The sequence below is a fragment of the Lissotriton vulgaris genome, unplaced genomic scaffold, assembly GCF_964263255.1.
Source record: "Lissotriton vulgaris unplaced genomic scaffold, aLisVul1.2 SCAFFOLD_3843, whole genome shotgun sequence".
Lineage (NCBI taxonomy): Eukaryota > Metazoa > Chordata > Amphibia > Caudata > Salamandridae > Lissotriton > Lissotriton vulgaris.
The window spans coordinates 16,862-88,950 of record NW_028249027.1 but is presented as its reverse complement, the minus strand read 5'-3'; the positions used below and the strand labels follow the sequence as shown (position 1 = coordinate 88,950).

Here is a 72,089-nt window from a genome sequence, read left to right as displayed (position 1 = left end):
TACCTGTGATCAGGCTGCACTTTTGGGGCTAAAAGGTATTTAACACCCCTGCCTCCTCCCATCCCTCCTCCATCCTCCGTCCTGTGTCTGAGCCCGGGCTGCTGCTGCAGCTCGAGCTGCTGTTTCTGGCCTCTTAACACACACACACGTTTTTCACAGGTCTTCAAAAGCGCATTTACGTTCCTTTGGAACTGGTTAAGGAGGGTTTGTGGTTTTGTTAACTAATTCCAGTATCCCATGGGTCCCCACTCTGCCTATTCGATAGTTCTCTTTTTTTTATTTTATTTTTACTGCCTCAGTAGGGGAATGCATATAGTGAAAAGGCATCTCACAAGTAGGGTCTACACAATTCCCCATGTTCACAGAGTCTGCAGGAGAACATTTTGTTAAGAATATATTGTTACTTAATTTTCATTTTTGTTGTAATTTAGCCGTTAATGGTGGTTTTCCAAAGCTATGACATACTGCTTTGTTGGAATCTTTTAAACCTGAACAACTATTTTTCTATGAGGGCATACATTTTTAGGTGTTGAATGCAATTTTAACTGTTTTAGAAATGTACAAGCTTTTGTTGCACTTGAATACTGTGAGCATTATTGCGTAGCCTCAAAATCAGTGCTCGGCTGTTGAAGCGCCTGTACATCTACCTGCAAACTGCTGCCACACTTTATGTTGATGTTCAGTGCCTTATAGACAATCCAGTTTAAGGATGGTGGGGCATTCTCTGAGGGATTTACAGCATGGAGTTCATACCCTGGACAATGAATCCCTGATAATACTGTTGCGTGTTTATCTAGGTTCCTGATCGATACTGTGACCTTATGCCCCTATTCGGCTATAAATCCATTTATTCCCTATATTGGCATAACCGTTCAAGTGCGATTTTCAGAAAGTCATCTCTGGCCTCACACGAACAGAGCCGCATTCCAGCATAGCTCTCTGCCACTTCCTTTGCGACCAATTAGTGCAATGACAGAGCAGGAGTCACTATCTGATATTCCTAGATTAACACTCCGAGTTCTTCAACAAGATAAAAACTCAGCAAACCTGGAAATCCCCGCTTGCTGTGTTTTGATTAGTAATGGAACTCTAATGAGCAACTGATAGCTATCACTTCCTAGTGACATCTTTAATGGACGTCTTATGTCCAGCAAACTTGCGTCAAACCCGGCACCTGTCAGGTATAAATATTACCAACGTTGCCTTAAGCAATAAGCTGTTGTGCTGTTGTATGCTGCCGTGCACCCTGTTGTGCATCCCATAGCTGCTGCAGGCAGTACGCTGCTGCTGCTGTCCCTTGGTGGTGAAGCTACTGATACCATTATCGCTGCTAAAGCGCGAACGATGGTGCAGTACGCTTAGGAGCTGAACAGCCGTCCCTCTGCGAAGAGCCCAGCAGATTCCAGCTGCCCGCGGACGCTGTCCCCCCTCCTTCCTCGACGCGCTAAAGAGAGCCGCTGCCTTTCTCCTGCAGAGAAATCCAGCTCCAGCGTTTTCGGTCTGCCCTCGCGGGTGACTGGGATATCGAGTGCCCCCTGAAGGAAATACCAGACTTCCATCATTCTATTCAGAGGTATGGTGTTGACTAAACCCTTAGACGAGAATTCTTGAAGCAAACCTTGGCAAAACCAACTTAACTTAAAGCTGCTTACTTACTCCCCTTCCACGTGTTAGGCTTAGGTCAGGCACACTGGGGTAGGCTTAGTTAGAAGCACCAGTTGAGTATTTTAGCCTAATGTATATATGACTGTATATATGTTTTATTACTTTTAAACCATTGTATGGCTAAGAAACCATATCAATGCTTTTACAGTTCTATTTCGCAATACTTATCTTACTGTACGTACTTTTGATAATAACAAGTCTTGCAATTGTGGCAATACATTTTTCTTGTACGAGAAGAAAGACTGTTCAATAAATGTTAACCCTTTATTGACAAACGCCCGTCTCTCTATTCTCTACATCTCGTGAAAGTAAACTGCACTAAACTGACTGAGTGAAATACATGTCTATTGTTTCACACGACCCTAGAGATTGACTCTTGATCTGAGGAGCAAAGTTGTCATGTTGCACGGTTGTTGGGAAGCTGAATCCCTTCTTGTCTGTGCCAGGGAAGCTGATCACTTCCCATGCAGAGAAGAAAGTTTCCAGTGACCTCTGAGCTAGTTGGTAACACACCCAATTAAGTTTAGCATAGTCAGTAGAGGCCTGGAATATCCGCAGTTCCACGTCGATACTACTGTTTATGTTATTCCAATGCGCAGGGCCTAGTGGGAAACTAGGAACTACACTACATGGCGCCCAACGTTTGGTAAGGCGATAAACTAACGCAAGACGTTAGAGTAACTCAGTCGTGCATATTTCACACAGACCCCTTTCTCCCGTAAATACTCCAATAGACGTCTGGAGTGGGTGAAAGGTTAAAATCCGCCCGACCTTAGTAGGAAGAGATTCCTATGTAAAGCTCTGGTTTATTCAACGTTGAAGGATACAGTGTTCCAAAATATTGTGCACCTAATCTTTGTCTCCTTGGAGACCTACTCTGCAAACCTTGCATTTTAACAATGCCAGGAGAAAATAACGGAACCACTGGGGCCGCAGTAAATGCAACTCAGCAGGATTCCGACGATATGGTACCGGGTGCAATAATCATCCCGGCACATTTAAGAAAATCTATAACGTTAAAACTTATAGAAAACGGACTGACACCACTAGGTGTTACAGTAATTTTCGTGATAGAGGCTCACGAGTATCGGCAGACAGAGGTATTCTATTCATGGATAAACTTTCCAGCGGTAAACACCAAACAAAAGAGTTTCACTATTACAAAATAGAGAAACCTCCGGAAGAGTACGCTCCTTTCGAGGAGATTGAAATTCCACATAAATTTCAAGAGCACCTGCTCTGGTTTAATGGCGCCCTAAAACACAATGATCACATAACTAGGCTCGGTCCACTAGGTAGACCAGGAGCCACGTGGCCGGTTCTAGCCAGCTACACACCACATCCTGACATTGTAAAAATGTCAAGAGAAGAGCTGTTAGTACAGCTAAACACATTAATAAAAATACATAGGCAATTAGTCCAATATGTAATGCGGACTGCAACAGTCCAGCCAGCTATTAATGTACCACAGCTGACCCCTCATCAGGGGAACACTAATAAAATCACACCACAGAACATACAGTCATGTCTTGGTAAAACACCAGTAAAACGGGAACAAATTCCTTTCTGGTTAGCACAGAAAATCACTCAAATAGAGGCAGTATTTCCTGATACTACCCCTATAGAGAAACACAGAATCTTGACCATCTGCCTTCCTATGGGAATCGCACCACACATGGAGGACTGCAACACTTGGGGTACAGTCTTTGCTTCCATTTACACAAAAACACACGGTGTTCCGTCTATGGCAGTAATACCAGAAGTGCTAAAACCTATTCAAAATTAATACGGTCCAGAGCCAGCTTTAAATCTAGGTATGAAATTACTGAAAGATTTCAAGCAGGTCTCGGCTATATTATTAGCCAACATAAAAGGAGAAGCAGCATCTGTGGCGATCCACCAGAAGTTGAAGGAAACAGTTATAGAAGATCCTGTTGAGCTTGCAAAAATCATAGAAAAATGCTATGAAGAATTAGGTAGAGACAGCTTGGGTGGGAAACCAGTAAAGCCCCAACTGCTCGAAAATCCTGAAAAATTATTTATTAAAAATAATTTAAACACTCCTAAAAAGAACTGGGATGGAAATAAACAATCCACTCCCAAGGAAAAAGTTTTCCAGTCCAGAGGAAGGTCTCCTCGACGGAGGGAAAGAACTCCGACTCGAGAACGCCAGTCTCCCCAGAGGGAGCTCTCTGAGAAAAGATATAACCTTAGAAATAGGGATAATCTGAAAAAACCTGATAGATATCAAAGTATTGATACACGTCCCTCTCGATCTTTTCCACAGAATTCGGAAAGAAGAGGACGGTCAGACCCAGGAGAGCACACCGAGTCCAAAGACAAGGAACCTGCTCAGAGTAAAAAATCTCAATTTCAGAAAAAGAAGGTAGCCAGTATTAGAGTAATCAACCATGCCGAGAATACTGAGGACACAGTTGAAAAACAGGGAGTGGGCATTGACAATGTTGGACAGTGCAGCAGAAATCAGTATAGCGCGCAAGATCTTGATGAGTCATCTGGAGACAGTGGACACGAATGAATACATTCAGGTTGAAACTGCCGACACCAGACTTAGCGAGCCCCATAAAATATACGAAATAACATTGCGTATAGAGGGTGATAAGACTAGGAAAATTAGGGGTCTATTTTGGGATAAGCTCTCAAAAGGCTATGATATTCTGTTAGCTGAAAAAGATTGGCCCCCAGAGTTTGTCAGGGAGTGCCCTCGGGGCGAAGAAGTGATTATGCCTGCCTTCTCGAATCACATTCCGATTCACAAAAAATATACCTATGCAAGGAAATGGGCAGTAGCCCAGGCACCTGCATTGTATAAAAATCATGTAGGATGGGATGAGGATTCTCCTCCTCACAAAATCCAATTAAAAAGTGAACCAACTGCCCAACGGCAGTATCCCATAAAGCAAGAAGCTAAAAAACAGGTCAGGGAGATCTTAGATCAACTTGAATACCAGGGGGTGATTGAAACATGCACCTCTCAAATGAACAATCCTTTGTTTCCTGTCTCCAAGCCAGACAATTCATATCGTCTAGTTTTGGACTACAGACATCTTAATACATGTTGTAAAACTTTTGCAGTACAAAACTCGCATAGTGCAACCCTAATGAATAACATAGTTAGGAAAAAATATAAAACGACATTAGACATATCTAATGGTTTCTTTTGTCAAAACATTGCACCAGAAAGCAGATATTTGACCGCTTTCTCTGCATTTGGGTCGCAGAAAAATTCTGTCGACTCCCACAGGGGTTCAAGAACAGCCCAGGACTATTCTCAGCTAGGGTAACAGAGTTACTACAAATCTATGATGATGAGGCATTATCTTACGTAGATGATATCTATCTCACAGACGATGACTTGGATACTCACTTGAAAAGGGTGAACACCATTATACTTGGGTTCGCAGCAGAGGGTTACAAATTCAACTTTAAAAAGTCCCAGATTGCCCATCTGACAGTACTATTTTTAGGGTACGAATTATCAAGTGAAGGAAAAAGCCTAGCGGACAACTTCTTAGAGAAGTGCGCTGTAATCCAAGCTCCAAAAACGCTGAAGAATTTACAATCCATTCTAGGTTTTCTGAATTTCGGAATAACTTACATCCTAAATTACGCAGAGAGGGTTAAACCTCTCTACGAACTAATTAAACCTGATTTTAAACAAATCAATTGGACTCAAAAACATACAGAAATGTTGAGATCACTGCAAACAGACTTGTTAGCAAAAACAAAATTAGATACACGTGACAACACGATCGATCTTGTAATCCGAGTCATCCCAGGAAGATGCGGATTCACATACCTGACCTCTAATGAGGGAGAAAAGGTACCAATTTCAATTAAATCACACTTGTACACACAAGCAGAAAAAACATTCAGTCACACAGAAAGAACTGTGAAAGCAGTGCAAATCGCATTAGCAAATGAACGAGAACTAGCACACGGCAAACGGATTAATATCCTTACAGCGGAATCCGCCTTCGAGGCGCTATTCAGCCCAGTAAACCTGCCTACAGTGTCACTGGATCCGAAATGGATACAGTGTATAGATTCTCTGGGAGCGGAAGATGTGAAATACTATTTCGCCCCGCAATTTGAAGAACTGAATGATTTAGAATATGAAGAAGAATATCCTCTGCCAATGGAAATTCTGCCTCTCCCACAATACGCCTGTATAATCTATACAGATAGCTTTGTACAGCATTTCAACGTAGAGAGAAAATCCTACGATGCAGCATGTGCGATCATTAAAGGTCGTTGGCTGTGCGGTAAATTCAGACCCAAAGTAACAAAAACTGAATCTGTAAGAAACTGTTCGGTTCAGAGAACTAAAATCAGATCTTTAAAGATGGCGCTCGAAAATGCAGAACGTGAATTCCCGACACTTATCGTGTGCGATTCTCATTTTTGCGTCAACTCTTACAATAACAAACTGCAGAGTTGGATCAAAAACGACTACAAAGATGACACAGGTGCCACAATAAAGCATAAATTGCTCTGGAAACAAGTAGCTCTTTTACACAAAGAACTACGAAAGACTCACGTGATTCACGCACAGAGTCTTCAACGTGATGGCGTTCACGTTGCAGGGAATTCATTGGCTAATACAGCCACAGCGGAAGCAACTAAACCGGCTTCCGTAGCCACAAAAAAGTGTACAGATAAATACATAGACGGGGAAACCATGCTGGCAGTAAAAACGAACGTAAAAGGCGACTGTGCAGCACTACCCGTAAACTATCCACTCAATTATGCATACATAATCGATGCAAACTCCGTTCCTTTTGCTCGAATCCCTGGAGTGGGGGACAGAGTAATTCCAAACACGAACAGGAGAATATTTTTAATAGCAGACGCACACATGGGATTGGGTCTGAGACACCAAACAATCAGGGACTCTCTGACTGAATTATAATCAGTATACTGGTGGCAGGGAATGAGTGTAGAACACCAAATATATGCAAACAACTGTGAAAACTGCAATAGGGATCGCAGTAGTGAACCATGCTACCGGCTACCGATCAGAAACAGCGTAACGCTGCCTGCACCCCAACCTGCGTCCTATTAATCAGTTAAGGCTAAACACACTTAAAAAATGAGGCCTCCAGCACTCGGCTGACGCTAGAACTGTTATAAAAGATTTGCGAGTCTTTATCGGCACATACGCAATTACCACGTTCCATTCTGACCAGGGTCCTGCTTTCAGCTCTCGAGCTTATAAGGAGGCCATGGCTAGCATGGGAATTGGGTTGCGGTATTCTTGTCCGTCGCACAAGTGTGGTAGAAAGAAAAAACCATGACATAAAGCAATCTATAACTGCGAAGGTATTAGGTTCAGGCGCTGGGTGGGTCAAACATTTAATAAGTGTCCAGACTAGTCTTAATAACATGCCAAGAAATTCTCTAAAAGGTTTCAGCCCATACGAACTATTGTTCGGAATTAGAATGCGTATTCAGGACCTCGATAGTCAGATGTCAGTGGTACAAGAAGAAACAACGCACTTTGATGTAAAGGATCGTTTGGCTGTTTTACAGGAACTGAATGAAACAAGAAAATCCTTAAGCAACATAAAGTTAAAGCAACAGCCAAATACCACTGACAAGGCACCACCAGCCACAGCCCCAGCAAGGCCTGTCTGGATTCCAAAGATTGGGGATCTACTCAGAGAAAAGATCGCGGTGAAGAAGGAATTTGGGCCTTCTTACAGAAAAGCAGTACCTGTCTTGGCAGTCACCGGAACAAGATCAGTTGTACTACCGCCCCTTGCTGGTAAAAAGGAGAACAGAGTTGTGTCCATCGGCCTGGTAAAACCACAAGCATGTGGCCTATAATCAACAGTAGGCCCAGTGGACTCCCAAGAAACAACAGAATACCCAAACTTGCAACAATCCAAGAGGTTCAAACTGAAAGACTAATCACATTCGATCAGCCTGCAGTGCACAATGAAGGACTATGCAATAATGCCATGGAACTCGTGCCTCTTGAAACACAGATTGAAACAGTTCGTCAAGAAAGATCACCAGTCTACACTAATGTGGCATCAGAAAATGCTACCGAAAGACAGATTGAAAGAACAATCCCATCAATTGACGGAACTGCCTCTGGTTATTTCATCAACTTCGACAAATTCTCTGAAGATCAAAACGACCCCGAAGTGATGCCAGAAACAAAAAAGACTTTTAAAGAAAAAGCAATGGAACTCTTTCATCAACTAAAGGAAATCTACCTTATTTCCCCTTGGCTAGAGTTCTGGTTCGGTCTAGGTGTATTTTTCCTCCTGCTTTGGCTCATCATGGTACTGTGTTTGGGAAAATTCATTGAGGGAAAATATATTACAATGGACACAGCAAGTCAGAACATCAACTTAGTCCTGAAACCACACAGATCATCCCACGTGAAGAAAAGAGAACTGTCAACAGTAAATGTCACAGCAATTGCAATACCTGGTGGGGTAGTATGGGAGAAAACTGACTATGAGATATATGGTCCGGTCGAAATCCTGAAGTATCCTCATCAACTAAAGGTTTCCTTAAGTGACTTTGTAACACCTAGTACATTCTCTGATGATTGGGACTTTAACAGTATTAATGACATGATGTCTGATTTAGTAATGTCAGCTAGATTCACAGATCATGATTATTTACAAGGTTCATCTAGTTATGAGCAGTTATTCTGTTACACACACTATGGTGATCATTACTTGCATAAATCTGCACAGCCTAGAAATGTTTTTTATGTATAATCAATGGGAACATTGTGCTACACCACCTAAAAGCAGTTCTAAAGCATTTTTTGAGAAATTCAAATACTTCTCAGGGTTTAACACCAGTAATGCAGAAACGTTTTATTACAAACTGTTAGATAAAACAGGAATGAAAACAATGCTGACAAATTCTAAATTGATATATTCAGAAGCATTTTATGACAAAATGATGACATTTGGTTTTGATTATTGGAAAAATAATATTGAAACGAAAACAATTTGGGGTACAAAAGATTGGCAGGTGCAAGGCATTGAAGCACTATTTAGAACCTGCATGATACCAGAACAAATGTTGTTTTTAAATGACACAATACACCAAACATCTTGTCTTGGCCTAGCTAAGATCAAAGACCTTAAAACACCGTCTATACCAAAGCCAATACCTGAGAATGCAACTGCAGATATTGAGTTAGACGTGTCACAAATTTTACATTTCAACAGAACACATCCTGATTGGAAAAAGTGGTTAATCTGGCCTACTGACACAAACAGCTGTCAAGATAGATTCCTGAATAAAACACAGGGGTTAAAAATGACCAGATTAGACTCGAGATATTCCCAGAGACAACATCCAGGGATAATAACAACATACAGTGTAGGGAAACTCTGCCTTGAATGGCTAACTTCATCCACACTGGCTGAAATTAAGCAACACTTGTCTTTACTAAAAGATGGTGCTGATTTGCGCAATTTCATTCTTGGACCACGCAAACAGCGTCAAAAGCGTTTCATAGCGACCAGTATCTATGCTGCGTACAACGAGGCTTGGAAAGTCAAACAAATTGAAACTGCTGAAAAAATACGAGAAATTGATCGTATTAATTTGGAGAAATCACTTTCTGTAGTAGACAATGGGTTAATGACTCTGTCTTCCAGAATATATTCGTTGGACAATATTGTATCCTCTGCCTTTGATGTGATAGATAGAGACTTGCTAATGTTACAACATGGCCAATCTCAATTGCGTTCTATTATAGAATTAGGCTGGACGCTGCAAAATCTTCGTTCAGGCTATGTGCCTTGGCGTTTAATCAACACAACGTCATTATTTTCCATTTTTAACCTTACTGATAAACAGATCAGTTTGGCACAGAAAGGAGCAGACTATACAATCCTGAGCATCGAAAAACTCGAGAGATTACCATTGACAATGTCAGAGAGTCCTGTCATTGAATGGATAATACACGGAATTATCACAATTCCGATAACAACTTTCCGATTTAAAAAGTGCCTTGAGTACATACCTGCTGGCCAGTATGAACAATTGGGTAAAAGATATGTAAAATCTGAATGGAAATTACCATACACACATTCTTGCTATAGTGACAGCGACAAAAATGTATTTCTTAGTGGTGAGAACTGTAAACATTCACTAAGCGGTATGCTTTTGTGTCAGGGTATTAATTTACACGGAGCATGTGATGGAAATTCTAACAACCTTTCATGCCACCAGCTAGTCACACCTGCAACTCAGATAGAGCCCTTCTTTATGCAACTTTCAAACGGGAGTTACATTCTTAGAACGGATCACAGATGTTGTGGCCTTGTGCCAGGGAAAAGTTATCTAGTAAGAGTAACATCCATGGTCAAATGCTGTATGCAAGCATTGTTTCCGAGTGGGCCTGCAGACACAGTGACTCCCATCTGGCCTCGTCTGAATCTCTATTCTATACGAATTGATACATTAAGCAAAATGAAATCTGTACTTTTACAGACAACAGTGCCTATAACGTCATCAAAAGAGACGTATGATCTTCTAGTTGCAAGGACAGCTACTGAAGTTCATGACCTTTTATCAACAAATTGCCCCGTGCATTTCGTAGAAATGTTGAGCCAACTCCTTAACATGTCTAGTGCCACAAGCATCCCAGGCATATTTAAGACAGTCTTTACGGGACTTCTAACACCCTTCCAGGCAATTTTGGGAATCGTTCCTAATTTTGTACACTCTGTTTTTGGCGGTATACCATTATTTTTGGGACTTGTAGCAGGGATTTTATTTTTGACCCTCCTGCTTCGTTATGGCAAGCCAAAACTCAGACATAGCTCCCATGGGAATGGAAGAGACAATCCTAGCAATGCGCTACCGGGACAGGATAACTAACGTCCTTGGATTGGCCAGGCTGAGAGATCTAAACATGACCTGGTTCCTTTCATTCAGACCTATATGGCAGAACTGTATCTTAGCGGTACTAAGATGTATGCTATGCGGAGATGAATGCGTGTTGGACATCTGTCTTTCACTTCCATCAGCAGTACCAACGGACGTCGATACTTTGCTCAGTCCAATAACGGCTCACGCATTGTGTTGTCCCCAGCGGCTACCAATCCTGATGACAGCATTCGTTGAGACTCCTGTACTACGACTAGGTGGTAACAGTGGAGCGAGTGACAAAAGCAGCATCACCCAGGTACGGCCTTCTGTGAGCATTGCTGCTCCTGACTACGATGACAGCAATCATTCTCACACCTGCCAAGTTACAGCGCTATCTAATTTGGTTGAACTGTCACCTGATTTTGTAGACCAATTCTTTGAGAGCCTGTCTGATACGATGTTCTCACCCGTACAAAAATAATAACTTTGGAGAAGCTTTCCGACACACAGCGTTCCCATGAACTCTGAATTCGGCCTTCAGTTTTGATCAACAGAAACTGCAAAAAGCTTTGGAACTCTATTTCCCCGTTCAAGCATTAATTCTTTTGAATGGGACATTTTTAATATTGACCCTTTTTGGCACGAACAATACTTTGCTTAAGGTAAAAACTATTCTTAGAGAACAGAAGCCTCAAACTTCTATTTCTAAACACATCTAGAGACATAATAAGTTACACCAGCCTCTAGCACATTTATTACAATGCATTTATATGTGATGATTTATCTCGCCCTTCTTCTGTCAGAGATACTTCATGTGTAATTCTTTTTGCTTAAATCGTTCATTGATTTCATATGCAATAATTTTTGAATGATTTCTATGCTTCAGAAAAAACGTACAGTACTTAAAATTTCACGAATGACAAATACGCCTATTTCGAATGCATTTATGTATTTTGGGGTGGGCAATGTTACACATGCATCCTATTGCTCTAGTTTTAGTAATTTGATGGACATGAAAACGTGGAGTGGGTGTTGCGTGTTTATCTAGGTTCCTGATCGATACTGTGACCTTATGCCCCTATTCGGCTATAAATCCATTTATTCCCTATATTGGCATAACCGTTCAAGTGCGATTTTCAGAAAGTCATCTCTGGCCTCACACGAACAGAGCCACATTCCAGCATAGCTCTCTGCCACTTCCTTTGCGACCAATTAGTGCAATGACAGAGAAGGAGTCACTATCTGATATTCCTAGATTAACACTCCGAGTTCTTCAACAAGATAAAAACTCAGCAAACCTGGAAATCCCCGCTTGCTGTGTTTTGATTAGTAATGGAACTCTAATGAGCAACTGATAGCTATCACTTCCTAGTGACATCTTTAATTGACGTCTTATGTCCAGCAAACTTGCGTCAAACCCGGCACCTGTCAGGTATAAATATTACCAACGTTGCCTTAAGCAAAAAGCTGTTGTGCTGTTGTATGCTGCCGTGCACCCTGTTGTGCATCCCATAGCTGCTGCAGGCAGTACGCTGCTGCTGCTGTCCCTTGGTGGTGAAGCTACTGATACCATTATCGCTGCTAAAGCGCGAACGATGGTGCAGTACGCTTAGGAGCTGAACAGCCGTCCCTCTGCGAAGAGCCCAGCAGATTCCAGCTGCCCGCGGATGCTGTCCCCCCTCCTTCCTCGACGCGCTAAAGAGAGCCGCTGCCTTTCTCCTGCAGAGAAATCCAGCTCCAGCGTTTCCGGTCTGCCCTCGCGGGTGACTGGGATATCGAGTGCCCCCTGAAGGAAATACCAGACTTCCATCATTCTATTCAGAGGTATGGTGTTGACTAAACCCTTAGACGAGAATTCTTGAAGCAAACCTTGGCAAAACCAACTTAACTTAAAGCTACTTACTTACTCCCCTTCCACGTGTTAGGCTTAGGTCAGGCACACTGGGGTAGGCTTAGTTAGAAGCACCAGTTGAGTATTTTAGCCTAATATATATATGACTGTATATATGTTTTATTACTTTTAAACCATTGTATGGCTAAGAAACCATATCAATGCTTTTACAGTTCTATTTCGCAATACTTATCTTACTGTACGTACTTTTTATAATAACAAGTCTTGCAATTGTGGCAATACATTTCTCTTGTACGAGAAGAAAGACTGTTCAATAAATGTTAACCCTTTATTGACAAACGCCCGTCTCTCTATTCTCTACATCTCGTGAAAGTAAACTGCACTAAACTGACTGAGTGAAATACATGTCTATTGTTTCACACGACCCTAGAGATTGACTCTTGATCTGAGGAGCAAAGTTGTCATGTTGCACGGTTGTTGGAAAGCTGAATCCCTTCTTGTCTGTGCCAGGGAAGCTGATCACTTCCCATGCAGAGAAGAAAGTTTCCAGTGACCTCTGAGCTAGTTGGTAACACACCCAATTAAGTTTAGCATAGTCAGTGGAGGCCTGGAATATCCGCAGTTCCACGTCGATACTACTGTTTATGTTATTCCAATGCGCAGGGCCTAGTGGGAAACTAGGAACTACACTACAATACCCCAATAATTTGAAATGCTGTAGGATAACTCATTGGTCTCAAAGTTTGAAATCTAGTGGGTGAGAAACTTGACAGCTTCTGTAATTATATGACCTCAAATCTGAATAATTTCTCACATTGTTAAACTCTGTTAAGGTTAGCTATATTTGAAGCTTCAGTCACACTTTGTTGTTGGTAATTGCTCAGACGTGGCCACAAATATGTGTGAGCACTGTTAAAAAATTCTCCAAAACCAGCAAATATTTTGTGCAGCAGGTATAGACTAACATATGGTGCATTCTTCATTGAAACAAGTTTGATTATGTTCAGTTATGTGCAGCACGTTTTATGTAGCTAATGTCTGTTGCCAGCAAGGCTTGTATTTTGTAAATTCAAAGTGGAAAACTTTATAGACCAAAGATTATGCTAGACTGCAGCTGGGCCGATGTGAACCTGAATCCATGTTTTTATAGTTTACAACAGTGGTGGCCATCTTGCAACTGATGCTTGAACTCCTGTTCAGCTTTGCGGTTGTCTAGTGCAGGGGCTACAGGGTCTGGAGCTGGCACACTCACACCGTTCTTCCTCCTTTTGCCCTGCGCTCACACAAGCACACACCTCACCTTGAACTTACAGCAACCACAATGCACTCGTCCCTTGCCATGAACTCACACTGTTGTCTCTCTATTTACCCTTTAGTCACATCAGTACACTGCTCACCCTGAACTCACAGTGATCACACTGCACTCACACCACTCACCATGCACTCACGCTTTTCACCCTGCACTTACACAAGCTCACTACTCACCCTGCACAGATGTGCCACTTTACTCACCTGTCCCTCTCACTGATCACTTTGCAGTCTCACTCAAGCACGCACATTTCTCACCATGCATTAATTTCTCTCACTCTGCACTTTCATCCACACCCAAACTCATAAGTCACATCACTAACCCTACAGTCACTTCTCTCACCCTACTCTCCCGCTATCACATCACTCACAGTGCATTTAAATAGGCACTCCTGACACTCACACAGCTCATACTTGACTCACATCTTTACACACATCTTCACTCACATGGGCACAACACTCACCCTGCACTCCTATCACCCTGAAGTCACACCATTTACTCTTCACTTCCTCCTTTCACCTTGTACTCACACGGACAAACTCTTCAGCCTGCATTCATACAGACACCATGTTCATCCTACCTGCACTTAGGGACAACAGTCTGTCGGAACTCTTAGGAACACGCCACTAACTCCTCTCACCAGTCCCTTTCACAGATCACCCTTGATTCTTGCCATTCACTATGCACCACCCACAAGCACACCACTCATCCTGCATTTACACAGCGCACACCACCTTGCACTCCTCTCACTCTGCATGCACTCCTCTCACTTGGCACTCACAAGGGCCCTCCTCTTACGTCGCATTCGTACAGCTCACCCGACACTCACATTAGAAAACGTTACTCCCTACACTTGCATCACTCATGCTGCACTCCCTCACTCTATTCACCATCATCTAGCACTTACATGAGCACATCTATTACTGTGCACATATAAAAATTGCTCAACTCTCATGAATCTACACATTTCTACAAAGGCACCCATAAAAATACTGGTTCTTTCCGTGGTACTAGAATCATACTTAATTCCATCTGCAACAACGGGGCTGGTGCAAGAAGGGAGAGTGGACTGAGAATGTGGGATGGCACGAAGAGGGAGTTTAGAGCAGAGGCTTTGGGGTATGGTGGTGGATTTAGGAACGTGTGTCAGATTCAGCCATTCCTGGCTTTCCATTCACCACAATGCTTCATCGCGAGACATGTAGTTTTCTTTTACATTGCAAGTTGACTCTCAAAAACTCCAAAATGTAATGTGTTACTGGATGAAATCCATGGTTGCAGAATAGGTCAAGCATTTCATTGGGTCAGTTGGATGCTGTGATGCTACATGTTAGAATGTGTATTCGTTAATTCCCAATACTGTAACTGCCCCACACAGCTGTTTTAAGGAAGTGCATTTTTCATTCACATCATACTTGTAACAAACATTGACAAGGCAATATAATATTATTTTGAAAAACATAGAGAATCTGTTTTTATTACGTTTCACTAAAAGGCAAGGTAGGTAAAGCATCAGGGCAAGCTATTCTGACTCAATAATAGTAAATAGTAAATTTACTAATGGAAGTGTGAGGGTCAGTGTGCGTGTGTGACAGAGTACAAAGGTAAGAAAGAGTGCAAGAGATAGAGTGAAAGTGTGTGTGTAAGCTTGGTATGAGTGCGAGTGTGGTGCTGGTCTGGCATACTGAAGGTTAATCTTGCCTTACGGACAAGGGCAGCTTATGCATGGGGGTGTTAACGATGGAAATCTGCAGGCCCTCACATGCTTCTATGAACAGTCTAACTGAAAAAGCCGCCAACCCCGTCATATCCAGCGGCAGGGACACAGAACATGCGTCACCACCACGCCTGGCCAAAATGCCCTGACATGATGCATGTAACTCTTAGCATATGGGGTGGATCCATAGCAAAATGTTGGAACTGATATTTGACGTAGCTTTTGTCATAACATTTCCTGTAATCGTTTCATCTGGAGTGTCAATGGCAACATTCTAACCCTTGTATCCCAGAGGGAATTTTTAGAGGTGCCCCCATGACGGTGGCTCAAGTATCCATGTTAAATTTCTGGTAGTCATATTGAATGTACTCATTCACAAGGGATTCACCCATGAAAAATGAGGACCTGAGTATAGTGAAAGCTATTTCTGACTTAAGACATTTAAAACAAATCAGATTTACTCCTAGGAAAAGCCAGGCTGCCCTGGTGCACCATAAAAGTACTGGAATATTTCATGAATGCCACATAAGGGTCTGCTGCACTTTAGAAATGTGATCCTAAAACTTTAAAAAAACGATCAGGGGAGAAGTCTACTCCCCCTTAAATCACGTACAAGAAATCAGTTAAACTGTTTTGCTTGTTGGAATTTGGGGAGAAGTATAACACCCCACCACTTACATAGATCTTTTTCCTCATATATGCTCTGACCCCATTTTTGGAAATGCTTGTCCAGCCCCATTGCTGGGAGCAGGACTGGCTTTAGGGCAGTGCAACTGTTGCAGCCGCACCTGGAGGTGTCTTTGGAAGGGGGCGCTGTGTTTAAAAATAATTTTTGGTTTAAAAGCACATGAACATCCTTGTGCATCAGGCGTGTTCCTGGCCATAATCTGACTCCCATTGCAAGGACAACCTGCTGCCTGCATACAACGCTGACCTTTCGCGACACCCACTTCGCGGGTGCCGCTCATCACCTGCCTGCCTCCGTTCTCCCTGGTGTGAGCGTCCACAGTCGGTGGAAAGCCATCTTCGCTCCCAGGTTGAGTACAGCGGAGGTCAAGAGAGCGGCAAGCCTACCGGGGGACTGCGAGTACCAGCAGCCTTAGCTCACCACAGCTGCTGCCTCTTCCCCCGGCGGCCACGCCCCCAGCCTTCGGCCTCTTGAAGCGCTGAGCTGCGCACACAGAGTGGTGTGTTCCTGGCCATAATCTGACTCCCATTGCAAGGACAACCTGCTGCCTGCATACAACGCTGACCTTTCGCAACACCCGCTTCGCGGGTGCCGCTCATCACCTGCCTGCCTCCGTTCTCCCTGGTGTGAGCGTCCACAGTCGGTGGAAAGCCATCTTCGCTCCCAGGTTGAGTACAGCGGAGGTCAAGAGAGCGGCAAGCCTACCGGGGGACTGCGAGTACCAGCAGCCTTAGCTCACCACAGCTGCTGCCTCTTCCCCCGGCGGCCACGCCCCCAGCCTTCGGCCTCTTGAAGCGCTGAGCTGCGCACACAGAGTGGTGTGTTCCTGGCCATAATCTGACTCCCATTGCAAGGACAACCTGCTGCCTGCATACAACGCTGACCTTTCGCGACACCCGCTTCGCGGGTGCCGCTCATCACCTGCCTGCCTCCGTTCTCCCTGGTGTGAGCGTCCACAGTCGGTGGAAAGCCATCTTCGCTCCCAGGTTGAGTACAGCGGAGGTCAAGAGAGCGGCAAGCCTACCGGGGGACTGCGAGTACCAGCAGCCTTAGCTCACCACAGCTGCTGCCTCTTCCCCCGGCGGCCACGCCCCCAGCCTTCTAGCGTAAAGGAAGAGGGGCCTATCCCGCAACGCGGGACGCACGCGGGACGCAGGCCGGGGCGAAGACCGGGCAAAGAGCGGGCCGTTTGAGGCCGTTCGAGATCGTGAGAGTCCGGTCCGGCCCATATCCCTAAGCACCACACACTGGTCTTCCCGACACAGATAACCATCATCTCTCTGACCTCTACAATAACCCTGTCAGACAGCTTAGCAAGATCTCCTAGCAACATATCACGGAAAAATGAATACGAGATCTAGCAAGCAGAAAAAATCTAAAAAGAACGGGATAGGAGAAAAACTGTTAGGTCCAATGGATGACTTTCTAGCTAAAGCAAATTCCTTCATAGACCAAAGCATAAGTCTAATGGAGGGAAGAGTTTCATCCGAACTTGCAATAGCACGCCGCTCCTCAATGGGGCTACTAGCAACCGCAAGAACGCCAGAACTACAGTCAGCGCCAAACCAAACCTCGGCGACTGCAAATAGACTCAGCCTTCCAAATAATGTAAACCTTTCACCTTCTCAACTATCCATAACTTTTACAGAGAGCGACTTAGAGAAAACCCCTGACATCTTCCCTGACCCAACCCCAGAAGAAATAAGGCAAAAGAGAGGGAAGCGGGAGGGTGCCATAAAGAAAAGGAAAACTAGGAAAACTCCAGAGCACACCGAAAATCTCAAACCGTCCGAACACATAGTTTTGGTCGGTGATACAAACCCGGCAACTCTATCCCACCCCACGGTTCCCCCAAACAATAATATTGTAACAATCCATCATGTACCACAAGATTTCCAAGACTCCTTAATACCAGAACCCCTTATACCACACCAATCAGGTAGAGACAGGGAATCAGCGAGGCTAATTAAGGAGATAGCCTCCCTCCTAAATTCCTACATTCGCCCTTTAGAAACCAGACTCAGCAATATTGAGAGCCAATTAATAAAAATCTCTGGCTCCCTCAAACCTATATTCCCACAACCCCAGCCTAAACCAGCCCCAATTCCCACGACCACACTTCCCGTACATAAGAAACCCGCAACTTTACCTCCACCACAGACCAAAAAACAAATTGCAGTAAAAGTTCCCACAGTAACAAACCCTCCCACTGCACAAAAAACAATCCCAAAGCCTCTGGCCATTCCCTCACAAACCAATTCCCACCCGACACCAACAGTAAATACCCCAACAATAAATACAACTGTTCCTAAAACTCCCGCTACAACAAATGCAAATGCTCCAAAAACAAAAGGTCAACAGGGGGGGATTACTGACCACAGACCTATTTTAAACTTGCCCCCTGAGGCATCCCCATTTGTGGTAGTCATGACGGGGGTCCCCGAACTTACAGGTGAGGGGACAGAACCTAACTGGTCGTTAAAGAACAAAGTCCAGTATTGGTTGAATACAAATCGCCCCGTCCCGCCACCCTGGAAAAGCAAAATAGCATCAGTATCCCGTACCTCGTGGGTAGGTCACAGGAAAAAAACCATCCGGGGGGATTGCATAGTTATCACGTTTGAGGACCCCAGCATAGCTGATTATATCTGCTCCCGGGACTACAATAACTCCTCAGGAGGGATTGCAACAAGATCTCTGTCGTATTTTTATCCAAAAAGGTTTAACAATAACAACTACCTACGTGATAATGATAACATCTGGCGGAAACCAATCCCACAGCCATGGGAGCTAGACTTTACTGGTCCCAAACTACCACCACAACTTAATGACCCGAATAACTCCTGGTGGCCAGTAAATCAGAACCATCAGCAGAGAGAGGCCCCATGGCAGCTCATCGGCCCACAAAATAGATTCAGAAACTGGGAACAATGGGAGAGACCACCCCACCAACCTTATGGACCCAGTTACAGAGATAACATCTACGGACAAAATTGGATGGGCATACCAACCTCGAACAGGTTTAGCGGCCTGGAAATGGTCGATTGACCAACAATTATACCCCTGGAGCCCCCACAAACAACTGTGACCTCCCCTGTCCTTATCACAGTCCCCCCACAAATGGAAAACACAGCTTCAGAAAATATGTCCACCCAGCTTTCTGTGATCTTCTGGAACGTGGCCGGCCTCCGAAACAAGATCGAGGATGGTACGGCCGCTGGCTTCCTAAAGGACACTCAAATCATTTGCCTACAAGAAACCTGGGCAACGGCAACTTTTTGTGTATTCTTTCTATAATTCAGGAAAAAATAACCGAACACTGTCACTCTAAACAGAAAACGGAAAATGCCCACATATTATGGGGAGGAGATTTTAACCTACATCCTTGCCCCAACAACGATACCTGTGGTCTGATGGACGAGCACGAAAACCCCTTAGTCCACTTTACCCACTCAGGAGCAGGGACAGCCATGAATAAAATACTGTCTGATTTGGATTTGCAAATTTTAAATCCTATCCATCAACCAAATAACACACTGGAACCAACGTACAGAGGAAGGGGCCATAAGACTACCTTGGACTATGTAATAGGCACAGAAGCTTTGAAAGCCCAAACTAACAATTTCAAAATGTTGGAAAATAACCTCAGCGACCATTCCGCCATAAGCCTAAACCTAGGAACAAACCAACCAATAACATTGATGACAACCATGGCATCCGCACTAACCCAGAATCGGCTTGAATTGGGCAAAAGGAACGGATTTACCATAAGATGGGAAAAAGTGGACCCTAACATCTTGACAAAGCAATTAATAACATCTGCATATGATAACATAATGATCTGTCTCGATCCCTGTGCGGAACCAAAACAAATATTGGAAAACTTCAACATTATAATAGAACAAATTAAAAACTTTTTAACTAAAACATCTAAACGAAATAGTTCCACAGGATGGTTTAACCGAGACTGTACCAAAGCGCATACTAATCTGAGGAAAGCTCTCGGAAAACCAAACAGAGACAAGTTAAATATCCAATCACTTCGACGGGAGTATAACTCCGTCAGAAAAACAAGGAAAAAAGAGCTAAAACAATCCTTGTGGAATGCTTTGCACCGGAGTGCACTCACGAAAGACAGCCAGGCATTCTGGAAAATAGTTAAAACCCCATTCCTAACCGATTCCAACGGCCCAAAAATCGACGTGGCTATTGATGAGGACACGTGGGTGAATTATTTCTCGAAAATCTTCAATTTGACATCTAGTACTGAAGAATCCCAGTATACCACCACTGTAGTAACCTATCCTATACCACTGGAGGTGGATTTGCAGGACTTTGAACTGGCGCTATCCCTAAGCAAGAGCAAGAAAGCCCCCGGCCCTGACGGGGTCCCAGTCGATCTATTCAAACATCTTCCTGACCTCTGGGTACCAATAATTACAAGAGTTTGCATGGCAACAACCAAACTTGGTCTGTTAGATTCATGGTCCTCCTCTACCATGGTACCAATTTTTAAGAAGGGGGACCGACAAGATCCTAAATGCTATCGACCAATATCGCTTCTTGACTCTTTGGGCAAAGTTGTGGGCCGAGTCCTCCTTGAAAAACTACAAGACTGGGCAGAAGACAAAAAGATCCTCTCGGACCTGCAGTTCGGGTTCAGAGAGGGTTTTGGAACCATCGAACAGGCCTTAAATCTAAGCTTGTTAACATCAAAGTACACCCACGCCAAACCTGGTGCCATCTACATGGTTTACGTAGATTTGTCCTCCGCATTCGACTGTGTCTCGCATGCTAAGCTTTGGTCACTGCTGAGCGAAATGGGGGTAGATCCCCCCCTTCTGGACTTTTTAAGAGAGCTGTACAGTGAAGCCACGGCGAAAGTGAGGTTTGGGACAAGAGGCGAACTGACGAGGCCATTCAAAATAGAGCGGGGAGTGAGGCAAGGCTGTGTTTTGGCCCCCTTCCTCTTCTCCTTGTACACCAATGGATTAGAAGAGACCATGTTGAGAGGAGGAAGGGACCTCCCTAGAGCAAAAGACCGCCTGATCCCCGCCCTATTATACGCGGACGACGCTGTTATACTAGCGCGTACCCCCATTGAACTGCAGAAATCCTTATCTAAATATGCAGATTTCATGGGTGCTCTGGACTTGCACATCAACATCAAAAAAACTTTTGTCATGGTGGTCGGTGGACCAAGAAAAGCTCCTAAATCCATTTACTTGAAAGAACAAAAAATAGAAAAGACCTCACAATATCCCTATCTAGGGGTTATGATTGATGACGCCCTAAATTGGAAAGCGGCGGTTGAGGCTAGGAGACATTTATTTAAACGTGCAATTATGGCATTAATGAAATTCTCAAACAAACTTGGGAAAAAACCCCAGGTAGAACTACTACAGATCTATGCTGCGAAATGCCAATCCATCGCATTATACGGCGCAGGGATCTGGGGTCATATTCCTACTGGTTCTATTCAAAAAGAGGAAAACACTTTCATAAGATTCCTTCTATCAACACCACGAGGCACCTCCACCTATGCCTCACACATAGAACTGGGAATATCATACATTGAGGATTTAATTAAAATCCAACCTCTCTTACTTTGGAGGCGAGTCTGGCTGTCGGAAAAGAATACTCTGACCAAAACATCGTACAGGACATTATGGAGTTGGACCACGCCCACAAAATAGCTTGGCTCTCCTATGTAAGACACTTCTTTTCCGACATGGGTCTACAACAATATTATCATAAACCAGAAGACCTAAAAAACATATCCAAAAAAGAACTGAAACAGACTGCATTGAGCCATTTGGAATCTTTGAGACTGTCTTCATTGATCTCAAAAAAATCTACCATGCATGCGATTTTAACACAGCAGTCTCCAAAAATCCAGCTCTATTTGACTTTAGAGATCACCGCATACGAAAAAATGCTTTTAACAAGGTTCAGAATGAACCTCTTCTTCAGACTTGTGACATTTCCGGAAAAAAATAACTGGAAAACTCAGCTGGACCTGTGTCCTTGCGATGATCTTTCTCAACAGTCCACCATGCATACAATATTGTTTTGCAAGTTCTTCCACACCCACCGAAAAATATGGCTTATCCCCTTACTAAAAAAATGGGGTTATAGACAATGTCGTCCAGCTATGCTAGCACTTCAATCTCTGGATTCTGAAACCATTGTGTATCATGTGTTGAACTTTCTAAAGTGCATTTTGAGACACAGAAACAATCTTTAAACTAAAAAGACAATTCTATATGTCACGTAAATTCTAGGCACTTTCTCTTCTTTTAAATGTATATTCAACTGCAAATTTTTACTGTGAATGTTTGAATGTCATCTTTTATGGTTTTGCAAATGCTAAAAAACCGAATAAAGATTATTATTATTATTATTATTATTGTGCATCAGGCAGTTTTCAGGCAACAATAGAAATGTCAAGATAACTGGTGATTAATGTTCCTACAAGTGAGAGTTCGAAATTTTGTCTAGTGAAAGTTTTGGCTCATCGTAAAGTAGCCCGGAGGGTTGATGTGCCTGCTGCAAAGAACGTGTCCCATGCAGATCACAGAACTGAGTGAACTATGAGTAGCATTATAAAAAAGTATACATGATTTTTCCACATTTGGTCTAATTACTTTGTGAATGAATTAAAAATAATGCATACTTGCAAACTGTGACTACATGTAGTCACAGTTTGCAAGTATGCATTATTTTTAATTCATTCACAAAGTAATTAGACCAAATGTGGAAAAATTTCACTTCAATACTATCCGATTGTATCCGTTTAACAGGCGTACGGTCTCGTGTAATGGACGATTTCTATTGGCTCACTGGAAGGTCCACAAGGTTGTCCCTGTCCCCCCCAGAAATGTTGTGTCTTCTACGCCCCTGTATTTGGGTTAAGAAGTGGCTTTTCTTCGTTCACGTACGCCAAACTTCTTTCACACACCATTCACCGCACGTTGCTCCATTCCGCACTTCCATGGGATAGTTGCAGTCTTTTATCAGTGTCCTCCGCGCACCAGCTCCGATGTTGCCGTAGTCCTTTGTTTGTGTTTGTCACCCCAACGCTGTCCGCTTGCCAATAAAGCACGGAGCTGCGCGGTCCGGAAGAGGCGGGGTGAGGGCTTAATAAATCATAAGGACCAATCAGCTGCGCGCAAGCGAGTCCTAAAGAACCGGCGGGTGGGTTCGAAAGTGAAAGGGAGTCAGACAGCAGCGAGAGCAGAGGCGGACAGCAGCGAGAGCAGAGGCGGACAGCAGCGAGAGCAGAGGCGGACAGCGAGAGCAGAGAGGCTGACAGCAGCGAGATCAGAGGCGGACAGCAGCGAGAGCAGAGAGGCGGACAGCAGGGAGAGCAGAGAGGCGGACAGCAGAGAGAGCAGAGGGGCGGACAGCAGCGAGAGCAGAGGGGCGGACAGCAGCGAGAGCAGAGGCGGACAGCGAGAGCAGAGAGGCTGAGAGCAGCAGAGAGGCTGACAGCAGCGAGATCAGAGGCGGAGATCAGAGGCGGACAGCAGGGAGATCAGAGGCGGACAGCAGGGAGATCAGAGGCGGACAGCAGGGAGATCAGAGGCGGACAGCAGCGAGAGCAGAGAGGCGGACAGGGAGGAGAGCAGAGGCGGACAGCAGCGAGATCGGACAGCAGCGAGATCAGAGGCGGACAGCAGCGAGATCAGAGGCGGACAGCAGCGAGAGCAGAGAGGCGGACAGCAGCGAGAGCAGAGAGGCGGACAGCAGCGAGATCAGAGGCGGACAGCAGCGAGATCAGAGGCGGACAGCAGCGAGAGCAGAGAGGCGGACAGCCGCGAGAGCAGAGAGGCGGACAGCCGCGAGAGCAGAGGCGGAAAGTTAGGCCGCAGGATTGTCCCGGACCCTGTACACTCCTAACTCAACGGAACAGTCCTCCTGGCCCCTTGCGGTTCTCTTCCCCCACCTGCCATGCCCGTCATCCCCGGAAGAGCAGATGACCCTGCCGCCGCGGTGCCCGAGGAGGAGCAGTCCCCCGAGGCGGAGCAGCCCCCCACCGAGTTGATGCAGCCCGAGGCGGAGCAGCCCCCCGCCGCCGTGCCCGAGGCGGAGCAGCCCCCCGCCGCGGTGCCCGAGGAGGAGCAGTCCCCCGAGGCGGAGCAGCCCCCCGCCGAGTTGATGCAGCCCGAGGCGGAGCAGCCCCCCGCCGCCGTGCCCGAGGCGGAGCAGCCCCCCGCCGCCGTGCCCGAGAAAGAGGAGCCCCCCGCCGCCGTGCCCGAGGAGGTCCCCGAGATCCTGGCGGACCCCCGCACCGGACGGCGCTACCAGCGCGGCCGCTTCCTGGGCAGGGGCAGCTTCTGCAAGTGCTTCGAGGTCTCGGACATGGAGACGGAGGAGCTGCTGGCCTGCAAGATCGTGCCCAAGAGCCGGCTGCTGGAGCCGGAGCAGAAGCTGAAGATGAGCACGGAGATCGCCATCCACCCCAGCCTGGACCACCCGCACGTGCTGCACTTCCGCGGCTCCTTCGAGGACCAGCACTTCGTCTACGTGCTGCTGGAGCTGTGCCGGCACAGGGTAAGCAGAGACCCTCCAGGCCGCAGGGCTGCTGGGGGAGCTGTGGGTGGTAACCTTAGTGGGAGGCCTATAGGACTGCTATGCATGCCCTATAGGCCTCCTATACGTATGGGTGCATTAGGTTTAGGACGAAGTGTGCGAAATTCGGAGTGCATATATTTAGGCACTATGTGCACTTTACAGACTACTTAAGTTTATTGTAGAAAGGATCACTTTGTCAGCGGTGTTGTGTAGATTTGCTTTAGTTGTTGTTGGATTGAGTTTGTGGGGGGTCAAAGAAATAGGAGCGTTATAGTTGTCTATGGGGTGCACTTGTTCTGATACTTATGATTCTAACCTGGAGTTGCAAGCAAACGCAAGGATGAAACCCCAATCCTACACTGGGCACAGGTGGTGATGGGCTGTGGCTGTCGGATGACCGAAGGGCGGGGGTGCTAGGATCCGAGGTGGCTGTATTTAATGTACAGCGTCTGTAAGGCTGCCTGGGAACCTCCGCCCCAGGGTGAGAGCTCCGCATCCATAGGGACCGCCTGACGCTCCCACTCGGTATCCCGGGAAACCCGCAGGCGGGAGATGGCGCGGCCACGCGCATAGAACAAAATGAGTACTAACTTGCACGCGCAGTTTTCTTCGCATTTAGGGTACAATGGATGCATGGAATACAATCATACAGTTCTCTTAGTGTGCAAGATGTGCCACGATTAGTTATTTTTCATTCGGGATTTCATGGCTTCACAAAGTACATTGTTTGAATTCTGAAATACACGTTTACTTTCAAACGCATTCTCGTCTCTGCTGCACTCCTTTCACAACTAAGACACTATCAAATTAAATGCTATGAGCGTCCGCGGGCTACTAAACATTCATTTTTAATCTAATTCGTTGCTTTATTGTTCCCAGTCCTCCACATTGGTTATTGGCGCCACGACACTGGCGTACACGCACTTTACAAATAGCCACAAAACCAATAGTTTAGCATCTGCACCAATAGACGCATTTGCAGCTGCGAGATTGACTTAAGAATCTGTCCCTTCATTTTCATGTTGCAGTAATGGCTTTGCATGGATTCGGCAGCAGGGTTTTCTCGGAACTAATGTTGGAAATGCAAGATCAACTCACAGATTACTACATTAATAATCCATGGGTTTGATCAATATATGCATATGGATACAAGCCTTCCCTTGCATGCAGTACTCTCTCAGATCCATATTGTCCTGTAAACGAACAGGATATGTCCTATTGTCCGGTGACAAAATGAATGTGGACATATGTTGCCCTTGACCCAAGCATGTCCTGGGCGTCGCGCTGTAAATTCCACACCCTTGTTCCAGCCCTGAAGCCTCCACTGAAATGCTATTGTTTCCTCATATTGATGGATTTGCCACAATTCACCTTCTAATCCATAATTTGCAGATTCAACGTCTTTATGGCTCTGAAAGTGCCTGTGCTTGTGTAATGGTGGGTTCCACTATAGTTGACAATGGGTGCAACATTCTCTTTTAATTAAAAGACCTCCAAAAACATAAATACAGTCGGGTGATGCTGCATCATCTGCTGCTTTGTCGACCCTTTCTATAACTTTCAACACTGCCACTTAAACTGGCGTTCCACTGCTGCAGCGTTCGAGTGGGTCCACCTCCGCCATATACGACTCAAACCTATCTTTTAAATTAACACCCTTGATTGGCACTGGGGAAATATATGCTGTGCTACGAGTAATGATGGGAGTTTATATCTGTGAAATGCTTATAACACCAGTTCTACCTAGGTCTTTAATTATATAGTTATGCCTTCTAGCGATGCACAGCGCCTGTATGGACAGTTTACATGACACTTCCTTACATTAGTGAAACGTGACCCATGTACATACCCGATCACCACTGATTCCGTTCTGAATGTGTACTGGTTTAACACTGGAACACGACCATTGTGTTGACCGTGGGATCCCATAGTCTCTCCTTTGTGGAGAATGAAGACGGCAGTTTGTGGTATTAGTAATACATGCTAGCCTGGAACCCCTTTAAAGAGGGTGAGGTTAATACCAGGTCTTAAATGGTGCATGGTCTGTAGGCACTTAACATGGAGACATTGACTGCCCCTGCTGCGCGGCTCATTACAACATTATATTTGTATGGATGGACCGAACAGAGTGAAATCTTCGCTTGAGTTTGAAGCAAGAATGGTTCTTATCTGAGCTGCCATTTCTCATGCTCTGGTTATCCTTGCAGTCTCTACTGGAGTTGCACCAGAGGAGGAAAGCGGTGACTGAACCAGAGGCCCGATACTACATGCAACAGATCATCACGGGGTGCCAGTATTTACACCGGAAGCGGGTCATCCATCGTGATCTCAAGCTTGGGAACATCTTCCTCAATGATGACATGGAGGTGAAAATAGGTAAAGCTTTCTTCAGTGAAGCAATAATTGTAAAACTATACTGGTTGAGGTCAGGAAGGCCAGAGGCAGGAAGAACATGTTTCCTCCATGTAACTTTACTTGAAAGGTGATGGTTGCCATGGTCCCAAGTACAACCCAGATAATGTCAATTCCTTAACTGCATGAGAGCCAATTGCTGAAGGGGACAGATCGAAACACTGATTTGTATTGATTGTAAAGTATTGATTGCATCTGCAGGTGTATTTTATCACTTCCTGTATGCAATATCAAAGTGGATAAAAAGAAAAAAACCAAAAGGCTGACCACCAATGTCATACCCATTGGCTTTGTCAATGCTGGTTTGTTCATGTTTCCTATACTTTTGTCGAACTGGTTACTGATTTTCTATTGTGAATATTTTTGTGGAAATAAAACTTTTACTAAAAGATGCTTTAAAGGATTGGAACTTAAAATGTTTCCATAGTTTAGGAAAAAAAAAATTCCCAGTTGACATCCGACAAAGCATGGATTTCCTCAGGAGCAGGTATCTATCGGATTCCTTGCGTCTTCTGATGCTGGATAAAAAGCCTATTTGAGACACTAGTTCGTTTGTCTGCGGGGTGGATACCCAATGTGCTCTAGGGCATGGTCCGAAATCTAGACCATCAAACTTAACTACTTGTACAAAAAGTTGCAGCTAAGACTGCATGAGTGGTCTGGTAGCCGTGTGGTACATTGACTTCCATTAATATGCATTTGCCAAGATTGCACTTTAATCCAGTGGACGAGTTCTTTATTCATATTAAGAGCATTCTACCAATAGTTGACCAGTCATTGGCTGGCATTTTGCCCAGGTGGTTTGGTTTGGGGGTGTAGGATTTTTTTTTATCGCTAGGATTGCTCAAATTGTGTTCCTTCTGACTGGCATCTGAAATGTGCTTGCTTTAATTAGGTGGCTTTGGTTTGGCGACAAAAATAGAGTTTGATGGTGAACACGAGACGTGTGGGACTCCAAATTACATCGCTCCTGAAGTCTTCGGCAAAGTGGGTCACAGTTTCGAGGTGGACATCTGGTCTCTTGGCTGCATTTTGTAAGTACAGCTTTGAAGAGGCCGTCTGTATCGTGCGTTTTTAAAGGTGGATTGTAGCCATAAGTGACCTAACACGGTAGCAGGCTATTACATTATCTAATACTTTCATTGGATACGGTTTAGAGGCAAAATCCTCAATCTAAGACCTTGATCATAATCCTGTTTGTCCAGAACACAAGGACTCTCATTTTTTTTTTTCTCCAGATAAAATTATTTTTTTGCCACAGTAGCCCTTTTGGTGGTTAAAACTGTAATAGTTGATTGACTTGCATGTTAATATTGGTTGCTAGGCATTGCTGTGGGTAATCCCCCCCGCCCCCCCACCCCAACAAAAAAAGGATTGCACTGAGCGCTTTTTCAAAGGCTTGTGTACTATGACAGCTTTTTAAGTGGCAGGTCTGAATGTTCAACGGTTGCAGTATCATTGTTAAAATACAGTGCGCTTCCCACAAACGCCACAATTTTGTCATGGAGTAGATCAGGCGAGACTAGAGTGGGAATATTAATCGGCCCACTGACCAGATACAGCAATCGCTCGACGCAATGGCACGCGGGCTGCGATTTAAGCTCAGTCGTCCCACCGTCTGTGGGCAGTATGGTCTCCGACTATTTGACTTTGGTAATGATTGCAGTCCTTTGTTCTGCTCTGTGTCCTCCAGGTACACACTCCTCGTTGGAAAGCCACCCTTTGAAACATCCTGCATCGAGGAAACCTGTATGCGAATCCAAAGGAAGGAGTACAATATACCGAAGGTGAGGTTGTACGCATGAGTTCATGCTGCTAGGTCTTGTGCAGATTTATACTCTGTTCGATGGCCCTTGGTGTTTGTGGCTTGACCTGAGTAAGATCTATTGTATGGGTAAAGTGCATGACAGAAGTATCACTGCTGCAGTCTCTTCTCAGTTGGTGTTTACAAGATCAAATATGCAGACGGTTCTCTTGTGACTTTTTGGGTCGAAACGCGTGCTCAATTATGCATAATGAACGAGGTCTGACCTGCTAGCAGTTCATGTTCATCTATCGCCCTCAAATTTCTATGGGTATTGAGAAGGGGTGTGAGGCACATGGTTCTAAAACCCCTTTGACCAAGGTGAAATATTAGTCTGGAGGGTCTGCACACAAAGGGCCCTTTGGGGCATCTGGCTTTAAGTTCTTGTATGGTTGGCTCCAGTCAATTGCTTGTTTTGTGGGAGTATGTATTTTACTTCTGTGTCATTGCTTCACCTCACTTTTATTTTCAGCGACTTAGCCCAGAGGCTGCAAATCTGATATCAAAAATGCTGCAGCCGGATCCCACCTCACGCCCCGCCATTGACGAGCTCCTAACGGATTATTTCTTTATGTCTGGATATAGTCCTCCCTGGCTTCCTTCCACCAGTCTGTCTGTGCCTCCCCGGCTTCCTTCCGCCTGGTTGCTTGTGCCTCCCTGGTTATCAATCGGCCCAACCAGTATTGAGGCGGGACTCCAATTTTTAGCTGCTCTCAAAAGAGGTAAGCAGAACACTGCCTGCTGCACTCTACACTTCAACACATTCACCACTTTCCACAGCCTCTCAGTGCCCAGTTTGAGCTGGCATCTTGGTGGGAGCGATTGGTCGGGGTAACTTGCATTCAACCAGAACTGTTTCAAACCTCCAGTGAGCATGGCCCACAGTTGTGTTGTCTGGTTCAGTGCAATGTTTCTTGCCATTGTGTTCAGCCTCCATTAATTTTAGATTGAACCAGTTGACGGCCTCTTATCCAACGCTCCAGACATACTTTTTGTCCACCCTTTGGAATAGTTTGTTTTTTCATGTGTCCAGATTTGTGTTTATATTTAGGACTTTGAGTGAGTGGACTTGAGTCCGACCTCATTACAAATGTTTTGGCGACCAACAAATAGTCCCCCTCGGTTTACATAGTTTTTGTCTTAGTTTTCGGGGGGGGCTGGTATTTAAATTGATGAACAGATTGTGTTTTGGTGGGTGTACTACACCTTTATTCAACAGGAGTTGATTAATGTAAGCCTTTACCCCATGGTAGAAAAACAAGCAGTTTCCGAAAAGGACGAGGAGGTGGTTACAGAGCCCTAGGACTGCTACCTCTCGGAAATGTTCCAGCAGCTCACCAGCGTCAACGCCACCAAGCCTAGTGAGCGGCCAATCATCCGGCAAGGTGAGCTGAGGCAGTGTAACCTCTGAGGTGTATGGTTGTACTACTTGTGATCTTTAGGGGGGTGAGGCAGATTGTATCCAGTGTAGATTGTATACAGCGCCAAGATGCCTCCGCATTAGTGCGCTTTAGAAATACCGTCAGTCAGTGTTTCTAGTGGAACCTATGCTATGTTGGTCATCTGATCTCGCTTTGACCCGGCATTAATAACTGGAAGCCCTGGGGTGCGATGGAAAATTGACCAGGTGCCTTTCTCTGATCAGACTGGAGATTGCACTAGAGTAGCCAAACCTTCAATTCTCCTGTTAATCAATGTGCTTTGTTTTCAGAGGAAGCGGAGGATCCGGCCTGCAGTCCCATATTCTGGATAAGCAAGTGGGCTACTTTTTGTGACCAGTATGCATTCGGTATGTATTGTGTATGGTTGTTGGCATGCCTAACCAGAGTACAGGATGTAATGTTTCATGTAAATACAGTTGCTAGTAGATTTGGCCAAGCAAAAGTGTACATAGTCTTGCATAAGCACTATCCAAGTGGGAGGAAATTCATAATGGGGATTCCGTCATATTCCTAAACCTCGAATACAAGTATTGACATCCTGGAACCCTTGGCTTTTAAAGTAAACTTAGTACTTATTTTGTTTTACTTCCAAGTGCTTCCCAGATCTGAATTTTTTTTTTTTGCACTGGGAGTGACATGGGTAAGGTGGTGTCACTCACTTTGAAAGTGAGACACTAGAGTGCCCAAATTCTTGTAATGGGTGTCAACCAGAATTTGAAGGCTGACCATTTCAGTTTCTCAAATTGCCCATAAATGGCTTCTGTTCAGATGAAACTAAATAGTTTGAGCAATCTGCACTTGAAAGTTGGGCTACAGAATTCCCTTTATTGTTGAGCACTTTATCGTTGTAATCTAGTCATACTGTCTTGTTTCAGCTTAAAGGGCACATACATAGTTTAATTCTCTTGATCGTGTCCTGAACCGGTGTCCACTGTGTCAATAGAATATTCTGACTGTCAACACATGGGATATTGTAAAGACCATCCCATCAGCTAAAGGACAGTCATGTTATGTTTAACCAGAATTACTATGCTCAAATGATGCTGAGCATCCATGGCAAAATATAACATTTCCTTCTGGGCTGAAGTTTGGCTGAAAGGAAGGTGGTATTTGTGGAGAGCTCTCAGACCTAGTATAGACCCTGAACTTCATCTGATGTAACTGCAAACACCTGAATAGGGCTTCATTGACTCTGGGCTCACAGCAAGTCTGCATGTTCATCATTGCAGGCTGGTCTAGAAGAACAAGTAATATTCTTCTTTCAGTGTTGTCATAACTCCTGGCAGATTTTGATTTTTATTTTCTTGATTTTTTTTTTTAAGTCTAGGTAACTGATTTACAATTGTCAAAGATTGAGCTGTCTTAACTCCTCCCTTTCTCTGGCAGGCTACCAGCTGTGTGATAATAGTATTGGTGCACGGTTCGAGGATTACACCAGCTTGATCATGCACAACGATGGTGACACCCTGCAGTATATTCATCGGAATAAAACCGAGTCTTACCTAAATGTCAGATCTTACCCCTCGGTCCTGACTACGAAGGTGAGTCTTGGTTACTTGCTCAGCACTGTTCATCACACATTTCCCAATTCACTTGACACCTCCATTTGCAATCTCCAAGCACAGAGCAGTTGTATTGGCTCATAAAAGATTACCTGTCGTTGTGGCGTTTGCACCAGAGCCCGTTTTGTTTGTTTTTTAAAATGTTCCTGTACTTGTACAAGTGGGTTCAGAAGTCTGCTAAATGCTTGAACTGATCAGCATTTCAGCGAAGCCTACTTTGAAGATGGGGTGCACTACTTTTTAGGTCTCGCCTGTCGATGCGCTTGCTACCATAGCTATGAAACTTTCCTGGCCAGACTTCTTCCTCTGGTGTCTGACTTATTGCAGTTGGTGTATTTCCTTTTTGAGTTCAGCACTCTTACATGGATTAAGTTTGCTTTGCATCTCAAACCCTTTTTCCTCCCTCCCCAGATCAGACTACTGGAGTGCTTGAAACCTGGGGCCAACATCACACTACGTGAGGGCGATGAGCTGGCAGCTGGGGCCAACATCACACTACGTGAGGGCGATGAGCTGGCTCGCGTGCCCTACTTCCGAGACTGCATCGGCAACCAAAGTGGAATCCTTCTTCACTTAAGCAACGGAACTGTGCAAATCAACTTCGAACAGGTCAGACTCGCTGTACATAAAACCAATTCACGGGTACAGACTATGCAACTTAACTGTACTTTTATGTTCTCCCTCATTGACTGCTGGGTTGGTGCTAGGGGGCCTGGGCATGTGTAATTGACTAACTTGACCTGCCACTGCAGTCTTGAGTTTGTTGGGCTTTTTGTTTTTTAAGATGCTGAATTACTGGGTTGCATCCTACCACAATATTTTAACTCCTAACATGGGCCTGGGAGTTGACATGGATGTATTGTAAGGATTGTAGTTATCTAATGCTAAAAGTGTCTTCTCTAAAGCACTTTCCTGTACGCTTGGAGTGGAGTAAGATAAATATAGCAGGCACTTAGGATTCCTTCCTGGCTGGGACAGGGGTACAGCAATTTCTGTGAAATGAGCATAAAATTGCATTTTCAAATTTTGCAGTGGTGGGTGCTAATTTGATTCCTATATTATTGCAGGATCACTCCAAGATAATACTCTGTCCCCTGATGGCTGCTGTTACCTTTATTGATGAGAAGCAGGACTTCCGTACCTACAAGCTAAGCTTGATAAAAGAGCATGGTTGCTGCGAGGAAATGGCGAGTCGTTTGAGATATGCATGTTACATGGTGGAGAGAATGCTCCTATGAGCCAACTGTATGTGCAAAGCCTTCTGCATAGACCTGCTCCCATCTCTGACTGCAGTTTGCACTTTACGTATTAAGTGGGGGTCAACTCCCAGTCAGACATTACAGATGTGTCCCTATACATGTAAAGGTGGCAGTATACTTCTCCCAAGGTTGACTCTCGTTCTGAGCTACACACCAACTAACTGTAAACCTCAACCCCAGATCACTTCTGCGACCTGCTGGATTTGAACAGACAATACTGGGATTAAAGCCCCAACAAGTCTTTGACTAACGCTGAAATTTAATTATGCACAATTCTGTGTTACTTTAAGCTGTAAGGCAAATGCACAGCTGGCTCCTCCTACTCTAACCTCCAAAAGGCCTCTAATCAAGAACTTGTTGAACTCTTTGAGATCCTGGTCTTACTCTGTTGGATCTGTTATTTTAAATGTGCCACTTTGAAAATACTGGCTTAAGCCAGATAAATTTTGTATATTAAAAAGATTAAAAATAAAATGCGTCTCTGTATCCTTTAGCTTCTCTATGGGAGGGCCAGGCAGGTGTTGGTTTGAATGTGTGGGTGGTAATTCTCCTCGTTTGTGTTTCCAGACTAGTTTATTTTCTTTATGCATGGGTGTGCGCCCCCCCCACCTCTTTGTGAAACCGGTAACTAATGAATTTTATTTTTACAGAGTTTTATATAACACAAACTTGACCCGAATCGGGTATTATGGCGCTTTACATAGCACCAGTTGCATTACATAAGGAAATTCATTTTTGTTAGGCACAGAGATTAAGTGGTTTGCCCAGAATCACAAGATGTTTAGAGGCATTACCGAGACTCTAACCCAGTTCCCAGATTCGAGGAAGGCTTTGCTCAGCAGGCATGCCTATAACACCCCTTTCCTTGTGTTAAAGTAGAAAGCCACCTTGTGTGACCTTTGCCTCCTGGGGTTGTAAAATCACACCCAGCTCCTCTGGCAAGGGCTAGGTAGCCCTTTAGTGCAGGCTGTACAGTAACTGTGTTTTAATGTGAAGCCCATCTTTTCTGCTAGCCACTCCTGTAGGCGGGCCCATCTTTTCTGCTAGCCACTCCTGTAGGCGGGCCCATCTTTTCTGCTAGCCACTCCTGTAGGCGGGCCCATCTTTTCTGCTAGCCACTCCTGTAGGCGGAGACTGTGCAAAAGGAGTACTTTAAAAAAAAATGCTGATCTGCTTGTAAAACTTGCTGGTCTCTGCACACCTGACACTCCTGCCAGGAACACTAAGACTTGCCTTAAATAGGCCATAAGCCAGTGGACCAGGAGATTGTCAAGCTCCCATTAATCTTGTTGAATCCCTTCAACAGGCAATCTGCCAGCCAAATAGAATGGGCATCGCAAAGTTCATTAGTGCCATCGTATTAGAATTGATGAGTTGCCATGGATTTCAGTTTAATGCCCATGCATTGGCATGCTTTGCATCCAGCCAGCAGTTGAATGTTTGGTTATACTCTGGGGTGGATTGACCCTGGGAAGATGTGGAGCTTGATTGATCAGATCCACCTGTGCAGATTTTGAGGTGAAGATCATTTTACATTTGGGAGTATGGGTGATGCCACATGACAGTGAGGTCGGAGGGATGTGAGATCTGGCTAGGATATAACCTAAAAAGGCCCATTTTTTAAAAGTAATTCCTTATAATCAATACACCTAACTGCGGATTCCTCACTGAATATCTTCAAAAGCAGTTCCTTCCCAGGTGGTATGTTTGTGGAATGGCTCAGACCAAACAGTGCTACAGGGCAAATGGTTAAAATGTGTCTCCAGACCTGGGTATAAAGGCTGTAGTGCTTCATGAATGTGTAGACTCCCACGGCCTGAAAGCTGTTCAGTGCAGGCACTCTGCTTTCCAATCCAGTGACCGCAGTCTTGACTCTTGTCGTATGGGCCCTAAGAAGCTCTGTAGCATGCTTTATTTAGCCAGTATGAAGCAGATGTTGGTAGTGAACTATCCACTGTGTCTTTCTGTATTGCCTTACCAGCCTTTACTTTAGAGAACCCACAAAGAGTGATGTCCCTTGGCACGATTGGTGTAAAAGATTGCATATCTTTTGTTGTTCAAATGACTGTCCTCCTTTAGGGATGAGATGGGGTAAAGAATGCTAGAAGAGTGGTGGATTGTCCAACTTCAAAAGCTGTTTCAACCTTGAGCAGGCATGCTGCCCTAGCCAGCAACACCAGTTTAGCTGGTGGTGTGGGAGCATAGAAAGAATCTGCTAGAGCAGTGGTTCCCAAACTTTTGACTCCTGAGGACCCCTACTGAATCACTACTGGAAGCCGGGGACCCCCAAGCAATTTGTACAATTTCAATTAAAAAAAATTAAAACAGTAATTCGCAAAAAATACACAAAGAAGTACACACCAAACAAACTTGCATTAATAAAGCTTTTATTATTTTATATTGAAAAATATGCAAAAATCAAAACATTTTAATGGGGAGGATGGTGCTGCATCTCGGCTACTAACTTTTCAATGTTTGGTTTTATTTCAGAAAGTTGAATCCTTAGGTCAGAGTCAACATTTTGCAAGCGATTTCTGCACTTATTTTTAAGATGCATAACATTTGAGAGCCTTCTCACATAAATATGTGGTGGGAAAGGAAGTAAAACCTTAAGTGCATTGTGCGATAATTCAGGGTAATCTGTTCGTATATGCAGCCAAAAATGTGTCTGAATTTTCCTTGAATTGAAGTTACACCTTGGCTCTCCTCCTATGCTGACTTTGAATTTTCCCCAATGTTCATGACGAGCACAGCTCGTCATAAGCACAGCTTCACTGTGCTTCATGACGAGCTGAGCTCGTCATGAGCATGGAAGGGGTTAAGTGCACTATCTGTAGAGATTTCAATCAAACTGTTTTCTTCAGCTGCGGTCAGCCCCATTAAATTGTCAATATCTACATTAAAAGGATCTTTAATCCAGTTTTTGCTTTCATCTGGAATGGAAAGTACTGGCAAACTACACCGCATATCTTGGATATGCTGGATAAAAAGTTCTTAGACTTTGTTCGATAATTTGTCATCAGCAGATTCCAAGAATGTCTTCAGGTTCTGAAAATCAAAATTTCTTTGTGATAAGCGCCGAGTCCATAAGTCTAATTTTTAGGTCGAGGACCATTGCACTGCGGAGCAGTGGGCGGAGCTGAAGAGTTAATGTTTTTTAGTTAGGGGGCTTGAACCCACCCCTCTTCTCCATTGGCTGGCTTCCTAAACAGAGGCCAGCCATTGGAGGAGATGGGGCGTCAATCAGTTGAAGCCCCGTCTCTTTCGGGGGCATGTTTTTTGCGTTCTTTATCGGTGACTTCATCCGTCACTCGGAACGCAAAAAACACCCCCCCCAAATCCGAAAATGGCAGGCGCTTTTCTTATGCCATTTCACGCCGCCCCAAGAAGTCGCCGAGTCCTTGCCCCTCATCAAAACCATTACTGCAACAGAAATTGCGATGGCCGGGGAGTTAGGCGGAGGCAGCCGTGACAGGAGACACGCACAGGATCACAGGTATGCAGCCGGAGTGCACAAGCAGCAGCCCCACCACACCCTGTCCTGCAGCGTGCACAGCCTGCACTCCCCGTGGCCACCAGCGCCGTGCTGAGCAGCGCGGTTTAAAATGAACAAATGGCCTCTGATTATCCCTCTGGCTACCTTCAGAGCAAGCCACAGGAAGTAAACTGAGTTTTGAGCACTGCCATGGCTCGTGCGGTAGCGAACGGCCGGATGTGGGTGTGCGCCACGGTCTGTCTAGCGTATGTGCTCACAGGCGCTGTATAGACCTTATACAAGAATAGCAGTGCTCACTGCACCCCGGGAGGTAAGCACAGGATCCGGGGGTCTCATGTAAAGGTGTCTCAAGCGCCAACCAGACACGAGGGGCACCGAGGCGCTGTATAAAGGTTATATAAGAATGCCGTAGTGCTCACTGCACCCCCAGAAGTAAGCACAGGGCCAAATGTGTTATATACGGGGGTGTCGAGCGCTAACCAGACTTGAGGGGCATTAAGGCGCTGTATAGAACTGTACAAGAATAACTAGGTGAGCACAGGATGGCCTGTACTTATGCAAAGGGGTCTCCAGCACTAACCAGGCCCGAGGGGCATCGCGGCGCTAGACAGATTGTACAATAATAGTCTAGCGCCTATAGCCGGAGTGAACATTGGACTCCGACATACTGGAAGAGGTAGAATTATTGTGGCAGCTGCTGCCCCGCCCCCTCTCCATTTCTCTCCCTCACACTTTGTGTCTCTGGTTCGCTTTACCCGCCTCACTTTCTCTTGCAGCCCCTGCTCTGTCCCTCCCTCTTTTCTCTCTTGCCTTTTCCCTTTCCTGACTCATCACCTCATCTTGCTTTCTATAGAACTCCATATTCTCGTCTCTCACACACCCTCCTCTTGTCTGTCGCATCTTTCTCGTACTCTCAGGGTTCTCCAACACTCATCTCTTTCTGTTTCTTCTTTTGTCTCGTCCTTACTTTCTCCATGTATGTCTGTCTGTTTCTCACATCCTTTCACACTGTATTCTCTCTGGCTCGACTCATCACTCCCCTCCCCTCTCTCCCGCCTGTCTCACATTGCCTGCACCTGTCTTTGTGTGTGTGGCTCTGTCTTTGTGTCTGTCTGTGTGTGGCTCTGTCTTTGTGTCTGTCTGTGTGTGGCTCTGTCTTTGTGTCTGTGTGTGGCTCTGTCTTTGTGTCTGTGTGTGGCTCTGTCTTTGTGTCTGTCTTTGTGTCTGTGTGTGGCTCTGTGCGTGTGTGGCTCTGTGCGTGTGTGGCTCTGTCTTTGTGGCTCTGTGCGTGTGTGGCTCTGTCTTTGTGTGTGTGTGTGTGGCTCTGTCTTTGTGTCTGTGTGTGGCTCTGTCTGTGTGTGGCTCTGTCTGTGTGTGGCTCTGTCTGTGTGTGGCTCTGTCTGTGTGTGGCTCTGTCTGTGTGTGGCTCTGTCTGTGTGTGGCTCTGTCTGTGTGTGGCTCTGTCTGTGTGTGGCTCTGTCTGTGTGTGGCTCTGTCTTTGTGTCTGTGTGTGGCTCTGTGCGTGTGTGGCTCTGTCTGTGTGTGGCTCTGTCTGTGTGTGGCTCTGTCTGTGTGTGGCTCTGTCTGTGTGTGTGTGGCTCTGTCTGGCTCTGTCTTTGTGTCTCTGTGGCTCTGTCTGTGTGTGTCTCTGTCTTTGTGTCTCTGTGGCTCTGTCTGTGTGTGGCTCTGTCTTTGTGTCTGTGCGTGTGTTGGACAGGCCTCGTGAAAGGCTCGCTCCCTCCCCGCATGACAGGGCCCGGACACCGGCTCTCCCGGTGTCACCAGAAGAACTACCCCAGCAACCCACAGAAGCCACCCGTAACCTGTTCCCCACGGGACGCCTGCTCCCGAACATCCCAGCATCGGCTGACCCGGGCCACCGTCAGCTCCATTGCCCAGGCCCAGCCGCCATCTTGGACACTGCACCACGAGGCCGCGTGGCCTCCACTCGACCCCAACCCTGGGCCTGGCCAGGCCCCGACATCGAGGCACCACCATCCACCCAGGAGGTGAAGAGACCACTTGGCGGGTCAGTGGGAGAGAGGAGTGTCGATGGCTCTCCCCCGCCAGGTGCCGATCGCCCCCAGCCTCCCCGGGCGCTGGCTCCACCCCCCTGCTGGATGTCTGGACTCCCTCATCCCGGACCTCCCGACCTCCAAGCCCGAGGGTCCGGACATCAAAGGAGGCCAGACCTATAACTGGGGCAGCTCCAGAGCAGGAAGGCAGTTGTATCCTGGAGTCGAGACACCTAGAAGAACTCATCCTTGACGGACTGTTGGCGCTGCCGCAGCCCTGCCTCGTGAACCATCGTCCTGCCTGCTGCCGCGGCCCTCTGCAACCTACGTTCTCGTCGGGACCTGCTGGCGCTGCCGCGGCCCTCTGCAACCTACGTTCCCGTCGGGACCTGCTGGCGTTGCCGCGGCCCTCTGCAACCTACATCCTTGTCGGGACCCGCTGCCGCGGTCCTCTGCAATCTACATCCTCGTCGGGACCTGCTGGCGCTGCCGCGGCCCATCCTTGTGTGAACCATCGCCTTTGCCTGCTGGCGCTGCCGCAGCCCTGCCTTGTGAACCATCGTCCTGCCTGCTGGCGCTGCCGCGGCCCTTCTCAAGTGAGACTTATCATCCGAGCCTGCTGGCGCTGCCGCGGCCCGACCTTCCAGAACTCCGAGCTCGAGGATTGTGAGCTATCCATCTTACCACTTCAGTACCAGATCGGTACCAAGACTGTCCCGCTACCCCTTTCCCTGCCAGAGACTAGAATTGAGAGGACCCTCGTGTCCCGATCTCACTGTATCGTTGATATCCCTGCTTCAAGAATCGTATATAAAGAGTGTTGACCTTATCCTCGTGTGGTGTCCATCTGTGGGGGGGAAGTTACTTGTATGTATGATCGCTGGAGACGGCCCTCACCGGAGGCCTCTCCTCTTATCCTCGGCCGACCCTCCAGGTCCCCGTCTAACAGCGTGTGTGGCTCTGTGTGCGTGTGTGGCTCTGTGTGCGTGTGTGGCTCTGTGTGCGTGTGTGGCTCTGTGTGCGTGTGTGGCTCTGTGTGTGTGTGTGTGGCTCTGTGTGTGTGGCTCTGTGTGTGTGTGTGGCGCTGTGTGTGTGTGTGGCGCTGTGTGTGTTTGTGTGGCGCTGTGTGTGTGGCGCTGTGTGTGTGTGTGGCGCTGTGTGTATGTGTGGCGCTGTGTGTGGCGCTGTGTGTGGCGCTGTGTGCTGCGCTGTGTGTGGCGCTGTGTGTGGCGCTGTGTGTGGCGCTGTGTGTGGCTCTGTCTTTGTGTCTTTGTGTCTTTGTGTCTTTGTGTCTTTGTGTCTTTGTGTCTCTGTCTTTGTGTCTTTGTGTCTCTGTCTTTGTGTCTTTGTGTTTGTGTCTCTGTCTTTGTGTCTTTGTCTTTGTGTCTCTGTGGCTCTGTCTGTCTGTGTGTGGCTCTGTCTGTGTGTGGCTCTGTGTGTGTTGTTATGTTAAAATAATTTATACCGCGCTCATTCACCAGACGGTTTCATGGTGCTGTGTGTGTGGCTCTGTGTGTGGCGCGCTGTGTGTGTGGCGCGCTGTGTGTGTGTGGCGCGCTGTGTGTGTGGCGCGCTGTGTGTGTGTGGCGCGCTGTGTGTGTGTGTGGCGCGCTGTGTGTGTGTGGCGCGCTGTGTGTGTGTGGCGCGCTGTGTGTGTGTGGCGCGCTGTGTGTGTGTGGCGCGCTGTGTGTGTGTGGCGCGCTGTGTGTGTGTGTGGCGCGCTGTGTGTGTGTGTGGCGCGCTGTGTGTGTGTGGCTCTGTGTGTGTGTGTGGGGGGCTCTTTGTGTGTGTGGGGCTTTGTGTGTGTGTGTGTGTGTGGGGCTCTGTGTGTGTTTTGTTATGTTAAAATAATTTATACCACGCTCGTTCACCAGACGGTTTCATGGCGCTGTGTGTGTGGCTCTGTGTGTGTGGCGCGCTGTGTGTGTGGCGCGCTGTGTGTGTGGCGCGCTGTGTGTGTGGCGCGCTGTGTGTGTGGCGCGCTGTGTGTGTGGCGCGCTGTGTGTGTGTGTGGCGCGCTGTGTGTGTGTGTGGCGCGCTGTGTGTGTGTGTGGCGCGCTGTGTGTGTGTGTGGCGCTGTGTGTGTGTGTGGCTCTGTGTGTGTGTGTGTGTGTGGGGCTCTGTGTGTGGGGCTCTGTGTGTGGGGCTCTGTGTGTGTGTGTGGGGCTCTGTGTGTGGGGCTCTGTGTGTGGGGCTCTGTGTGTGGGGCTCTGTGTCTGTGTGTGTGTGGGGCTGTGTGGGGCTCTGTGTGTGTGTGTGTGGGGCTCTGTGTGTGTGTGTGTGGGGCTCTGTGTGTGTGTGTGTGGGGCTCTGTGTGTGTGTGTGTGGGGCTCTGTGTGTGTGTGTGTGTGGGGCTCTGTGTGTGTGTGTGTGTGGGGCTCTGTGTGTGTGTGTGGGGCTCTGTGTGTGTGTGTGTGGGGCTCTGTGTGTGGGGCTCTGTGTGTGTGTGTGGCTCTGTGTGTGTGTGTGGCTCTGTGTGTGTGTGTGGCTCTGTGTGGGGGGCTCTGTGTGTGTGTGGGGGGCTCTGTGTGTGTGTGGGGGGCTCTGTGTGTGTGTGTGGGGGGCTCTGTGTGTGTGTGTGTGGGGCTCTGTGTGTGTGTGTGTGGGGGGCTCTGTGTGTGTGTGTGTGTGTGTGGGGCTCTGTGTGTGTGTGTGTGTGGGGCTCTGTGTGTGTGTGTGTGTGGGGCTCTGTGTGTGTGTGTGTGGGGGGCTCTGTGTGTGTGTGTGTGGGGGGCTCTGTGTGTGTGTGTGGGGGGCTCTGTGTGTGTGGGGGGCTCTGTGTGTGTGTGTCTGTGTGTGGGGGGCTGTGTGGGGGGCTCTGTGTGTGTGTGGGGGGCTCTGTGTGTGTGTGGGGGGCTCTGTGTGTGTGGGGGGCTCTGTGTGTGTGGGGGGCTGTGTGTGTGTGTGGCGCTGTGTGTGTGTGTGGGGCTGTGTGGCGCTGTGTGTGTGTGTGGCGCTGTGTGTGTGTGGGGCTGTGTGTGTGTGGGGCTCTGTGTGTGTGTGTGGGGCTCTGTGTGTGTGTGTGGGGCTCTGTGTGTGGGGCTCTGTGTGTGTGGGGCTCTGTGTGTGGGGCTCTGTGTGTGGGGCTCTGTGTGTGGGGCTCTGTGTGTGGGGCTCTGTGTGTGGGGCTCTGTGTGTGTGTGTGGGGCTCTGTGTGTGTGTGTGTGGGGGGCTCTGTGTGTGGGGCTCTGTGTGTGTGTGTGTGTGGCTCTGTGTGTGTGTGGGGGGCTCTGTGTGTGTGGGGGGCTCTGTGTGTGTGGGGGGGCTCTGTGTGTGTGTGGGGGGGCTCTGTGTGTGTGTGTGGGGCTCTGTGTGTGTGTGTGGGGCTCTGTGTGTGTGTGTGTGTGTGTGTGTGTGGGGCTCTGTGTGTGTGTGTGTGGGGCTCTGTGTGTGTGTGTGTGGGGCTCTGTGTGTGTGTGTGTGGGGCTCTGTGTGTGGGGCTCTGTGTGTGTGTGTGTGGCTCTGTGTGTGTGGGGCTGTGGCTCTGTGTGTGTGGGGCTGTGTGTGTGTGGGGCTCTGTGTGTGTGTGTGGGGGGCTCTGTGTGTGTGTGTGTGTGGGGCTCTGTGTGTGTGTGTGTGGGGCTCTGTGTGTGGGGCTCTGTGTGTGTGTGTGGCTCTGTGTGTGTGTCTGTGTGTGGGGGCTGTGTGGGGGGCTCTGTGTGTGTGTGTGGGGGGCTCTGTGTGTGTGTGTGTGTGGGGCTCTGTGTGTGTGTGTGGGGCTCTGTGTGTGGGGCTCTGTGTGTGGGGCTCTGTGTGTGTGTGTGGCTCTGTGTGTGTGTCTGTGTGTGGGGGCTGTGTGGGGGGCTCTGTGTGTGTGGGGGGGCTCTGTGTGTGTGGGGGGCTCTGTGTGTGTGGGGGGCTCTGTGTGTGTGGGGGGCACTGTGTGTGTGGGGGGCACTGTGTGTGTGGGGGGCACTGTGTGTGTGTGTGTGGCTCTGTGTGTGTGTGTGGCTCTGTGTGTGTGTGTGGCTCTGTGTGGCTCTGTGTGTGGGGGGCTCTGTGTGTGTGGGGCTCTGTGTGTGTGTGCAAATGCAATAGGTCTCACATTTGCGAGAGATTAAGCTATTGGCAATGTAAATGACAATGCCATTTATTTATCTGTTTTCTAAACCAACACATAAATAAAAATTTTGTCATTTACAATGCCAATAGCTCTAACTTTTGCAAAGGCAAGACCGTTGCATTGTAAATGCTTGTTAAATTCTGTGTTTGAAAATATTTTCCTGGTCAACCTTTCTGTGTGCCTCTGCCTGTTAGTGGATTGACTGTCTGGTTTGAGAGTGACAGGGGCTGGGGTGGCTCCAGGAGTCTGGGGGAGGCAGCACTAGGCTGAATAGACTTATATGCATTTGGAGTAGTGGGAGAAGTGGGAATAGGGCTGTGCCTGCCTTCCACAATGCTGGCTCCACCTCCTCTGGTGCATCTGAAGACCCTGGCCCACTTTCACAAAGGAAGAATTTTTGCACTGGCAGAGTGCACCCAGAACTGGTTTGAACTGGGTCCAGGACCCCTAACACATAGAGAACAAAGACATTTGGGTTATAAATGTGAGAGCTGAAACCCCTGTAAATCAGACTACTTCATGATCAAGAGGAACCTGTCTTCAAAGAAGACAGCTGAAGAGACTGAGGAGAAGTACTGCACTTGCTGTGTGCCTGGGGCTGGCCTACAGGTTGCTGTTTCTACTGAGGAGAGTACAAAGGGACTTTGTTGTGTGCTGTGTTCCCTGCTTGAAGAAAGACTTTGCTGTGTGCTGTGTCCATCTGAAGAAAAGTCTCCAAGGGCCTGAGAAGAGCTGGCCTCCTGTTTCTGAAGTCCCAGGAACAAAAGGACTTCACCCCCGGCTTCCCTGGCCTTCCTTGCTGGGAGTTCTGACCTGCCAGGAGGTGCCTGTAACTATGTGTGAGGCCCTTGCTGTTGGGAGCCTGAAGCGTGACGCAACGAGGGAGGAGCGTGTTGCCGCCGCAGCAGCCACCATCCCATCACTGAGAAAGCATGCTGCCGCTGTTCTCCGCCGCAGCAATAGAGAAGAGTGTTGCAGGGCCATCACATCGCTGAGGAAACGTGTCAACGCCGCTGCTGATTGCTGCCTCATCAACCGGAGAAGCGTGTCACAGGGCCTGTCGTGATTCAGGAAACCACTATCCAGTATCTGTATGTTGGATTTTTGTCGTTTTGGTCTTGTTTAGTTTAAATAAAGATATTTTATTTTTCTAAACTGGTGTGGGGTCCATTTGTGGTGTTTTCACTATGTTACTATGAGTGTTAGTACAAATACTTGCCTTTGGGATAAGCCTGTCTGCTCGTGCCAAGCTACCAAGGAGGTGAGCAGGGGTTATCTAAAGAGTGTATCCCCCTTACCCTGACTAGAAGCAAGGGTCCCTATTTGGTCAAAGGTACCTACCTCTGCCAACTAGAGACCCCCATTTCTAACATGGACACAATATGAAAACAAAAAGCAGAGCTAGGCGACACACAGAGTGCAAATGTGCACAAACACCACAAAAAAAGACAACACGCATACAAACGCAAGACACAGAAACATAACACATAGAGATAGTTGTACACCTACACACCAGTAGAGACACACCACAGATGCCCAAAACAACAAGAAGTCGGACACAAAAACTAGAGCACATACATACAGCACAGGCACACAAAATCTGCAAGCACAATCACACCATAGACACATAAATACACAAACAAAACACATACATGCACAGGCAAAGAATATAGGGGTACAAATCACAGATACGCAGACATAAATCACAGGCACACAGCCTAAACATTCAAATGCCCCAGACAAAAAACACACATATATAGTAGGAAGCGTGTAGAGCTACTGTTCTGTGCTTGACTTGCAGTCCAAGGAATCACTTTTGCTTTTCAAGTGCACCAGGATACCCTTGCGAGTGATACTGCGCTTTACTAATACACATAACATAACATGAGAGGCAAACACCTAAGATGGAGGTTGGTGGGAGTCAGCAAGACAGCCGTGTGAATGAGAGGGTTCCTTACGGGGTCCTTTGAAATGGTTCATGCTCTGGGGTGAGCGAGGGGAGACATAGGCCCCTTCAAATTGCAGGGACAGCCCTTGCACCCTTCCTGTTTCATTCTCTCCTGAGGGCTTAAACTCAACAGTTTGAGAGGTAGCTGAGTAAGGAAGCATCACAGCCCTAACCTTGGGTCTGTCCAACAAGCGTCCTCATCGCCACCTCTCCTCCCTGCTACGGATAAAGATTATGGCTTGTCCCGTCTGAGCAGAATACACAAAGGTCAGGCACAGACAATTCAAACTTGGTGCAAGTAACAAACAGAAAGCTTGAGTCATTGTGCCAGGATTTTTCATTGGCCAGTGTCATGGGTACCATGCCAAGACCTCCGAGCTCCAAGAATGTGGTCGTTGACTGTTAACTCCCATTTGCCAGGTTTGGGGACAGGAACCTGGAGGTTTGGCCTCCTGCTTGGAGCTGCTGCCTTGAACCACCTTGAGCGAAGAAGCCCACAGAATGCCACAGAGGAGTACCAGAGGTATCCATCCCTGCATGGAGGAAAAGCTGCCTAGAAGAGGGGAGCTGTGGAGAAAGAGCTGGACTTGGCCGACTGGAGCCACAGGAATGATCTCCACCACCAGGCTTTGTGGTGAGGCCTGATGACCATGCATCTCACTGCAAGGTGCCCGAAGCAAAGCAGCTCACTCCCGGAGTCTGTGCTTGCATGTGGCATTGTTTGTGACCATTACAGGCACGGTCCATGCAAAAATGCAGAAAGCACCGAGAGAAGTAAAGTGATTACAAACGACAGAAATGACTAAGAAGAGGCTGTGATGACTTGGAGTGTAGTTCAGTTCCTATATTCCCAATAGGTTCTGCGCATTGGTATAAATATATCCAACAGAATTGACGTAGGACTTAGGTCGACTAGGTCTCTATCGAATATATTAAACTTAATTGTGAGTGCCAGCTAGCTCAGAGGTCACTAGAAACGTTCTCGAATAAACAAGAAGGGATTCGTTTCTGACAACCGCATAAACATGACAACTTTGTTTCCTCAAGAATAAACGTATCTTCAGAGTCGTTGAAACAATTGATAGATATTTTACTCAGTCAATCGTGCATGCTTCATTTCATCAGAGTTGCAGAGTAACAGAGAGATGGGCGTTTTCAATAAAAGGTTTATTGAACAGTCTTCTTTCTTGTGCAGAGGAAACGAACTGCTACAATCGTAATACTGGCTGTAAAGTATAATGTGTACAGCGAGAAGAGTATTATAAAATAATACTGTAAAAGCATGGTATGGTTTCTAAGCCATAAAATACATAAATAATAAAGCGAAAAGTACTCAACTAGTGCTTTTAAAATACGCCTACCCCTAACCTATGTACCTAACCTAAGTCTAGTACGAGGGAAGAAGTAAGTATGGTGTAGCATAGGTTTAGTTTCTTTGCCAAGAATTTATCCAAGATTTCTCATAGGGTCTAATCAGCTACGTACCTTGGTTTAGAATGTAGGAGGTCTGGTATCTCTGTATCAGGACTCGATTTCCCAACACCCCGCAAGGGGAAATTGGAAACACTGGAGCTGGATTCTCAGCGAGAGAAAGGCAGCCTCTCTCTCAGTGCGTCAGCTGGAGGGTCGGCTACCTTCGGAACTTGCTGTAGCGAGCTGCGTCGGGCAAGTAGATAGTCGAGCTGCTCCGAACCACCATGGGTTTGCTAGGGCAAGTGTGGGTATATTTATACCTTGAAGGTGCCGAGTTTGACGTAAAGTCAGACTTAATAACGTCACCAAAGAACTCCAAGGGAATGGCAGTTCTTTGAAAACTCCATGAGTTCTTGGACAAATCAATATTCAAGCAAGGGGATGTCCCTGACTGCTGAAGCCGAGTTTTCCAAGAAATTGTTGTGGCTTTTCGGAACCAGTGGAAGTATTCATGCCTGTATTTGGACTGCATGGGCTATGTCTAAATATGGTTATGTTTTCTATGCCTATATAAGGGAAAGGGTATTTGTACCTATATAAGGGCATGAATCGGGGAAAATTACACTTGGGTCCTAAAAAGCTATACATCAGGAGGTGAAAAGGATTACCAACACTGTCAGTGCGTTTGTGCCCAGAAGAAGCAATGACTATAATAACTTGACACTGCAGAATATCACATCCACATTCAATGCTTGGCACTGCAGAAGATCATCACTGCCACAATCAGTGCTTGGCACTACAGAAGATCACCACCAAATTCAATGCTTGGTACTGCAGACGATCACATCACATTCAACCCTTGGCACTGCAGACGATCACATCACATTCAACCCTTGGCACTGCAGAGGATCACCACCACACTCAACACTTGGCACTGCAGAGAAACACCATCACATTCAACCCTTGGCACCACAGAAGATCACCACCACCACCACATTCAATGCTTGGCACTACAGAAGATCACCACCACATTCAACCCTTGGCACCTGCAGAAGATCACTACCACATTCAATGGTCGGCACTAGAGAAGATCAACATCACATTCAACCCTTGGTACTGGAGAAGATCACCACTACATTTAGTGCTTGGCACTGCAGAGGATCACCACCACATTCAATGCTTGGCACTTCAAAAGCAAAACAAGCATTACGAATGCATTAGGGCTCGGGTTTGTTTGAGTTAGAGATAACGGCATTGTAAATGGCAATGTGTTTTAGGCATGTGTTTTGGAGTGGAAACATGTGGTGTGTGTTGGAGATATGTGTGTTGGATTGGATTGTTATCAATGGTGGCATGCTGCACTTTAACGCAATATCTTTAAAAGGTAACGTGCAGCATAGTGCGATAGGTACAATATTAATTGGTGGATGCGTTATCAATTGGTGTGTGCATTGATGTGTGGTAGATGTGTGTGCCTGTAGGAATTGTGCAGTGATGGCTGTTGGTGTGTGTTTTTGGTGGAAGCGTGTAGTGGTGGCTTGAGGTGTGTATGACTGGTGGTAGCGTGCAGTAAGAGCTGTTAGTGAGTGTGGCTGTCAAGCGTACAGAGCTGGATGGTAATGCATGTGGTTGGTGAAAGGGTGCACTGACAGCTGTTGATGATTGTGCCAATTGAAAGAGTGGCTGGTGCACTGTCAGCTGTTGGTGTGTGTGTGTGTTTAGTGAAAGTTGCACTGACATTGTTTGTTGTGTGCGTGAGTGTTTAGCGGCACTGATGCATGGTCGTGTTTGTTTTTGGTGAAAGCGTACATTGATGGTTGTTGGTGTTTGTGCCTGGTGAAAGCATTCATTGACGGCTGGGGGTGTGTTGTTGTGTGTGTTGTTTTCTGTGTAGTGGTGAGTGTGTGGTGGTGAGTCTGTGGGGGTGAGCCTGGGGGGGTGAGTGTGTGGTGGTGAGTGTGTTGTGGTGAGTGGTGACGAGTGTGTGGTGTTGAGAGAGTGAGGTGTGTGGTTTGTGTGTGTGTTGTGTGTGTGGTGTATGTGTTTGTGGTGTGTGTATGGTGTGTGTGTATGTGGTATGTGTGTGTGGTGTATGTGGTGTTGTCTGCACACTCACACACTGCCCCTACACATTCACACACTGCTCACCCGCACACTCCCAATGTCACCCTGCATAGTCACACACTGTTTATCCTGCACTCTCATTCTGCACACTAACACAATGTGCACCTTGCACCCTGCCACACTGTCTCTGCAGTCACTCTGCACTCACTGTCACTTTACACTCACTCTGTACTCAGTCACTCTGTACTCAGTCACTCTGAATCTGCACTCTGAATCTGCACCCTGCACTCTGAACTCTGCACTCACAATCTGCACTCACAATCTGCACTCTGCACTCACAAATGCACTCTTCACTCACACTCTGCACTCTGAATCTGCACTCTGCACTCACAAATGCACTCTTCACTCACACTCTGCACTCTGAATCTACACTCTGCACTCACCACTCTGAATCTGCACTCTGAATCTGCACTCTGCACTCACACTCTGAATCTGCACTCTGCACTCTCAATCTGAATCTGCACTCACAATCTGCACTCTGCACTCTCAATCTGCACTCTGCACTCACAATCTGCACTCTGCACTACCAATCTGCACTCTGCACTACCAATCTGCACTCACAATCTGCACACTGCACTCTGAATCTGCACTCTGAATCTGCACTCAGGCTTGCTAATATATCGCCCCCCGGGCAGCGATGTGGCATTCAGGGAGGCACTCCCTGATGCCATTAGCTCGCTGGCCGTAGGATGTGCCAATTTTTCTATCTTGGGGGGGATCTGAATCTCCATTTTGATACTTTGACTCTGCCTGCTGTGAGTAGTATCGTGGCTGATCTTGAGGCTCCTCAATTGCTCCAATTGGTCTCGCATCGTACCCATGTAGGCGGACATATTCTGGACCCCTTCTTCTCAAATCTAGCAGAGGTAAGGGTTTCTTCCCCTTCTCCCATGGCCTGGCCAGATCACTTTTTGGTGACGATCCAGTGTCCATTGTCTGAGTCTCCTTTTAAGTCCACGACGCGCGTTGTCCTCAGACGTCGTTGGAATACATTAAAACTGGAGGATTTCCATCGTCTTCTATCTGAGGACCCGTTGGGCCCGGCGGAGATTGTGGAATCTGGTTACGACCGTTTTTGCGAATGGGTTACCAGAGCCCTTGATTCTCTTATTCCGATGACCGCGAGCAACTGTGGACTACGGGACCCTAGTCCTTGGTATGATGGATCTTTGCGTGCATTGAAAAGCTCTTGACGCGCGGAGAGAGAATGGCGGAAAACTTATGACATCAGTAAAAAAGCCATGTATTTGGCTACCGTCAAATCCCATCATCGCGCTGTCTGCAGAACCCGGGCGGCATTTTACGCTCTCGAATTTCGCAACAGCACTAACCCATCAAAAACCATTTTTAAAGCCCTCAAGGACCTTGTGGCTAAAAAGGCCTCTGCGAATGTCATTGGTTCCAATGCACATTGTGAAACTCTGGCGGCTTTCTTTTTGGAAAAGGTCCATACCATCTATAGAGCCTTTCCTACGGCCATGTCCTCTGGTGAAGGGTCTCATAGCCCTCCAAGGCAGGGTGTTTTAGACTCTTTCCCCTGCCTTACACCGGGAAGTTTTAAGACACTGGCCTATCAAGTTAAGTCGGGGTCTCCGGCAGACCCGTTAAAGCCGGCGGTGTTTAGAGACTCGGCATCTTCCAATCTTTTGCCAGTCTGCTCTTTGATTAACATCTCGCTTACATCTGGTTTGGTACCTCTTAAGTGGAAACAGGCAGTGGTAATGCCCATTCTGAAGAAGCCGTCTCTGGACACCAGCAAACCGGAGAACTATCGGCCGATATCGCTCCTTCCTTGGCCGGCTAAAGTCGCGGAGGCGCATGTTAATATTGCCCTCAGAGACCATCTCTCGCGCACTAACATTCTGGACGACACGCAGAATGGATTCCGAGCCGGCCACAGCTCGGAGACATCCCTCCTATTCATGGTGGAGCATCTACGTGCTGTGCTCGATGCGGGTCAAACTGCGGCGCTTGTTTTATTAGATCTGAGCGCCGCCTTTGACACCATCTCGCACGGGATTCTTCTGCAGCGCTTGGAGGAAGCGGGCGTGGTTGGCTCCGCTCTTCAGTGGTTCCGCTCTTTTCTTGCTGACCGATCTTTCTGCGTGGCCGTTCCGCCCCATCAGTCCAAATCACATCCCCTGGCCTTTGGGGTCCCTCAAGGATCCTCGCTGAGTCCCACGTTGTTCAATCTTTATGTGAGGCCGCTGGCTGAGGTCGTCAAGCAGTGGGGTATGACCATGGTGTCATATGCCGACGATACTCAGCTGGTGGTCACGATCAGCGGGGATTGAGGGCTGGAGGCCCCAAGATTTCAGGATGGACTACGGGCGGTTGCCAGCTGGATGACTTCCAACTGTCTCCAGCTGAACGCAAAAAAGACGGAAATTATGGTCTTCGGCAAACAAGCGGAACTCTGGGGCGATGTGTGGTGGCCCTCAGAGCTAGGTCCAACTCCTACTCCGGTCTCGGAAATAAAAAACTTAGGGGTGTGGTTAGATCCTACCCTTAGCTTTGTCTGCCACACTAAACGCACTGCTGCCTGCTGCTTTGGCCTCCTGCGCAGCATGAGACCTGTACTTAAATTTTTTGATGCCTCGACTAGGCAGCTCGTGGTACAGGCGACGGTGATGTCTCGGCTTGATTATGCCAGCTCCCTCTTGGTAGGGATAAACCAGGCCGAACTCACTCGTCTCCAACGCGTGCAAAATGCGGCCGCCAGAGCAGTCGTAGGCTTACCCAGGTTCTGTTCTGTTTCCAATACCTTGCGCTCGCTTCATTGGTTACCGATTAGGCAGAGGATCCAATTCAAAGTACCCTGTATGTCCCACAAGATCCTTAAAGGTTCCCCTGCACAGATTCTTCAGAATCTTTTGTCTCCCTATGTTCCATGCCGCTCACTACGCTCATCGGACCTTGAACTGGCAGTAGTTCCACGGTTCAAGCGTAGTCGGGCTGGGGGACGCTCATTTCGTGTACGTGCTGCAGTCCTGTGGAATGCCCTACCATTTGAAATACGTACCCTTGCTGATTTGCTCTCATTTCGCAGGGCTGTCAAGACTTTCCTGTTCCCCTAGCCTTCTTTTTCTCATCAGTCCACTCTTTTAAGCTTGTGTTATGTTGTTCCCTTGTCAGGCGCCGGGACGCTCCTTTGCTGGAGCAGCTGTGCGCTTAATAAATGCTCGTAACATAACATAACACTCTCAATCTGCACTCTCAATCTGCACTCTGCACTCTCAATCTGCACTCTGCACTCACAATCTGCACTCTGCCCTCACAATCTGCACTCTGCCCTCACAATCTGCACTCTGCCCATCTGCACTCTGCCCTCACAATCTGCACTCTGCCCTCACAATCTGCACTCTGCCCTCACAATCTGCACTCTGCCCTCACAATCTGCACTCTGCACTCTGAATCTGCACTCTGAATCTGCACTCTGAATCTGCACTCTCAATCTGCACTCTCAATCTGCACTCTGCACTCTCAACCTGCACTCTGCACTCTCAACCTGCACTCTCAACCTGCACTCTGCACTCACAATCTGCACTCTGCACTCACAATCTGCACTCTGCACTCACAATCTGCACTCTGCACTCACAATCTGCACTCTGCACTCACAATCTGTACACTGCACTCACAATCTGCACTCTGCACTAACAATCTGCACTCTGCACTACCAATCTGCACTCACAATCTGCACTTTGCACTCTGAATCTGCACTCACAATCTGCACTCTGCACTCTGAATCTGCACTCACAATCTACACTCTGCACTCTGAATCTGCACTCACAATCTGCACTCTGCACTCTGAATCTGCACTCTGAATCTGCACTCTGCACTCTCAATCTGCACTCTAAATCTGCAGTCTGCACTCACAATCTGCACTCTGCACTCTGAATCTGCACTCACAATCTGCACTCTGCACTCTGAAACTGCACTCTGAAACTGCACTCTGAAACTGCACTCTGAATCTGCACTCTGAATCTGCACTCTGAATCTGCACTCTGAATCTGCACTCTGAAACTGCACTCTGAAACTGCACTCTGAAACTGCACTCTGAAACTGCACTCTGAAACTGCACTCTGAAACTGCACTCTGAATCTGCACTCTGAATCTGCACTCTGCACTCTCAATCTGCACTCTCATTCTGTACTCTGCACTCACAATCTGCACTCTGCACTCACAATATGCACTCTGCACTACCAATCTGCACTCACAATCTGCACTCGGCACTACCAATCTGCACTGCCAATCTGCACTCTGCACTCACAATCTGCACTCTGCACTCACAATCTGCACTCTGCACTCACAATCTGCACTCTGCACTCTGAATCTGCACTCTGAATCTGCACTCTGAATCTGCACTCTGAATCTGCACTCTGAATCTGCACTCTGAATCTGCACTTTGCACTCTCAATCTGCGCTCTCAATCTGCACTCTGCACTCTCAATCTGCACTCTGCACTCACAATCTGCACTCTCAATCTGCACTCTGCACTCAAAATCTGCACTCTGCACTCACAATCTGCACTCTGCACTCACAATCTGCACTCTGCACTCACAATCTGCACTCTGCACTCACAATCTGCACTCTGCACTCACAATCTGCATTTACAATCTGCACTCTGCACTCTGAATCTGCAATCTGCACTCTGAATCTGCACTCTGAATCTGCAATCTGCACTCTGAATCTGCACTCTCAATCTGCACTCTGCACTCTGTATCTGCATGCACAATCTGCACTCTGCACCTGCACTCTGAATCTGCACTCTGCACCTGCACTCTGCACCTGCACTCTGAATCTGCACTCTGAATCTGCACTCTGAAACTGCACTCTGAAACTGCACTCTGAAACTGCACTCTGAAACTGCACTCTGAAACTGCACTCTGAAACTGCACTCTGAAACTGCACTCTGAACAGTGGCGGCTGGTGCTTTTTGAAAGTGGTGATGCAGAAAGGTTTGAGTTGAGTATAAAGTGCATGTGAGCAACCTTTCATCAAACAGTGGGGAGTGGTTGAAAAAAAAGGTACAAATAAACTCACAAAATCTAACTCATGCAGAGTGACACATCACTCAGCCTGCACCCACACAGACACATTGCTTCCCCACCTTCAATCACAGGCACACACTGCCTCACTCATCCTACACTCATATAAGAATCCCGCTCAACTTGCACTCACAAGGGCATACCATTCATCCAGTGCATTCACACAGTCACACAACTCACTCTGTGCTCACATAAGCACACCATTCACTCGTACAATCTTACTCCTCAACCAGTGGGCTCTCATTACTCACCCTGTGCACTGCTTGCCCTGCACTCAAACGCACGCAACACACTCTGCAATTGCACACAGCCATAATATTCACCATCATCACCACACACCATAATCGCACACGGACCCCAGGCTGCAGCAGAACTAAACGCTCCCTGCACCCACACTCTCAAGCAGAGTCCTGCAGTGTGCTGGGGGTGGGAGGGGCTGTGAGGCCCAGCAGAGGAGCTACAAGGCTACAGTCATTTCAGGAGTCCGCACTGATGATGACCCCCTTGGAAGTCCTGCTTATTCATACATAAAGACTACCTGATGCAAAACCCCACCCATATGCATGTTGTTATTAGTACAAGGCATACAATTATTGTTTTGACGTCCGCGGTTTTGCAGTAATATAAAACAAATGCGACAATTTGAAATTACAGAACGTTTACTTTTGCTTATATTTAGAAATTGTCAAACACCAATATTTTACATTCCTTATTACAGTATTTAAAGCACAATTAAAAGAAAACATCGGCGTATCAACCTTTTTTTTTACTGCTTCCATGTAAAATACACAGCATGTGAATAATATACAACCCATCTGGTAAAACGGATTTCAGTATTAAAAGTATGTTTTCGATAATAATATCACGCCATATTTAAAGGAGTTCTGAGTATATAAATAGGTGCTGCTGCAGCCTTTTCTTGAATGACCACCTCAGGACCAGGTCCCAGACCACGCCGGTCCCTGGAGACGAGCGGCGGAGAGCTGAGGCCTACACTAATCATTTCGTTAATTATTTGGTGTATTCAAGACAAAGGCGGCAGCCCTTGTCATCTAATTGGGTGGTCGCCATTCTCTCGGCTGCCCGAGCAAGGGGAGGCCAAAGGTTGTCATTCAGCCTGATCTGATGTGAGGCAGTAATGAGTTATTTAGCCTCTCAGCGGGCTCTTGATGGGGTGTGAAATGATTCTGTAGCCCACAGATCTCTGTCTATGACTATGCAATCAGCGCCGCTTTGAAGGGGCCGAGAGACAGCGACCCAGGCCTCAGGCCTGCGTCTGTCCAGAGGATTCAGGATTAAATCCGTACCGGGGGAGGGAGCTTTAAGCAGTGCTGGCTTTAAGTGCGCATACCATACAGCCCGCAATAAATGTAAAAAAAAAAACTTACCTTGGCTTGGCTTCCCGCTCTGGCTCTCGACTCGAGTCCTGTCCCGAGGGCCGAGACTGCAGACTCCCGCGCGCCATCCTGGAATATTTGAATGCCTCGTCGTCACCAGAGTCGTCACTGGAGGCTGCAGGCAGCCTCCCTCCCCTCCATGGCAGCCGGCGCTGATTGGTTCGGCCGGCTGCCCTAAAAACGTCATTCCTCTTTGTTGGACAGGCCACATGACGGGCCGCTCTCCCCCGGCTCGACCAGGCCCGAGCCCAGTCACGCAAGCACCACACACCACCATTGCACGCCCTACGTCCCCTCAGGGACCCCTGCCCTCGAACATGATAACCTCGTGGGTCCGATCCACTGCCGGCCCATGCACCCAGCCCGGGCCGCCATCTTGGACACCTCGCCACGAGGCCGCCTGGCCCCCGATCGACCTCAACCCTGGGCCTAGCCCAGCCTCAGACAATCCGGCACCACCCTCCACCCAGGAGGTGAGCGGGCTACTTGGCAAGTCAATGGGAGAAAGAGGTGCCGATGGCTCTCCCCCCGCCCAGTGCCGCTCGCCCATCGCCTCCCCGGGCGCTGGCTCCACCCTCCTGCTGGGTGTCTGGACTCCCTCATCCCGGACCTCCCGACCTCCAAGTGCGAGGGTCCGGACATCAAAGCACGCCAGCCCTATAACTGGGGCAGCTCCAGAGCAGGAAGTCAGTTGTATCTTGGAGTCGAGAGACGTAAGAGGAACTCATCCTGGACGGACTACTGGCGCTGCCGTAGCTCTGTCCTGTGCACCATCGTCCTGCCTGTTGGCGCTGCCACAGCCGTCGTAACCTTCATCCTTCACCGTCGTCCGGATCTGCTGGCGAGGCCGCGGACCGTTGTAACCGTCATCTTCATCGGGACCTGCTTGGCTTCTCCACGGCCCGTCGACCATCCTTCTTCCATCTCGGGACCTGCTTGGCTTCCCCACGGCCCGTCGACCATCCTTCTTCCATCTCGGGACCTGCTTGGCTCCTCCACGGCCCGATCAGCAACCACGCCGAGCTCGAGGATTGAGAGCTATTTAACTCATTGGTAACTAAGACTGTCCCGCTACCCCTTTTCCTCAACCAGAGATCAGAACCGAGGGGACCCCTGAGTCCAGACCTCCTTGTATCATATCGACGTAACCTAAGAATTGCATATAAAGTCTCGTTAACCTTCAATCTTGTGTGGTGTCCGTCTGTGGGGGGGAAGTTACTTATCTGTACAGTCGTTGGAGACGGCTCTCCCTGGAGACCTCTCCCCGTAATCTCGGCCGACCCTCCCGGTCCGTCTAACATTGGTGGCCAGCGGCGCGATCCGAATCACCGCATAACGTACAGAGAGTAGCTCACCCCACAACGAACAACAATGTCGACTAAAGAGAGCGGATCAACTGAGAAGTTCCAAATGGAAAAACTAGAGGAATACAGCCATCGTGAACTAAAGCAGTTCTGCATCGAACTAGGTATCGCTACCACCGGACTAAGTACCAAGGACGATTTTAAGCATGCCCTAGAATCTTGGGCAGAGACCGGGGATGTCGAAGCCCCTGAGCAAAGCACCGCGAAAAATACCAACACGGCCCCTGAGGGGCAAAGAACCAGTCTCTCGCAAGACGAGATCCAAGAAAGAGAAAAAGCCCGACTACACGAACTCGAAATGGCCCGACTCAAGATGGACATAGAACTCAAATTGGCCGAGCAAAAAATAAACTTAGAGCACCTTCGCCTCCGAGAAGAAAGAGAGGAGAAACAGAGGCAAAGGGAGCTCGAGGAAAAAAGACTAACGTACGAGCACGAACGGAACCTAGCCGAGATCAACCTGCGCAAACAGAATAAAGAGTTAGGGGTGCCCGACAGACCGTCCACCCCAGGGACCGCGGAGAAAAAAGTGCACATCCCCAAGGATGTGGTCCGAGAATATTTTCGAGAAGACGACATCCAGCAATGGTTTAAGGCCTATGAAATCGCGATGACTGCGCACCGGATCGATAGAGCCGACTGGGGAGCCGGCCTATGGGGCAAATTCCTCAATGAGGGCCGCGATACTCTGTTACAGCTCCCAGACCACCAGATGACCTCCTACGACCATATGAAAGCGGCCCTCCTCACCCGCTATGGCCTCACGCCCGAGATGTACCGTCAGAGGTTCCGAGACTGCACACGCATTCCAGGTACAACTTGGGTGGACTATGTAACGTACTTTAGCCGAGCCTTCGAAGGCTGGATCAGAGGGAACAACGTCACGACCTACGAGCAGCTGTTCAATCTGATGGTATGGGAGCATCTGTCCAACAATTGCTTCATTGAACTACGCCAACACCTCCTCGACAGCAAGTTAACCGATCCCCGGCAGCTCGCAGCCGAAGCTGACCGGTGGGAGATCACCAGAGTGGGCCGGAATGGGTCCTACGAGCAGAACAGGAACAACAATGGTCACTACCGACCCAGAGGAGGAGGAGGGGGCCAAGGACGAGGAAGAGACAATACTCCGGCCGCCCCCGCTACCAGCACCACCCCCCCGGCCAACCGGGGCAGCACCCCGGCGCGACCGGGATACAGAGCCAATGTTACATGTCACCGATGCCAACGAGTCGGCCACTATGCAAACGACCCAAGCTGCCCGCAGTATCAGAGTCCAAGACCCCGCCAGGTGGCCGCCGCGGCACTAGGGGAAGAACAGATCTCCGAGGAACAAGAAACAGGCGAGCAAGAGTATCAAGAGTGGGAGCCAGCCGCCATGACTCTCGCGTGCTTAGGGGGAAGAGACATGGTCCCGCGGGTCCCCCTACCCGCTAACACCCAGAAGTACAGCCAATGGGTGAGCATCAATGGACAACGGGCCAAAGCCCTTCGAGACACCGGGGCCAGTGTGACAGCCGTCCGCTGTCATCTGGTGACCCCAGAACAATATCTACCGAACGTTCTCTGCCCTGTGCGGTCAGCCGACAACTCGGAAAGTCTGTGTCGGATGGCCTGCGTCCCCTTTGAGTGGGGAGGGGTCTCCGGCATGTTGAAGGTAACGGTCCGAGACGACGCCCCCGTGGAATGCCTCCTCGGAAATGACCTGGAAAGCTCCCCGTGGGCAGCCGTGGAGCGAAAAGAACACTTGGGGATGTTGGGCGTCCCAGACTGGGCGTGCGTCACCACCCGGTCCATGGCCGCCCGTGCCAACCATCACCCGGAAGAACCAGAATGGCCGGCGCCACCGCCTCCGGTCGCCCCCGCCGAGACCCCCGACCATGGCATCCCCCTCGAACTTGCTCAACCTTCCGACCTCGCTAATCTTGATCAGTGGGCTCAAGAAGGGGGACCCACACAAGAACAATTTCGTCAGGAACAGAAGACCTGTCCCTCCCTTGAGGGACTCCGACAACAAGCGCTCGCCCAAAGCGCCGGGGATACCTCCGGAACTCATTGGGTCTACTGGGACAATGATCTATTGTACAGCGAGCAACGAATCGCCGAGCTGGGGGCCAACCGAGTACTAGTGGTGCCCCTCCGCTTTAGAGACTTCCTGCTAAACCTGGCCCACGATGTCCCCCTGGCAGGGCACCTGGGACAGGATAAAACCTACAGCCGCCTAGTGACCCACTTCTTCTGGCCCAAAATGAGAAACGATGTGCACCAGCATTGCCGATCTTGCCCCACGTGCCAAGCCAGTGGGAAGAGCGGCCGCAAATTAAAGGCTCCCCTGCAACCCTTTCCAGTAGTCACGACCCCATTTGAGAGGGTCGGGATAGACATTGTGGGACCCCTGGACCCGCGTACAAGACAAGGCCATCGCTTCATCCTGGTACTAGTGGACCACGCCACCCGCTACCCTGAGGCTATTCCTCTCCGGACCGTGACAGCCCCAGTGGTCGGCCGGGCCCTGATGGGGATCTTCTCCCGTATGGGGTTCCCCCGAGAAGTCGTCAGTGACAGAGGCACGAACTTTATTTCTAAATATATGAAGTCCCTCTGGCAACAGTGTGGGGTCACCTACCGCTTCACGACCCCCTATCACCCCCAAGGAAACGGACTTGTTGAGCGGTTCAATCGCACGCTAAAAGGGATGATCGGGGGATTGGAAGAGCCCCTCCGTCGCCAGTGGGACGTGCTGCTGCCGTGCCTCCTCTTCGCCTACCGGGAGGTCCCACAGAAGTCCCTAGGCTTCAGCCCCTTCGAGCTGCTCTATGGGCACCCAGTACGGGGGCCACTCAGCCTGATCAAAGAAGGCTGGGAGATGCCTCCGGCCAAGAGTCCTCCAGATGTCTTCCGGTACCTCCTCACCCTCCGCAACCAGTCCCGGCGGTTCAGAGACCTAGCAAAAGCCAACCTAGAGGCCAGTCAAGAGGACATGAAGAAATGGTATGACCAGAACGCCTCATCCATTGAATTCGAGCCGGGGCAACAGGTCTGGGTAATGTCCCCCACAGAACCGTGCGCTCTCCAAGACAAATGGACGGGACCCCTCAAGGTAATCGAGCGCAAGGGTCCTGCCACCTATCTGATCGATATGGAGTCCGCCCGGAATCCGCTCCGAGTCCTCCACACCAACAGACTGAAACCCCACTTTGCACGAACAGAACTCAGCCTCTTGATGGCCACAGACAATGGGGTTGAAGACGACTCCGAGCCTCTCCCTGACCTCTTGCGGACCCAGGAGCAAGACGGCTCCGTGGATGGGGTCCGACTCTCGGAGACCCTCACCAGAGAACAACGGCAAGAGTGCCAAGCCCTCCTATCACGGTTCGCCAGTCTGTTCTCCCTCACCCCAGGTGTCACTTCCTGGTGTGTGCACGATGTGGACACCGGAGACAGCCCTCCTATCCGCCACCGGGCCTACCGCGTACCTGATCGGGTACGGGCCTGCATCCAGGCGGAAGTAGCTAAGATGCTCACGCTCGGGGTCATCGAGCCCTCAGACAGTCCATGGGCCAGCCCGGTCGTACTGGTCCCCAAAGCAGCCGCCCCCGGAACCACACCAGAACTCCGGTTCTGTGTTGACTACCGGGGCCTGAATGAAGTCACCAGAACGGACGCACACCCCATCCCCCGGGCAGATGAACTGGTCGACCGAATGGGCGCTGCCCGCTACCTCAGCATCTTCGACCTGACGGCAGGTTATTGGCAGATCGGCCTCACACCCCGAGCACAAGAACGCTCTGCCTTCTCCACCCCCGATGGCCACTATCACTTTACGGTCATGCCCTTCGGCATGAAGAATGCCCCAGCGACGTTCCAACGGCTCGTCAATCAGGTCCTGGCGGGGCTCGAAGAGTTCAGCGCCGCCTACCTGGACGACATCGCTGTGTACAGCCACCATTGGACCGAGCACCTCCACCACCTCCAAGCAGTGCTGCAAGCCCTTCAGCGAGCTGGCCTCACGATCAAGGCCAGCAAATGCCAAATTGGACAAGGGTCGGTGACCTACCTCGGACACCAGGTGGGAAGCGGCCTAGTGGCCCCCCTACAGCTGAAAATTGCCGCCATCCAGAACTGGCAACCCCCTATCACTCAAACTGAGGTGCGAGCCTTCCTGGGCCTCACGGGCTACTACCGAAGGTTCGTGAAAGACTATGGTACCATCGTGGGGCCTCTCACCGAACTCACGTCAAAAAATCAGCCCAAGAAGGTGAACTGGACCCCAGAGTGTCAAGCGGCATTCGAACAGTTAAAGGCCGCCATGTGTTCCGCTCCTGTGCTCCAGGCCCCAGACTACAGCCGGGAGTTCGTCGTCCAGACGGACGCCTCCGACCAGGGCATTGGGGCGGTCCTGTCCCAAGTGAACACCGAAGGCCTCGATCAACCGGTGGCCTTCATCAGCCGGAGACTCCTACCCCGGGAACAACGCTGGAGCACCATAGAGAGGGAAGCCTTCGCTGTGGTATGGGCCCTCAAGAAGCTCCGGCCCTACCTTTTTGGCACCCACTTTCGGGTGCAGACTGACCACCGACCCCTGCAGTGGTTGATGCATATGCGGGGGGAAAACCCAAAATTGCTACGCTGGTCCATCTCCTTACAAGGTATGGACTTCACAGTCGAACACCGGCCTGGGTCCGACCACGCCAACGCCGATGGCCTGTCCCGGTTTTTCCGCCTCGACGAAGAGAGTCCCCAAGAGGATGGGTAACTCTCCCCGCCTTCAGCTGGGGGGGACGCATGTTGGACAGGCCACATGACGGGCCGCTCTCCCCCGGCTCGACCAGGCCCGAGCCCAGTCACGCAAGCACCACACACCACCATTGCACGCCCTACGTCCCCTCAGGGACCCCTGCCCTCGAACATGATAACCTCGTGGGTCCGATCCACTGCCGGCCCATGCACCCAGCCCGGGCCGCCATCTTGGACACCTCGCCACGAGGCCGCCTGGCCCCCGATCGACCTCAACCCTGGGCCTAGCCCAGCCTCAGACAATCCGGCACCACCCTCCACCCAGGAGGTGAGCGGGCTACTTGGCAAGTCAATGGGAGAAAGAGGTGCCGATGGCTCTCCCCCCGCCCAGTGCCGCTCGCCCATCGCCTCCCCGGGCGCTGGCTCCACCCTCCTGCTGGGTGTCTGGACTCCCTCATCCCGGACCTCCCGACCTCCAAGTGCGAGGGTCCGGACATCAAAGCACGCCAGCCCTATAACTGGGGCAGCTCCAGAGCAGGAAGTCAGTTGTATCTTGGAGTCGAGAGACGTAAGAGGAACTCATCCTGGACGGACTACTGGCGCTGCCGTAGCTCTGTCCTGTGCACCATCGTCCTGCCTGTTGGCGCTGCCACAGCCGTCGTAACCTTCATCCTTCACCGTCGTCCGGATCTGCTGGCGAGGCCGCGGACCGTTGTAACCGTCATCTTCATCGGGACCTGCTTGGCTTCTCCACGGCCCGTCGACCATCCTTCTTCCATCTCGGGACCTGCTTGGCTTCCCCACGGCCCGTCGACCATCCTTCTTCCATCTCGGGACCTGCTTGGCTCCTCCACGGCCCGATCAGCAACCACGCCGAGCTCGAGGATTGAGAGCTATTTAACTCATTGGTAACTAAGACTGTCCCGCTACCCCTTTTCCTCAACCAGAGATCAGAACCGAGGGGACCCCTGAGTCCAGACCTCCTTGTATCATATCGACGTAACCTAAGAATTGCATATAAAGTCTCGTTAACCTTCAATCTTGTGTGGTGTCCGTCTGTGGGGGGGAAGTTACTTATCTGTACAGTCGTTGGAGACGGCTCTCCCTGGAGACCTCTCCCCGTAATCTCGGCCGACCCTCCCGGTCCGTCTAACACTCTTGGTCTGCATGCTGCAGAACGGAGAGTGGGAGGAGGCTTGGGGGAGCGGCTTGCCCACTGTTGCTAATACTGTCTGTTTGGACAGCCTCTCAGGCTGTCCAAACAGTCCGTATTCACAACAGTGGGCAAGCCACTCCCCCAAGCCACTCCCCCCTGCCCTGAGGCTCGAGCTCGAGAAAGTTTGCTGAGACAGTGACTGATTTCTCGCCCTGCGAGAAGGGCAGGCAGAAACAAATGGTAGTTATAAATAAATAACTACCATTTGTTTCTGCCTTCTTCTCGCACGGCGAGAAAACAGGGGGGGCGGCGCCCAAACGCCCCCACGGTAAAACCGCCACTGACTCTGAAACTGCACTCTGAAACTGCACTCTGAAACTGCACTCTCAATCTGCACTCTGCACTCTCAATCTGCACTCTGCACTCTCAATCTGCACTCTGCACTCTCAATCTGCACTCTGCACTCTCAATCTGCACTCTGCACTCTCAATCTGCACTCTGCACTCTCAATCTGCACTCTCAATCTGCACTCTGCACTCTCAATCTGCACTCTGCACTCACAATTTGCACTCTGCACTCTGAATCTGCACTCACAATCTGCACTCTGCACTCTGAATCTGCACTCTGAATCTGCACTCTGCACTCTCAATCTGCACTCTGCACTCTCAATCTGCACTCTGCACTCTCAATCTGCACTCTCAATCTGCACTCTGCACTCACAATTTGCACTCTGCACTCTGAATCTGCACTCACAATCTGCACTCTGCACTCTGAATCTGCACTCACAATCTGCACTCTGCACTCTGAATCTGCACTCTGAATCTGCACTCTGCACTCTCAATCTGCACTCTCAATCTGCAGTCTGCACTCACAATCTGCACTCTGCACTCTGAATCTGCACTCACAATCTGCACTCACAATCTGCACTCTGAAACTGCACTCTGAAACTGCACTCTGAAACTGCACTCTGAAACTGCACTCTGAAACTGCACTCTGAAACTGCACTCTGAAACTGCACTCTGAAACTGCACTCTGAAACTGCACTCTGAAACTGCACTCTGAAACTGCACTCTCAATCTGCACTCTCAATCTGCACTCTGCACTCTCAATCTGCACTCTGCACTCTCAATCTGCACTCTGCACTCTCAATCTGCACTCTGCACTCTCAATCTGCACTCTGCACTCTCAATCTGCACTCTGCACTCTCAATCTGCACTCTGCACTCACAATTTGCACTCTGCACTCTGAATCTGCACTCACAATCTGCACTCTGCACTCTGAATCTGCACTCTGAATCTGCACTCTGCACTCTCAATCTGCACTCTGCACTCTCAATCTGCACTCTGCACTCTCAATCTGCACTCTGCACTCTCAATCTGCACTCTGCACTCACAATTTGCACTCTGCACTCTGAATCTGCACTCACAATCTGCACTCTGCACTCTGAATCTGCACTCACAATCTGCACTCTGCACTCTGAATCTGCACTCTGAATCTGCACTCTGCACTCTCAATCTGCACTCTCAATCTGCAGTCTGCACTCACAATCTGCACTCTGCACTCTGAATCTGCACTCTGAATCTGCACTCTGAATCTGCACTCTGAAACTGCACTCTGAAACTGCACTCTGAAACTGCACTCTGAAACTGCACTCTGAAACTGCACTCTGAATCTGCACTCTGCACTCTCAATCTGCACTCTCATTCTGCACTCTGCACTCACAATCTGCACTCTGCACTCACAATATGCACTCTGCACTACCAATCTGCACTCACAATCTGCACTCTGCACTACCAATCTGCACTGCCAATCTGCACTCTGCACTCACAATCTGCACTCTGCACTCTGAATCTGCACTCTGAATCTGCACTCTGAATCTGCACTCTGAATCTGCACTCTGAATCTGCGCTCTCAATCTGCACTCTGCACTCTCAATCTGCACTCTGCACTCACAATCTGCACTCTCAATCTGCACTCTGCACTCACAATCTGCACTCTGCACTCACAATCTGCACTCTGCACTCAAAATCTGCACTCTGCACTCACAATCTGCACTCTGCACTCACAATCTGCACTCTGCACTCACAATCTGCACTTACAATCTGCACTTACAATCTGCACTCTGAATCTGCAATCTGCACTCTGTATCTGCATGCACAATCTGCACTCTGCACTCTGAATCTGCACTCTGAATCTGCACTCTGAATCTGCACTCTGAAACTGCACTCTGAAACTGCACTCTGAAACTGCACTCTGAAACTGCACTCTGAAACTGCACTCTCAATCTGCACTCTCAATCTGCACTCTCAATCTGCACTCTCAATCTGCACTCTCAATCTGCACTCTCAATCTGCACTCTCAATCTGCACTCTGCACTCTCAATCTGCACTCTGCACTCTCAATCTGCACTCTGCACTACCAATCTGCACTCTGCACTACCAATCTGCACTCTGCACTACCAATCTGCACTCTGCACTACCAATCTGCACTCTGCACTACCAATCTGCACTCACAATCTGCACTCTGCACTACCAATCTGCACTCGCAATCTGCACTCTGCATCTGCACTCTGAATCTGCACTCTGAAACTGCACTCTGCACTACCAATCTGCACTCTGCATCTGCACTCTGAATCTGCACTCTGAAACTGCACTCTGCACTACCAATCTGCACTCTGCACTACCAATCTGCACTCTGCACTCACAATCTGCACTCTGAATCTGCACTCTGAATCTGCACTCTGAAACTGCACTCTGCACTACCAATCTGCACTCTGCACTACCAATCTGCACTCTGCACTCACAATCTGCACTCTGAAACTGCACTCTGCACTACCAATCTGCACTCTGCACTACCAATCTGCACTCTGCACTCACAATCTGCACTCTGAATCTGCACTCTGAATCTGCACTCTGAAACAGGCACTCTCAATCTGCACTCTGAAACAGGCACTCTCAATCTGCACTCTGCACTACCAATCTGCACTCACAATCTGCACTCTGCACTACCAATCTGCACTCACAATCTGCACTCTGCACTACCAATCTGCACTCTGCACTCTGCACTCTGCACTCTGAATCTGCACTCTGCACTCTGAATCTGCACTCTGAATCTGCACTCTGAATCTGTCTGCACTCTGAATCTGCACTCTGAATCTGCACTCTGAATCTGTCTGCACTCTGGACTCTGAATCAGCACAGACCTGTGTTTCCACAGTTCCCAGTAAGCTGACTCGGTTGGTTAATGCACCTACGGCAGAGGGGGCTGATTGGGTAACACGCATGCGCAATAGCGTATTTTGTTGGTTCACTATTGTCACTTTTGTAATGCACCGTTTGCTACCTCTTGTATTTTGTTGGCTCACGATTGTCATTTTTGCTTCCTATAATGTAACGTTTGCTTTTGTATTTTGTGCACTTGTAATGTTCTCATGTATTAGTTCTGTTCCTATTGTGAAGCACTCTGACACCTTTGGGTAAAGTCCGCTCTATATAAAAACGCATAAATAAATAAATAAGTCCTCAGTAAGTAACCTAGCTGGGTCGGTTCGTGCTCCTCCTGCAGAGGGATCCATGCACAGGCTCCAGTCCTACATATAGTTTGTGGTGTTAACGCGCCTGCTGCTCTGATGGCGCTCTCTGTCTGCGTCTGGTTGAAGTCTGCAGTTACCTTGAGTGCGAGTGAGCGAGATAGCTCAGCGGTTGATGCCCCTGCTGCTGAGATCTCTCTGTACCCTGCAGAGCACTGTGTGCACGTCCTCGAAGGCCAGCGACAAGTTAACATTTATGTATGATGAAAGCAAACTCATCATGTTTGGTAAAGTATATTGTAAGGGCTTTTACATGCTGAACAAAATAGGTCTTTCTCCAACAAACTATTATCACTACTTTGGACTATTGTTCAACAACAAGCTGTCATGGAATCCAGAAAAGTTAACAGCTTCTCGTTGCACAACATGTCGAACGCTTTATTGAGATTCCCTAATCATTACAACCATTACTGCTGATTCCGGGAACAAATTCCGGTTGCATCTTCTGTCCAGAGGCCTAATTTGGACCCGCTTTCTGGAATGAAGGCAATTTATTCTTCTGTAGTGATTAGGCTAGTGTTGAAATTGGAACCCTCTGAGGCGGAAAGCCGGAGGTTTTTGTAACTGTTCGATTTTAAAACTGTCACAAATAACTTGTATCACTTGCTGATTTTAAAAGCACAAAAACGCTCTTGCTCACCTGCTGGAAGCGCTGCTGATACGCGCTATTCCAGTCCCCCACCCTCTGGGAAACGCCATCACCGAGAGCGCGCCAAAGGCGGAGCCAAGCCTCCTGCGAGGCCACGCCCACCGACCGACTCCTTAAACGCTCTACCAGCGCATCGACTCCATTCACTTGGAACCCTCTGAGGCGGAAAGCCGGAGGTTTTTGTAACTGTTCGATTTTAAAACTGTCACAAATAACTTGTATCACTTGCTGATTTTAAAAGCACAAAAACGCTCTTGCTCACCTGCTGGAAGCGCTGCTGATACGCGCTATTCCAGTCCCCCACCCTCTGGGAAACGCCATCACCGAGAGCGCGCCAAAGGCGGAGCCACGCCTCCTGCGAGGCCACGCCCACCGACCGACTCCTTAAACGCTCTACCAGCGCATCGACTCCATTCACTTGGAACCCTCTGAGGCGGAAAGCCGGAGGTTTTTGTAACTGTTCGATTTTAAAACTGTCACAAATAACTTGTATCACTTGCTGATTTTAAAAGCACAAAAACGCTCTTGCTCACCTGCTGGAAGCGCTGCTGATACGCGCTATTCCAGTCCCCCACCCTCTGGGAAACGCCATCACCGAGAGCGCGCCAAAGGCGGAGCCACGCCCCCTGCGAGGCCACGCCCATCACATCTAGCTCAAATGTGTCGACCCCCCCAGCGCAGCGGACGAGCGCAGCGGGAGCGCCGTTTGCGCGCCGAAGGCGCGCCTAAGGCAAGCCCGTCTGCGCCCGTCCGCGCACGACCGGGCCTAGGGCCAGAACCCCTGCCTGATTCCCTCCTCTCAATCATACGGTACTCCCGCAGAGACCTTTTGAGCCTCAGACCTCCTTCACAGTCCTGTGATTATATCCATAATCCCAAGGGACCCTTCATTAGCTGCCCCTCATGCAAACCAACGCAGCTTACGTTACCCGCGAGACCCAGCAAGCCTGCCACCCTCAACCTTGCCTCTCTGAACTGCCGCTCTCTTTCCAAACACGCGATTCAGATTGCCGACCTCATAGAGGACCATGAAATTGACATATTTTTCCTCACGGAAACGTGGCTCGGCCCTCATTCTCAATCCGACATGGTCTTAGCAACCCCACAGGGCTATTGTATTCAGTCCTTACCCCGTCCTCTAGGTAGAGGAGGAGGGATAGCCATTATCCATCGAGAACACCTCCACTTCAAAACCTACGACGCCCAGATTACCGACGCAGAAAGCCTGCATTTTTCCGTCACACTCAACCCAACCACCTCCCTTACAGGACTCCTCATTTATCGCCCTCCCGGCACTCCGGGTCCCTTCATCTGTTCGCTTCTGGACCTAATTACAACCCAAGCCCACTCCTTCTCTAACTACATGATAGTTGGAGACCTGAACATCCACCTTGAAGACCCGGCCAACTCGGTAGCCCTTGATTTGATTCAAGATCTAGCGGCTCTTGACATCCGGTTACTAAACTCCGGAGCCACCCACACCAAGGGCCACCTCTTAGACCCCGTACTTACAAACTCACCTTCAATGTCAGCCAAAGAGGCCTTGCCCCTCCCCTGGACAGACCACTTTATGGTCTCCTTCCAATTACCTGTAACCTCCAAGAAAAACCGCACACCCTCCACTTTTAGCAAGGATAGGACCTGGCCCAGACTCTCCACGGACGAATGGACTCAGACCCTGGAAAAAAACATCCCTGCTCAGGCAGAAGACCCAAATACAGCAGACAAAAGATTCAGAGATTGGATTACCGCCTCCCTAGACCTTATACTTCCACTCAGAAATAGGGAAAATAAAAACGGCAGACGTGGCTCAGCTCCATGGTACTCCACAGAGCTAAGAGCACTCCGCAAAAACTGCAAAAAGGCCGAACGTCTTTGGAGAAAGACCTGGCAACATGCCAACAAAGAAGATTACCAGGCTGCGGTCAAAATTTACAAAGAGGCTATCAAATCAGCCAAAGCTTCCTACTATACCACACGTATACAAGAAGCATCCAATTCAGCCCGAGAATCTTTTTTAATCGTCAAAGAGCTGACCAAGGTCCCCACCACCTCCTCCACTAACACACTGTAATGGCTGGATTTTCTGTTTAGATGGGATCAGCCCCCAGGGGCCCCTGTGACCCAGCCAAAACGTACTCACCTTCCCTTCTTAGATCGTATTCACAATAAGTAGATATACAGATAAATATACAAGTTGCACCTAAGAATGGGGAATGACAATATACATATACAGATTTTCTACAATATCTTATTCACATCAGTTGGCCTCGCGGTCACCCCGACCCAGACCGTTCTACCCTAGGGCAGATCTGACACACAATCTGGTGCGTCTACACACGGGCCTGCAGAACCCAATGCTCCCTTTTCCAAACCGTTCGCGATCCTGCGAAACCTACACACTAGTTCGACCACCTAGTGCTCTCATTAACTCAAGCCACAATCCTGTGGGTATAAACACTGGTTCGACCCCCCAGTGCTCTCATTAACGCCGCATATCAACGACGACCACATTCCTATGAACACCTATACATATATATATATATATATTGGGATATTATCTCAGCTGTCTACTCGGAATGAAACTACAATAATGACTTTGGATATGGGTCCAGATTGTATAGTGTACTCGCTGCTTTTGGCATCAAAGGTTCACTCACTCCCTATTTGTGTGATCACCACTTACCTGATTGGGATTACTCATCCATTCACGTGCCTAGTTTTCACCTAGGAGTATCGTTTACCAAGATTGAACATAAGCACCAGGCACACGGTAATTCTATATGAATTAGGATATTTATTAACAATAAACATGAATCACATTACTATGCAATAATACATTTGCAAAGGGAATAAAAGATAAAGGTTAGGGTGCACATACTATAAGAATCGGTCGGACTTCACCTGGTTAATGGGAAATCGGGAATCGGCAGTCATCTAGGCTCCTGTCTCGTCTCTGGGTCCTGGCTCGCCTTGCAGTCACCCTCAGCCGTCACAAGTACACGTCTGCACTGCTAGGCTCAAACTCGTCTGCTCTCCCTCAGGACCTCGGAACCTTGCTGTTAATTAGCTACCGTCTCTCTCTCTCTCTGCATTAGTGCGCTCCGCGCCACTTCTCGTTCAGTCTATCTTCAGAGAGTTTCGGTCTTAAATCTTTCTCCGACTTCAAAGATGGCGACTTGTCCACCATGAAAGTGAATAATGGCAGAGATGCTAACGGCTAGATGCCGCCTACGGACTAACTGACAAAAAGACTAACACCTTCGCTAATATCAAAGCCCGTTCCTTCATGGAAATTCACGGCCAGTAACCTGCCGCCCACCAAATTCTTGTACCTCCCCGTACCAAGGACACTTTCCCAGCCGGCCGGCCTGAAGTTGTGTCTTCGGAGTGGAGAAAAATACATTCCTTCGATAAGGGTCAGCCTGAACCGGTTCTCTCCAAGCGAACAACAGCTTAAAACTAAAACATCACACTTGACCTAGAAAGCCTTCTCGAGCTACCAGGCAGAAAGCAAAATGGAGTCTGTCTCGTTTAAGGCCTACGGAGCCCATAATATGCATAGCTCCATGAAAAACAGATCGGCATGTTAGCAAATGAGTGAATCATGACTAATACTTATATATCTAACCCCTCACTTAAATTCATAAGCCTTACTCTAAGGGAAGTAACACGCAAATGCCTTTATATATGTATGACAGGGTCCCTGTCTATCGGCCTAATCCCTATGCTATGGGGGTGATAGGCTGGAGTCACTCTCCATCATTCTCCTTCTCCAGAGAGCTAGCAAAAAGACAGCCATAACATTACACCCCTTGACTCCAGTCTATTATCCACCAACTAAATGGAACTAACGTCAGTAGACGAATAATATGAAACAAAACTAACTGATCTACGAGTCTTAGTAAGTCTAAAAAATTGTAATAGGGAAGGGATACACTGAATAAAGCAGCAAATTGCTATAAGGATACAAACAGCAACAATAACCCCTCCCAAAATTTGTCGTAAAAAATGCATGTCAGGGAGCCAGTTAAAAAGCCAGTCAAAGAAACCCTGATCTATGTGTTCTCTAATTTCTGCAGTCAAGTCGTGGAGTTTATTAATATGGGATTGGATATCTTTAGAATGGTCAGATAAATTAAAACAGCATAGACCTTCAAATTCAGAGCACTCGTGCCCATGTTTCAACAACAAATAGTCGATTGCAGCACGGTTTTGCAAAATAGCTCTACGTTCACCTTGGGAATCTAATAATAAATCAGATAAAACAGCAGACGTTTGATTGATTGACTTCACCATCCAGCAGGCCATTTTGCCGATTGTTTTGGCATTATAAACGGCCAATGCCGGAACACCAATAATGGAAAAAGCTAAACCAAGATATTCAGATCTAGAAAAAAGATGAACAGAGGAATCACAATTTTCATGTAATGACATAGAGTCTCGAACAATACGAGAATGGGAAGAAGGACGTGAAGAAAACATTAGCAAACTTAACCTAGTGATAGCACATGGGCCACCAGAAATATTTGCAGGAATATAGGGCCAAGATGAATTCCCGCAGGAAAAGAGCCATCCAGCTGGTAATAACATTGAACGATAATGGCTAGTGGCTACAACCAAACTTTTACAGGTCATATTGTTATTCACTGAAAGACATGAATTAGGAAGTCTTTTTGAACACAGCAAACGTTGATGAAATGAAAAAGTAGTAGCGGCTTGGAGTTTCAACCGCAGACACTCAGAAATGGCCTTAGGATTGCAGGTCATAATAAAACAAAAATCACCAGGGGTAATATTAAAAGTAGTCCACAACTCTTTACCCCACAATTCTTTTGAATGCAATTCCCAATTATGCGAGTGCCATGTCGGCAGCCACACCGCTAGTCCATTTGCAGTGGACCAAGAATCAGTGAAAATATGACATGTACCTGGTAACTCCTGTTTCAAAACTTGGTAAACCGCATAAAGTTCAGCATATTGACTACTCTTACCATCTCCAGTTGTACTTAACAATTTCTGTGTAATCGGGTTATAGGAAACAGCTTTCCAATGTCTTTTGTCACCAATGAACTTCGCAGAACCATCCGTAAACCACACATGTTTTCTATCCTCCGCGGACAGATCATCAAATGATTTACCCCACTTCACGGGAGACTCCTGCACTACGGGAACCGAACACTCACTTTCAACCTCATTCGAGGGCGCCTGCGCCACTCGCTCATGTAAAACCGCCACACCTTTCGGACCCACACGTGCCCTGTCCTGAATGTACCATTTCCATTTAATCACACTAGCCTCCTGAGCATGTCCAATACGATGGGACTTCGGTGAACTCAAAACCCACTGCATGATGGGAATTTCAGGCCTCAAAATCACAGCATGGCCCAAAGTCAATTGCTCGGTATCCACCAGAGCCCAATAACAAGCAAGCAACTGTTTTTCAAAAGGTGAGTAACGCTCACCAGCCTCTGGCAACTTTTTGGTCCAAAAACCTAATGGCACTTTTTGACTGCCCTGCTTTTGCCACAAACTCCAATTGGCATACAGACCTTCCACGGACACATTCAAATCCACATCACCATCACTCACGGGCCACAAATCCAAAGCATACTGAATAGCTTCTTTAGCCAAATTAAAAGCAGTCTGTTGAGGTTCGCCCCATTCAAACGCATTCTTTTTACGAGTGACTCGATACAAAGGAGCCAAAATCTGACTCAAATGGGGAATATGCTGACGCCAAAATCCAAACAATCCGATAAAGGATTGCGCCTCTTTCCTATTTCTGGGAACAGCAAAATCAAGTATTTTTCGTTTAACCTGTGGAATCACCTCTCTGTGACCCTCATGCCAATTAATTCCTAGAAATCTTACAGCTTGGGATGGAGTTTGTAATTTGTCAGGATTAATTTCCCAACCTTTTGCT

At 48.2% G+C, this 72,089-nt stretch overlaps 1 pseudogene; it reads left to right on the top strand.

The window, feature by feature from the left end:
- Positions 1 to 24,061: 24,061 nt before the first annotated feature.
- LOC147663732 (serine/threonine-protein kinase PLK1-like) lies at positions 24,062 to 39,341 on the top strand (annotated as a pseudogene).
- Positions 39,342 to 72,089: the final 32,748 nt, after the last annotated feature.